This window comes from Oryzias melastigma, linkage group LG18 (assembly GCF_002922805.2).
Source record: "Oryzias melastigma strain HK-1 linkage group LG18, ASM292280v2, whole genome shotgun sequence".
NCBI classification, from domain to species: domain Eukaryota; kingdom Metazoa; phylum Chordata; class Actinopteri; order Beloniformes; family Adrianichthyidae; genus Oryzias; species Oryzias melastigma.
The window spans coordinates 21,420,402-21,492,490 of record NC_050529.1 but is presented as its reverse complement, the minus strand read 5'-3'; the positions used below and the strand labels follow the sequence as shown (position 1 = coordinate 21,492,490).

At 39.4% G+C, this 72,089-nt stretch overlaps 3 protein-coding genes and 1 long non-coding RNA gene across 5 annotated transcripts in view; 3 read left to right on the top strand and 1 right to left on the bottom strand.

Moving 5' to 3' along the window:
• Positions 1-27: 27 nt before the first annotated feature.
• LOC112156132 (protein S100-P) lies at positions 28-780 on the top strand. The gene is made up of 2 exons (XM_024288304.2): positions 28-226; positions 548-780. The coding sequence occupies exons 1-2, from the start codon at positions 89-91 to the stop codon at positions 686-688; spliced, it is 279 nt and encodes a 92-aa protein (XP_024144072.1). The 5' UTR covers positions 28-88; the 3' UTR covers positions 689-780.
• Positions 781-12,535: 11,755 nt separating this feature from the next.
• Positions 12,536-24,279, bottom strand: LOC112156415. The gene is made up of 3 exons (XR_002920961.2): positions 24,136-24,279; positions 13,328-13,475; positions 12,536-13,167 (listed from the first exon to the last, which is right to left on the bottom strand). It is a non-coding gene; the product is annotated as an uncharacterized LOC112156415 (long non-coding RNA).
• On the top strand, positions 23,696-39,890 carry kiaa0232 (KIAA0232 ortholog). Its single transcript, XM_024288680.2, has 8 exons — positions 23,696-24,053; positions 26,961-27,546; positions 28,635-28,775; positions 30,172-30,241; positions 31,903-31,987; positions 32,083-35,455; positions 35,619-35,728; positions 37,209-39,890. Exons 2-8 carry the CDS (start codon positions 27,310-27,312, stop codon positions 37,306-37,308), a joined length of 4,116 nt encoding a protein of 1,371 aa, XP_024144448.1. The 5' UTR covers positions 23,696-24,053; positions 26,961-27,309; the 3' UTR covers positions 37,309-39,890.
• A 2,874-nt stretch (positions 39,891-42,764) lies between these two features.
• tbc1d14 (TBC1 domain family, member 14) overlaps positions 42,765-72,089 on the top strand; it is a 46,103-nt gene continuing 16,778 nt past the window's right edge. Inside the window, exons 1-4 of one of the 2 annotated variants that reach the window (XM_024288684.2) lie at positions 42,765-42,875; positions 43,144-43,309; positions 49,412-50,144; positions 60,134-60,257. In XM_024288684.2, the coding sequence (XP_024144452.1) occupies positions 43,270-43,309; positions 49,412-50,144; positions 60,134-60,257 (897 nt within the window). In that variant the 5' untranslated portion in view covers positions 42,765-42,875; positions 43,144-43,269. The other variant, XM_024288682.2, reaches the window with a different exon arrangement.

Here is a 72,089-nt window from a genome sequence, read left to right as displayed (position 1 = left end):
CATCCCGTATAAAAGCAGCTCCTCGGCTGCAGCTCCACACATCTTCTCAGATTTTTCTCTGCACACCTCCAGACCCAAAGCTAAAACCATGAGTCAGCTCGAGACAGCCATGGCCATGCTGATGCAGACCTTCGACACGTACGCCGGCAAAGATGGCAAGAAGGAGTCGATGAGCAAGACGGAGGTGAAGACCATGTTGGAGAAGGAGCTCCCCGCACTCCTGAAGGTACGGTGCACCCTGAAGGGAGACCTCAACTGCAGTTTGATCTCCTAACCACAGACTAGTGATTTCCAGAATCACAAACACACGTGACTTAACCCATTAACACTGGACAACTTTAACTCTCAAACGGGTTTAACAGAATTCCAGCAGATTCTGAAAACAGTAACATTTTACAATAAACCAGCTGGTACTGACAGAGTAAAGTGGCTTTTGGGATTATATAACAGAATCCCTTTAGAATTAAGTCAGTTGTGCAAACAGTCGTAGAATTACAGTGTGTTATTTGGATGTCTTAAGAGGGATTTAAAATACTTTTATTCACAGACAGCAAAGAACCAAGCTGAGGTGGACAAGCTGCTGAAGGGCCTGGACTTTAACGGCGACTCCGAGGTGGACTTCAAGGAGTTCGTGGTGATGGTCGCCGCCCTGACGTGTGCTGCGCACGGCCGCTGCTCGAAGAACTGAGCTGCACCCTTGGGTGCGGCGTGGAGATGTCAACAACATGAAATCCTCACTGTTGCTTTTGTAACAACCTAATAAAGTGATTTACCTCAGAATTGTTTTGCAGTGTTGATGACAGTTGTGTTTTAGGGAAAGCAGCCTCTCACTGATCCAGCTTAAGGCTGCTTTCACGAACCATGAGAACAGACATTGTTCGAGAGATGGAGGAATTCAGAGGAGTGAAGGGTAGAGGAGTCACCCAGGAGAACCGGTCGGGTTAGGAGGTGAGAGAATCTATAAGAAGTAAGACCAGATTAAGTCTTTTAACCTCTGAGAGACCAGCAGGAAGGGACCAACATACATCAGTTATATACAGTCAGGGTGAGAGTGGATGTGTCAGAGTCAGCAGCTCCTCTAACCAAAACTACTGAAAGAAAACAAATAAACAAAGCCCGGAAACTAAGACTACCAAACCCCAAACTAAAATAACAAAACCCAGTAAAAGACAGCTGAGGACAAAAAGGGGGAAAAGAACAAAATGAATGTAAAAAAGAAAAATAACAATTTTTAATTTTTATTATTTTTTTAAAGAAAGGATTACTTAATTAGCATTTTTTGTAAATTTATATTAGTTAAATGTATAAATTGATGTCTGAGGATCACATAGATGATAAACTATGTAGGTTTTTACATCCTGTTGACCTGAAGACGTCTTGTTTGATCAACTCTACCTCCAGAATGAACAGATTTTATATGGAAAGTAAAACTCTGGTAAAAAGTTTGATCTTTTATGAGTTAGTAGTTACTTTAGCAGCACAACGACAAATTATCTACGTTCTGTTGTATCTTAGGGAGTATTCTGACTAATTAAGGTTCGTGGGTCCGAATTGACTGGAAAACCAGCACGACGCCGGCACTCGAGAACCGATTTTGGACACTCCTGACCTAAAGGGTAACCAAACAGGGAAGTTGGAGGCTGACTCCGCCCACAGTGTAAATGTGAAAATCCAGTCTGGGCTAGGGAACAGGACTGGTATCGTTACTGAAGCTGAATCATGGAGTGGGACTTCTAAAATGACTTGGAACTTAAATGGTTTGACCAATCACCAAATTCAAATGTAATACCTTATTTTAACCTGTAGGGGGTATCACATAGGTGGGATTTTTACTCTATTTTCAAAAATTAAACAAGTTTGTTTTATTTGTCAAAAATGTATCAATGACCAACAAATCACACTTTTAAATCCCCATTTATAGAGGTCAACAGACAGAAAATTTTTATTTAGGGTTTGGTTACACTTTACGGAGGCAATCAGTGGGCTAGCTTGCTACGCTAGTCAGTACAAAGTGAGCACCACCACCCAGGCTGCCGGTCCCTGGACAGCGGAGCCATTGTGGTGTCACCACGGAAACTTTGGACAATCCCATTGGGGGTTCCTCTTAAACCACGTGGAGCCTATTTGGCCTCGCTGGCTGAGTACGTACATTCTGACACATAGATTGTCATGAAAACAGAGTAAGAAGCAGTGTGTTTTAAAGTTGTTTGAATGAGCCCGCATTTGTCCAACCACGTTTCAATGGTTCTGTCCGAATTCCCACCCAAATCCTTAACTACTAAAAAACTATTAAGTGCAGGACTATTTATTGCTCAGTACTACACCATGATCACTACTTTTCTGTCATTTTTTTAAACACCGTATATGACGTCGCAGATTTCACAAAATAAAAACTGAATCAATTCAAACACTTCAAACGTCTATGTGTGACTCCACTGTGTTCTGATGATGAAAATGTTGATAGTTTGTAAAAAAAATTACATTTAGACACATTTTTTAATTGTTCGACTGCAATGCATTGTGGTCTATATTTGCCAATGTTGTCAGAATTACACTTTTTTTGGAAAGACTTCTGGAAAATTTCTAGGACACTCAATTTTGGAATCGTAGATTCAGACAGCACTAGAAAATGGTAAACGTTTATTGAGTAGTGAAGGAATTCGGACATTCCTGATGAGTCGCTCTTATTGTTAGAAGAGTTTCATCCACAGAGCGGCTGAATGTTTCTTCAGAGGAACTCCTGGATGCTGAGAGAGGCCAGTTGAGTTAGTGATCCAGTTTCTTTATTCAGCTCAACATTTCACAAAGAAGTTGCTAGAAAGTTAATATTAATGTCTAAGTAAAGGACTGCTAAATGAAGGTATTGATTTAGCATGAAGTTCATTAAGTACATGTTTCTCCATCAGGTCGAGCTGTAATAGGGTTCTAAAAAATAGTTTGCAATTTTTAGAGGCAAAGTTTTTTCAGCTTAACTTCATAAATTCAACAGTTTGTCAGACAAACAGGGAAACTATCTGCGGTTTTTAGAAAATCTGATAAATATCTGCTGATCCGAAACTTTAAATTTGCTGTTTTGGTTTTTCATAGGTGAACGTTTTACTTCAGTGATTTCTACTTTTTTACCAACGATGAAAGTGAAAAGAAAAGAAAAGGCCACGTTTGAACAGATTTGTCCACAACACAGAGGTTAAAAGAATCAGTTTTTATTTTAAAAATAAATAAATAAAATCCGTTCTCAAAAAATCCAGTAACAATGATGAGGATGATAATCATGTCAGAGGGGGTATTGCTCATTCTTTCTCGTGTGTGGTTGGCCTCTAGAGAGATTTGATCAGTGATTAAACAGCTTCAGTGCAGAGACGTCTCTAACAAACAGAAGCTTGACGTTGAGCCGCTGCAGCTCAGACTTGCCCCACCGGAGGTGTAACAGAGCTCTTGCTAAATCTCATGCTGGTGGTCAGCCCAGCGGTTTTGTCTCTGGTGCAACAAAATCAGCCTTGAAGAACTCACGCTCGGATACACTTCCTAATTTCCTGTTTCACAGCAGACGTTAAGAACTTCTCGTAATTCAAGTGGAAGTTAAAACTCACCACACAATAGTTAATGACATTCACTGCAAATGAGACACTGAGACTTCCCACTGACTTTCCTATCAACCTGATCACTGTGAGGTGGAGGAGTCTGAGAGGTACGGTGGCCCTGAAGTTCAAATCACACCAACAAATCACTCAACACTAAAACAGATTATAGATCACAATGACATTTAAAAAAAGCAAATAAACCATAAAAAGCAACATCAAATTAAACAAAAATGAAAAACAAAAATAATTTCGAGAAATGAAAATGAATTGTTAAAAAAATCAAATACAAGGAACTTGAGTAACCCTTTATAATAAGATTCATTAACAAACATTATTAATGTGTTAGTAGTGTGTTAGTAAGACATGAATAAGCACAATAAGCCGAATAAGGTTTCATTAACACACTTAGTAAGATTCATTAATATCTAAAGTGAGACCATTTACTACAAGCACCATATTAATAAACTGCTTACTAGTTTAACACATTTATTAACCATCTTTGTCAGCATTATATTGAAGTCTCCGTGTCCTGGAAACAGAGGCTTCAGATCAAGATCAAAAATGGCTTTTAAAGCATTTAGATTTTGGCTAAAAACTTTATAATCATCATTAAAATACTACAAAGGAATGTTTTTTTTTTTAAATAAAAGGTGTTTTGCAGCATCTCATCTAAATTAAATTGCATTTTAAAAAACTCAAATGTCATCATCCAAACAGTGATATCCCATAATTTCTACCTTTTCCAGTTTTTTATTAAGCTTCTTTTTTTTCACATTTCATTTTGATTTCTGGAAATTACTTTTCAAATTGCTCCATTTTCCTTCTTAGAATTGTGTCTTGGTTTCTAAAATGTAATGTGTTTGTATTATTATTAGTTCAGTTGTAAAATAGACTGAAATAATGTATTTCTGTTGTAACTTTCAGTGAACAAAGATTGACATTGTGACCCCTCCCTTATGCTTTTCTGCCTCCAGCTGCAGACACACCACTGCAGCTCACATTATACGTCTGATAAGAACTTCTGCAGCCGGTTTGAGCACATTGATTATTGATCAAAACAGGGGGACGTCCTAATAGTCACTGAGAGTGTCTGCTCCTTATAAATATTGTTAATCTTCTAACTTGCTTTCATTATGTTGAGCTCAATCTTCTCCTGAATAAAAGACCGGGGTGCACCAGTTTCACTTTTTACATTTTTATTGTGATGTTTATGAAATGTTTTTGAATTGAGTTTTTTCTTGGTGTGATTTGTACGTCAGGGCCACCGTACACTCTCAACCCTAAAAGACACCTCTGAATAAGCTTCTTTCTTAATCCTCTGTGAAGCTTCCCTTTAAATCCACACCAACTTTCTATTATGGAATCATGTCATTTCCCCATCAGGCCACCAGAGGGCATCATCATTATCTGCAGTCACGGCTGTTGTGTAATTCCTAAATGCTTGTGCTGCCCCCTAGTGGGAGATGAGTTCTGTTTCTCTGTAACCTGCAGACAGAAGACGTTCCTGTACAGCAGAGTCCTGCCTCCACAGCTCCCGGTCTCCGGGTCTCCACAGGTAGAGCTCGTTCCAGAGATGTTCCTTTAAGCGGCTTTCAGGGTCATTAAGCTCAAGCTCTCCCCTCACCACTTCCTTTCTCTGTCCAAGAGCATTATGGAGGCTTATGGGGATTAGATGTTCAGAAGACGGGATGTGACCCGGGAGTCAGGATATACAGGTGGGGTGACAAAGTTTAGTATTAGATAAAGGGTCTTATGCTGTGGGTTCATCATAAAGAACAGCTGTAGATGAGCACAAACATAAGATGGAGCAGAGATGCAGTGAGATGGGGGTAAAAGACACATCAGTTACATCAAGATTATACATCATTTTTTAGATTTAAACTGAGTTTCGATATAAACTAAATAAGCATTTGTCTTTTTGGGGCTGAAAGTACAAAAAAGTACAAAAAACTTAATACAAAAATACAAATAACTAGAAAATTTGCATTACCTGTAATAATGCTAGTCCATCCATCTTCTCAACCGCTTCTTCCCTTTCGGGGTCGCGGGGTGCCGGAGCCTATCCCGGCTACTGATGGGCGAAGGCGGGGTACACCATGGACAGGTCGCCAGTCTGTCGCAGGGCCTCAATCACACACACACATTCACTCTCACATTCACACCTAGGGGCAATTTAGAGTCACCAATTAACCTATGAAGCATGTTTTTGGACGGTGGGAGGAAGCCGGAGTCCCCGGTGAAAACCCACGCATGCACGGGGAGAACATGCAAACTCCACACAGAAAGGTCCCAGCCGGGATTTGAACCGGGGCCTTCTCGCTGTGAGACAAGAGCGCTAACCACTGCGCCACCGTGCAGCCCTAATAATGCTAGTGTGAATGATTTTTGCTGAAAATAGTCAATGAAGATGCTAAAGGGATTTACTGAAAATGCATAACTGTTTGCAAAATGTTACATTTGCTAAAAGACTGGACATTTGTTAAATAACTATAAAAGAGTGCTGACGTTTAGCTATATTTCTGAAAAATTTAAAGTATAACTGCTTAAAAATCCCTTATACATGGCAATTTTTCAAAGATATTTAGTGTTTTGCTTAATTATGACCTAAACTTCAAGTTAGCCCAAAAAAGCTTGCACATTGCTTAGATACTAAACTCCAAAATAGCCTGAAGGCCAAAAAATCCCAGTAAATAACAAATTAACCAAAAATGCTAGCACATTGCTGAATAGCATTAGAATTCCTCAGTAAATTAGTCAAAAACGTTAGCCTGTTGCTAAAATAGAAGCTAAACTCTAAATTAACCTATAAAAACCTCAGTTGATAACAAATTAGTAGGGCTGTGAACTAATTTGTTAATATTTATTAATCGTGCTTAGGCGTCCTGCTGCACAGCTGTGAGATCAGTGTAATAAAACTCTGTCTAAAATAAACTTAAACTTTGTTTTACATCCTGTGATGGAGATTCATTAAATACAGAGATAATATGGTATTTATTTGTAGTTTTTTGAAAAAAAACTATCTATTTTTTATTTCTATTTTATTTTTATATTATTATTATTTTAATATTTTCTTTACATTTAAAAATATCTGAACACCATAAAAGTTTAGTATAAAGAAATCTTATACCATCATTTTTTTGTCATCTGACATTCAAAATCTAAAATATAAATGATTAAACTGAATTAACAAAAAAATTTTTGTTAACTCAAAATGTGGATTTTTTTAAAACCAAAGAGCCTCGATGGAGGGTTAAAAGAGCCCCACGTGGCTCCAGATCTGCAGGTTGCATGCCCCTGATCTATATAAAGTGAGTTTTTAGAGATGATTTTTACTAATTATCGCAGTGTCACGATATATACATCGTATCGTGAGGTACCCAGTAATTCCCAGCCCTATTGGTCCCAGTTTTACACTGCTGCTCGAAAAGTCTGATACTTTGAAAAGTGCTGCAGCCTTGCTGATTCATTTGGAGCAAAGGTCTTCCTTTTCAGCTTCAGTAGATTTTTGGTAAAACATATTTACTCAAAACACACACAGAGTCTTTCCACAGCGGTGGGAGTCACTCAGCTCATATGTCCTTCAATGCTCTATTGGTATATAGAAGATAAGATAAGCTAAATCCACAAATCCTGCATCATGTGACTAATAGACCATATCAACGTACAGAACTCAAATTCTGAAGCTTTCTTTAGTTTGAACGTTTGAATCTGATCTACAGCCGGTTTAGTGCAAACGCATAAAGGAGCTCCTCTCTCTGAACATTCAGAGTCACATCCAAATGTTGCTGTAATCTATTTGCATTGCAAAACAGGAGACTGTGACGGGACGGGAGTCTAAACAAAGGCTGCATTAAGGGGTGCGTCAGTGAAACCCGTCCTCCGGGACGGACCTGTTGCCTGTCTCAGGTTGGAGCTGCTGCCAACAGTTGCCTGGGCTCAAACAGAGAACTGCTGAGTTCCTCCCATTCCTCACATTCCTTTCTACTTAGTGTCACAAAGAACATTTCTCTCCAACAGACTGTTCCTATCTGCCAGCTTTGAAGGCCAAAGGTCAGGCTGGATTCGTGAAATAAGATGTCTGCCAGCATCCATATTGATCGGCTAAAGTAAACAATAAGCAGGAAAAGGGTCTTCTTTCAGTCATTGGGAATATTTTGGTTGTGTTTACAAGAAAAGTGAGGGGTTTTGTTAGTGACTCAGCTTTAAAAATCAGTGTTTGTATGTAGTGTTGTCTAAATGTAAATTTACTTAAAACACAATGAACTTCAGTTTTCTGTTAAGTTGATGAAGTTGGGTTCAGTTTCAGGTTAAAGTCGAATGAGTTTCGTATGTTGAGCGCTGAACTCATCTCATCCCAAATAGGCTAGAGGGTATTGGAGGTTATGCAAAGGGTGAAAGCAGCTCCACACAGAGTGTTCTTGAAAGCTAGCGACTCTATGTGTTGATCAGAGAAATCATCAATCCATAAGAATCATCATCAATAAGAATGCTTACAAACGTTAGCTTAAAGGAGCGCTATATTGGTGTTTTCTTGTCATCATCACTTTCTGTCAATCAACAGTTCAGTTTGACCACTAGGTGGCGATCGCACTATAGAATTACACCTTATTCCAGAAGAAGAAGAAAGTATGAGGAAAAAATGATGTTTTTGACCACAAATGGGTACTTTAAAAAATATTTCCTTTAAAAGATAATTAATGTCAATGAGTTTATATAAATGTTCATTTAGTCAGGAATGTATGTTTAGGTCGACCGAGCGTTAGCATTAGCCGTCCTATTGGAAAATCCATTAATCGTTAGCATCAAGCTAGCAGGCTTTAGCTTTTTGTGCTAAATTGATCTAAATTTTTACAAATCGATTATTGATCTATTAAGCTTAAATTGATTCAAATCGAAAAATCATTTTTACTAACCCACCCCTACTTAAAAGTTCTGTCTGTTGGTCAAAGCCAAACTTTTTGACAACTTAAAATAAACTTGTTTAATTCTTGAAAATATAGTCAAAAATCAAGATGTTATATTTGAATTTCGTGATTTGTCAAACCATTTAAGTTAAGTTAAGACAGCTCCAGTGATGATAACAGTCCTGTCCCCTAAGCCCTGCCCCTCTGTCTGGATTTTCAAATTTTGGCTGTGGGCGGAGTCAACCTCCAATGGTTACCCTTTAAGCATTGCGGAAATAACATAACCAAATTAATTAAAATAAAAACAACAAGAATAATAAAACTTCCACACTGCTAATCTCATTTGCCACGTACCCTTCCAAAATCTTCTGCCCCTCCCCTTCCCGCCCCCTCCATTCAAAATGTTCTAGATCTACCCCAGCAGAGCAAAACTGTGAAAGAAAAAGCCTGGGGTAAAATTTGCACCTCTTTGACATTTTGCAACAAACCTCTTCAAATACGCTCTAGCAAGAGGTAGAAAAACAAGAGGAGAAAAAGAAGAAGCCCCTCCCTGTTGGTGCAGTGTGAACATCATGGGCTGAACGAGTGTAATAGGCATTTAGCGGGTTCTTGAACACAAGTCAAATGTAAAAGTGTAAACACAGCTTCACACTTTTAACATGGAGCTTAGTTCCATTAAGTTCTGATCAGTGTTTGTGCAAGTGATTACTAAACAGTCAGACCTGCTTGCTCAAAAGTAATACCTCTCGGAACTGTTGCGTTAAGGCCTTAAAACAAAAACACTGAAAGAACAACCGGAGGAAGATCCATCAGCTTTAGTCAGTTTAGTCTATAAAAACAAAAGTATTGGCCTTCTACTTTAAACAGAGACCAAACAGAAGTAGAGGTCAAACAAAAAGTCTCTCCAGTAAAAGCAGCTTAAAACAGGATGGCTGCGAGTACTGGGAAAAATCAAGAACAAAGACCCTTAAAGTAGATCTACGAGGCCTAACAGCAACTTTAGTTCAGTACTTTAGGTTTATATTGATCTAAAAAAAAGCAAAATATAATTATCACAAGCAGACAAGATTTTGGTTGTTTTTTCTCTGTCAAAGCCTTTCTGCTTTGAGCGACTACATTTAGGCGGTTAGTCTGTTGTAATACATGAGTTACAAAAACGGCTCTCAGAATTCATTGGTAATGTGTGACACTTTATTACTGCAAAACTGTGACAGTAACACGTTACTTTAGTGAAGATGACCGTAAATGTCACATCTTGGGGATTGGTCTACTCATCGCTGCAATGTTGACAGTATACTATCAACAGTTACAACAGCAGCATCATTCACCTTAACAAGCTGAGGATGACTCAGATGATGGTTGACAACCACAACTTCATTCAAAGGTATTTTTCTATTTGATGTGGTCTTTCCTCTCTTCAATTCAAATGTTTGTCACTTCCACTATTCGGTTTACCGGAATAAAACACACCAGCTGTAAACCTGAACTTCCTTTTCACGTGCATCCAAGTTTGTTTGTTTTATCTGAACCAAAGTTTACATGAAATTTCACAGATTAATGAACTCTTTAAGGAAGTTCAGTTTATTTCACTCCTGACTGAAAACCTGCCTTCAGTTTGGAGATGTTGGTGGGACTTCCCCGACATACAGCAGCTACTGGGGTTTGTGGCCTCAAGTTGCTCTGTTGGTCTGTGGCATGCAGGTTCTGAAGTGGACTCCAGCTGATCCAGACTCACATCAGGGGTCAGAGATGAGGTAGCTGAGGAGATGACGGCTAAGAAGGTACGCTGATAAGTGTTTATGGCATGTAGATTGTCAGAAAAACTGCGAGAATCAACACTTCAAAAGTTTTTTGGGAGCCTGCACTCATCCAACCACATTTCAATGAGTTGCTGTGCCTCACGTTGCTCTGAGTTTATCCGAAGCTCATCGGTTCCTATATTCCTACCCGGTTTACACCGTATAATGCCCGGCTAAAGTGGCCATTTTGGTCCAGTTGTTCCGCTTTGAGCACAGAATCTATTCAGAATGAGAAAATCAAAGTGGACAAAAGCTTAGAGCTCAGTACGAGTGGAACGGAATAGAGACCACCTTGAAAGTTGGGTCAGAGAGTGGTTCCTGGTCCCAGGCCACGGTCCGATGAGAATTTGTTCCGGATTATCGGGGGAAACAAACTTTTGTTCACTTTTAGCTAACCAAATGTGTCCAGTCTGAATACACCCTTTAAGCTTCATTTCCACTGAGTAGTACGGTACGGCAGGAGTAGTAAGATATGGTCCAGTTAATCCTCACTTCCGCTGAGTGGTTTGTTTTCACGGCGCATGCGTGATGTAGACCGCTAGCGTGTTATTGTACTGCGAGGATTAGAAAAGCAACAACAATGGAGATCGTCCAGAAGCTTCTCTTTTTATTGCTTTACGTTTTGTACGTTGTGTAAAACAGGAATTTAATGTTGTTTGAAACAAGATTGTGGGCGGCTAAGAAGAATCAGAGGACAATGGAATGGCTAGCTTAGTGCTGTATTGGTGCTTTCTAATGTCATCGTTACTTTCTGCCAATCAACAGGTGGCAACAGCGACTCTGCCCCACCGTCCTGTTCTATTTTTTTCATGGACCTATAACAGATAGGGGCCCTCAAGAGTTACTGTTTAATGGGTCCATTTAATAATAATTAAATGGTCAAAATACTGGATCAAACCGAAACGTACTGGACTGCTGCAGCAGAAACGAGGCTTAAGAAGACCCAAAGTGGAACCCAACCTACGAACTTCCAATCAGAGGTTGACCACTCTACCTCTCCTCATCTGAGGATTTATTGAATAAACTCTGACAAAGCCATGAAACAAAAGGATGACAAGGCAGATGACTTGAACCAAAAACCAGACACAGAACTGAAGACAGCGGTGGAGAATTATCAGAGGAAACCAGCTGAGACTGTGACATGTGGATAACACAAACCGGACAACAAAAAACACAACAAATCCAATAAAAGGGAACCATACTCATGTGTTTAAGCCACATGTGTCAAAGTCAAGGCCCAGCGAATTCTATCCGGCCCTCCAGATCATTTTAGTTTATTGTTATTAGTGGCCTGATGTTATCTTGTGCTCATTTCTAACTAGTATAATTTTGACAAAATATGTTTTTATGAGAGTAAAATATTGAAAGTTATTTAAGGTAAAGTTGATTTATTCTGGTATAATATTCCTGTTTATTATTATTCATAATTATGTTAAAAAAAATTACAGTTTTAAAGTTTTAAAAACTGACATTCTGCTAGCTTTTTGGCCTATTTTGGCATTTATTAAGATTTTTTTCAGCTATTTTGGAGTTTAGATAATATTCCGGCTACATGCTAGCTGTTTTGGCTAATTTAGGCTTTTTTCATTTTTTTAAGATTGTTTTGGAGTTTGGTTAATATTTCAGCAACATGCTAGCTTTTTTTAGCTAACCTAAGTTTTTTTCTTTTATTTTTTTAGGCTAATTTAGCATTTGGCTAGTATTTTAGCTGCCTATCAGCTTCAGCGTTTTCAGCTATTTACTTCAGCGTTTTCAGCTATTTACTTCAGCGTTTTCAGCTATCAGCTTCAGCGTTTTTAGCTATCAATTTTAGCATCTTCAGCGGTGACCATAGACAGTCACATTTATCTTACAGCATTAACACTAGCGTTATCTTAGGTAATGCTATTTATCTAGTTTATAAATATGTAATAAAAAAATTACAGTTTTAAAGTTCTAAAATGTAGTTTTAGAGTGTTCAATAATTGTTTATCCTGTTCGGCCCGTGACCTAAGGTGTGTTTTGGGTTTTGGCCCCCTGTGCGATTGAGTTTGACACTCCTGATTTAAACCACGACATTGTCTGGAACTGGTCCAAAGTGACTTGTTGGTATTTCTACCGATGCGCCGCGGTCACCTAATGGAGGGATCAGAGCCACAAGATGCCCATTCATTCAACTCCTTTGCTATTCTTGTTCAAAAGTGCATCATTTAGATGAGAAATAAATGATTTTACGAATCCTTTTTTGACAGAAAAATTGACAAGACACACAAAGATCTTTACACACTTCATAGACAATCTGATGTCCAGATGTTTGACGTCCAGATGACCATTTTGTTTTATAATTTCCTGAGACATTTTTCAAACTCCATCTGTCACATTCTGTGCATTTTCCTGATTCCATGAAACCTTGAACCTTGAACAGGGAGGTTTGTCAAACCAGTCTGGATCAAACAGAAAACCAAAACCATTCAAGCTTTGCCTGAAAACTAGTCCGACCAGCTCGGAGTAATCGTTTGTCTTCTGCAGGCTGGCTGACGGAAGGTTGAGAGGATTTCCACCGAAACACATCCGTGCTGACAGATAACAGACTTCAGCACTTAACCTGCAGCCAGACCCCCATTTACACACAGGTAGCGCCAGAGGCCTGTGACACGGCGGTAATTAGTAGGAGTAGGGTTGTGCTCCTTATGCGAGCAGGCACGCGTTTTGTCTCACTCCTGAACCCACTTAAAAACACACCACATGCTAGCAGACGCCAGACAAGGACACTTTGTTCTGCTTTTACATCAGCGACCTCAGAGACGGCTGTCTGCGCAGGAACATTCACACGCAGAGGTCGGACTTCCTCCTTCTGAACACGGAGTTCCTCTCACTATCCGGCATTAAGCTGGAACTCCACTCCTGTCACAGGACGACACAGAAAAGACGTTTCTTTATTCCTCTGATTTACATCTTAGTGTCCAGCATTTGTTCAAAAGGAAAGATATGCATAATATCTGTTACTGGTTGCATTATTTGCCAAAAAAAGAGAGTATTTTGTAAAAAATAAAATAAAGTCCACCCCATGATTTTTCTTCCTCTTCTCTTAATTCAGCAACAGATCCTCTGGTCAATCAGCTTCATGAGGAGATGACAGAGGCTGTGCAGGTGGAGCACTACTTTGTGGAGCTGGATCATTCATCACTTTACTTTAAAACTGAAGCTGTGCCCTGAAATTCATGAAAGTAAGAATCAAATCATTCATCAACAAAATCATTCCTTACAATTAACTATTTATGCCAATATTTTACCCAGTTTTTCAGCCCTAAATATCATGAAAATAATGATGAACTTTTATAATGTGTTCATGTTTACCCCTAAAGGTGCATTCACAGTGAACGCGATTCGTGTGGCGGAGGCGCCCAGTGTCAATGTTAAGTCAATGGTACAGACGCGACAAGAGGCGATTTGAGCAACGGGTGCAGCGCAAAGCTCAATTTGAGAGAAGACGCAAATCGGGCGGTGAAGTTTGACAGGTCGCTGTGTCACATCTGCCAATCAGGAACTCAGCTTTGGGCATGTGACTTTTTCAGTGACTTGATCTGTAGAATACTGATCCAAAGTGGCCGTTTTTGTCCCGAACATCCATCTTTTTCATGAACACACTGAAGCCGCAGGTTTGTAGAGCTCATCTGGCTACTTTGTGGTGAAGGCGGGATACCCTCGCTCCCGTGGCGGACCTCACTGGCTCGATATGCCGGCTCTGGCCTCATCGAGACATTAAAAAAAAGAAAAAGGTCCTCAAATATTATTGTTTTCCCCATCAGGTTAATAAGAGTTAGCCTTCAAGCTCAGCCACAGAGACACAGAAACACAGTGGAAGCAGCTGTCATACAGACACAGCCCCCAGTACCAGGAAAATCTTATAAACCCAAATATGGAGACATGATTACTGATGTTTCTGTAGAACTCTTCACAATAAATAAATCTTATTCCTAAATATCATCTGTGTCTTCCTTTCATTCTAAGTGAAATATCCACAGACACCGTTCCTTATAGCGATCATACTAAAATCCTTGGCTGGTAGCTCCTCCCACATGCGGCAGCAGCTTCAAGCTCAGGAACATATTGTTTGACAGGCGACGAGCAGCGAATTTGTCACGTGAATTGCATTCGGTGTGAGTGCACCTTATCAGGCTGGGGATTCTTGTAGAAACGTCTTCTTCATTGTCAAAAGGAAACATTAGATTTTTGGATATTTTCTCCACACATTTCACTTCAAATCCAGCAGTCCATTAGGAAAAAGTTCTGAGAATCAGGCTGAAGAGTCTGAAATCCATTTTGATGTCTGTCTAGGAAAAATATTCAGCTTCAAAAAAGTCCTGATTCTCTAAATGTTTCTTTTGTTTTCTTTTTTTTAGCGTTCATCTACTTCATAGGCAATGCTTTTGATGTTTAAAAGCTAAAAAGAATGTCTATTCCAGGTTTATTGATCACACAACCCTAAACCATCACTCCTCCACCACCATGCTTGATAGCTAGAGAAAGAATTTGTTTTATAGTTGTGCTAATAACAAACACATTTACTTATTTCTTATTCATCCAGTACTCTGATGGCACAGCTGCATTTATACAAGTGAAGCACCGTGCGTGTTGACCTTTACACGCTGCAGTCAGGAGAAAATACTCCACAGGCTCCAAATAGACTTACTATAGAATGAACCTCGTGACTCTAAGTATTTGCAGCTTGTTGCTAAAAATGCTTTACTGTGTGACCAAAGTATGGGCACTGGTGCAATTAATGTCAAGAGAAATGCTTTTGAAATGTCTTACTTTCTTTTTTTTTTTTTGCAAACACGGCTGCACTTAATTATGGCCCGCAGCAAGAACCATTTTGTTTCCGCAACGACAAAAAGAATGAAAAGAGGCATAGAAAACCACTAAGAGACCTCAAAGGAAAGGCCTAAGCCCAAACAGACACAACCAGTATAGAGAACAAAAAATATACACAATGACACATTCAATGCTAAACCACAAAAACTTCTTTGTTGTTTTCGGAATGTTTCATTCTTCTTCTTCTTCTTTCTTTCTAGAACTTTAAATAAAAATGTGACCCCGCCAGATACTCAAAAAGCTCACCAAAAGGTGCTCACACCGGAGGAAAATGTAAAATGAGTTTTCAGCATAATGTAGAACCACCCCCAAAAAACGATGATATCACTGCGAGCGTTTCCGTTAAAAAAATTAATGGGCTGAAAATTGCTTACGGGGCCAAAAAAACTATTTGCAAACAAAACCCAATCACGTGTGTCGGGGATAACCCCCAGGACTTTTGAAATGATTATGGGATGGCCACACGACCCATGGCTTGGCGGCCATTTTGTGGTGAAATCTGAAGCTATGAACGAATCCCCCCCCACACACACACACTGTATCGTGAGTTCGCCATTTTTTTATTGCTGTCTGAATCGGCTAATTCCAAAATCAAGTGAATTAGAAATTTCCTAGCGTGCGTCGATGCTCACTAGATTAGCAAATATAGACCACAATGCATTGCGGTCAAACAATTTTGAACAAAAAGTGTTTTAATGTAATTTTTGAATAAACCATTCACATTTTCAGTATCAGAACACAGTGAAGACATAAATAAACGTCGTGAAATGATCGTATTTATTCTATTTTCACTTTGACTTCGATTTATTCATGTCCAAACTACCTCTAAAATTCAGGCCACTATAAAATCCCGCACTATATAGTTTTTTAGTAGTTAGGGATTAGGGAGGGAATTCAGACATAACCTAAGAATTGGCGATTTTCAAAATTTTTAACAAAATGGGAAGTCAATACTTTTGTTGGTCCAATTTTCACAAAACGTCACAAACATGTTGACCACTGGAGTCTACAACCACCAGAGAAGAGTCATTGACCTATGACCTTGGGAAGAGGTGGCCACCTTGAATTAAAAAAAAACCACCTTTAGTACATGCTACAAAAAAAGCTCGTAGGGGGTTTTATCGATTGTTATGTTCCTCGGGGGTAACTGGTTTGACGTTATTTCAGCAACATACAGACAAAGAAAAGTTCCTTCCATCAGAAACTCACTTCATCACTTCAAAATGTTCAGTCTCAATGCTTTCACCGGAATTCTCTTATTTGCTGCTGTAGTATTAAAAGTCGATGCTTTTGAGAACTTCAATTTCTAAATATATTATTAACCACAATTTATCAAGCAAAAAATGTGAAGAATAGTAGGTTCAAATCCAAGTTTTTCAGTAGTTTACATGCTCTCGCCTCAGAGCAAGAAGGTCCTGGTTCAAGTCATGCATGATTGGAGCTTTTTTTGGTCAAGAATGTTCTACTTGTTCATGAGTAAAGGGTTTTCTCCACCTTGCTCTTTACGTTCTGGCCCAGAAACCCCCTGAACCTAAAAAGATTAATTTGTTTCTGACAGTGAATGGATGGAACTGCACGTTCTCTATCTGTACATGAGGCTCCCTAACACAGTCAGAAATTAAAATCAAATAAAAGTTGCTTGGAGTCCAGAATCTGTCTAAATATGTGTATAAGTGAAGAAAATAAGAATCTGATTCCTTGCTGGTTTCTAAGCTTTGGCTGTATGTTAATTTGAACAATGAGAGATTAAACACCACAGAGAATATCACGTTAACTGTTACCTTAACCCCCAGATTCTCACTGATGGTTTTGTCGTCCATTCCAGTCTTGTGCATGTCTACAATGCTAAACGTGCAAAATGGTAAGCATATCTATAAAGCCTTCACTACCTTCTTAGAAGTCTGAATGATGGCAGGAATGATGTGGACAGGTGTCTTTTCTTCAGGGGTCAGTTCAAACAGGTGATTTCAATTCAGCTGACAGGTTGGTGGTGCAGAAATGTAAAAATAAAATCATTTCTTATAAGATTTTTTCTCTTTAATAAGAAAAATGCTACACATACATGTTAAAACTCAAAAAACAGGATTTTATTGGAGGGGGACTTTAATGAAATATAAACACATTTATATAAATACTGTAAAGTGGATTTACTGATTTTCTTTGTAACTTTCTTCCTCTCGCTGTTCGAGCTTACTATATATATATATATATATATATATATATATATATATATATAAAACCATAGATGGAAGGACTGAGTCATTTTGCGTTCCATTTCATGACTCACCACAAAAGTGTGCATATTAGTTATCTCTACAAGATGCAGCAGGCCTGCAGCTTCCAGTGATAATGATAAGGCGAGGCCTTGTCTGAACTCAAAGCAAAGTCCAGGTAATCAGATATGCAGCGATGTGTTGAAGTGTGTTTTTAGTATTAACATTTGCCCATAGACTCTAGTCTTTGATGCTGTTGGAGTGTGTAAAGATTTGGACAACTACCATAGTGAAAATGAAAGCACGCAGGGTCCAGCAGACAGCAGACTGATCAGCAAAGATGAACCGCGCTGCTTTCCTGAAGGGTGGGACCTGCTGCTGCAGATTGGTCTCCTTGATTAACGTGCGGAGCTGCCATTGGCCCTTTTCACGAGATAAACCCTAAAAGGATTATTGCTGTGAGAAGTGTGTCAGCTGAGCGGGAGGTGACGATCGCTGCTGCTTGAAGCTCGCATGGCACCACTCCCACTCAGCGTGAGTGCCTCTGTGACTGCATCGTCATGAGAATCGATGTTAGTCACATGATCGCTCACATTAACATCTGATTCTCTTTGGCTTTCTATAGTGCAGCATGCCGGTGTGATCCAGTCATGTCTGTAAGGTCACTTGGTCACTGTTCTCCACGCTGTTTGTCACTGTGACTTCAACCAATGTGACAACCATTAAAACCTTCATTTTTTCCCTTAAATGTACAACATCACATTGTTTCTAAGCTCCTCCTGGCTGATAATGCTGTGTTAAAGGGGAGCAGTGCTGGCTGAACTCTTATTGACTAAGTTAATACTGACTTGACCTATTTAATCCAACAAGTGTGTTGCACAAGTGTGAATTAAGAGCTGTCTCTGAGCAAAGTGACCACAAAGTTAGCTGTGGTGCTGTTGATTGATTGATGGAGTGAGAGATGTGAAGCAGACTTCAAATAAACTGATTTCAGAGCATCAGGATTCTTTCGGTTTTTATTTTATCAGATTCATGTGCAAGTTGTGTACCTCCTGCAAAAGGAGGCCGACTCCTCAGGTAGTCAGCCTGAAGGCAGACTGTTTTCCTCATAAATTGGTCAGGTTTAAAATCCTTTTTTTTATGTGAAAGCGTTCACAGTGGCTTTCTCATATTTAGGTTGTTTTTGTAAAAAAATGTATTGTTTTCCAGGACATAGTTTCTGCAGAGCGGCAGGAGTTCTTTTGAAAATCACCTCCAAGTTGTCACTTCCTGTCATCTGTCTGTTTGGACTATGGACTGTAAATAAATGGACAGCTCAACCCCTCCCAAACAGGAAGTACCTGCTGGCACCAGGGAGTCCAAAATTCCACAGACTTCTATTGAGTATTTCTCAACAGTTATTACTCAGTCACTTTATTGGTCAGAATAACCATTACCATCTTCTTAACATTGTCTCTCTATTCCTAATTTTTAAAATATATTTTTTTCTTTATTTAAGTTATTCAAGTTACAAACTGACCAATCAGATGACTCAGTAAAACCATGTGGTGCCGCTGGGCCCACCTCAAACATTTGATTGACAGATTCTCCTGAGCCACTTTCAGTGGAAGGGGTGTGGACTTCCAACAAGCTCACTCCTGATTGGCGACTGTAAGCCAAAATCCAAAACACAGCTTAGGTTGCGGGCTGAACAGGATAAACATTTACTGAACACTCTAAAACAAAATTTTTTAAAACTTTAAAATTGTAACTTTTTAACATAATTATAAACTAGATATATAGCATTTTCTGCAATAATGCTAGTGTGAATGCTGTAAGCTGAATTTGGCTGCTGAAGATGCTAGTGCTGATAGCTGAAGATTCTGAAATTGATAGTTAAAAATACTAAAGTTGATATCTGAAATCGCTGAAGCTAATAGCTGAAAACACTGGAGCTGATAGCCAGCTAAAATATTAGCTAAATGCCAAATAAGCATTAAAAAAAACAAAAAAAACTCAGGTTAGCCAAAAAAGCTAGCATGTAGATGAAATTGTAGCTCCAAAATAGCCAAAAAAAATCTTAGTAAATTTCAAAATAGTCCAAAAGGTTAGCAAAATGACAATTTTTAAAACTTTAAAATCATAAACTTTTAACATAATTACGAATAATAAAAAGGCAGGAATATTATTCCAGAATAAATCAACTTAAACCTTAAATAACTTTCAATATTTTACTCTCCATTAAAATATATTCTATCAAAATTATACAAGTTATTAATGAGCACAAGATAACATCTGGCCATTAATAACAATAAAATAAAATGATCTGGAGGGCCGGATAGAATTACCCGGAGGGCCAGATCCGGCCCCTGGGCCTTGACTTTGACACATGATCTAAGGTTTGCACGCTCTCCTGCTAGCTTACACCCCCTCACAACATAACATTAGCGATGCAACTAAAATGGCGAGCAATATTGGGGTTATCCAGCTGTACAATTCGGACACATACCAGCTCGAACGAGGAAAACAAAGACACACATGGATCTTTTTAACATGGAGCAGGGGGCTTGTCGCCTGCTGGTTGATGCTTCTGCATCACTAATACGATCTTTTTCAAACAGTATTTTGAATTCACAAGAAATACTCACAAATGCTATTTTAATCTAAATTTTCTTTATATACAGTATATCCTCCATCATCAGAAAAATGCCACAAGAACATGCTAAAAACACAATTTTAATCCCAGTGAATCTTTAATGACAAAGCATATTTTATACTGAAACCTGCAAATCTGAATGTTTAAGTTAAATGTTGAAATCTTATTTCTATAGTTTCTCATTCATTAAGGTACATTCCATCTAAGTAGTTAATATACAAAAGAACTCAACTGGACTTGATTTTTTTTTTTTTGAAGATGTTCCACCTTTTGGAAGCCACTCAGTGAAGAAATGGAACATCTACAATTGAATCTGCTATGAGTGTGTGTACAGGAAGCAGATAGAAACAGAAAATTAAAAATGAAAAACATAAATCTGTTATGAAACTGATGGCTCCCGATTTGTTCGTGGACCTGTCAACGCCGTGAGTATCACAAGGTAACACATGATAACCCACTAACTCACCCTGACAAGTGATAGGGACTCTGTAATGACTGTGATTTAATGGTAACCGTATTGTCGCTGACGTCAGCCTTCATCCTCTTGTTTACAAGGCGGCAGCCGACAATTCCCTCAGACTAAATCATTGGTAAATCTCACTGTGATTAATAAAAACAAGACTGAATCTCTGTTGGAAACATCTGCCTCTCACCCAAAGCCACTTCCTGGGAGAAGATTACGGGGCCTTGTTTAATTGTTCCGTACCATCTGCTGCATGATGACTTATGGTTAATGAGAACGCCGTCAACAGCAGACTGATGTGCAGCTTCGCAAAGGTCACTTTTATGCTCAGACTCAAGTCTGATCTTACCAGGAAAGGAAGGATGGTAATGATAACAATTACATTTACTGAGGAGATCATTTTGTGGACGGTGTGCTTTTTCTACTGAATGGCTTTAAGCAGCTTTTTTGGTCAAGACTCAATAGTGGCTCAACATTTGTGAGAGATTGTTGTGAAACTGCTTCCATATCTGCAAAATGTGTTCAAGCAGACACTTGATCCACAAAAAGGCATTTCAAACTTCATCAACACTGAAGTCAACATCAACACACGTTTTTATGACCATTTTTGCGCAGCCACTGAACGGATGTTGAAAGTTAAACCAAATCAAACTTTGATCAATCAGAGACTCGGATTTGGTAGTGACGCATGAAATTTGACACTTTTACGTCATGGAAGTGCCAAAAGTTTGAAAATCGATTATGGAGTAGAAATTAATAATTGTAGCTTGTGCCCACCAAGAATTCTATGACACCAAATCTTTCATGCATTAGACTAGAGCTGTGAAAGAAAAAACCTGGAGCAAGATTCACCAGACTTGAAACGCTTTGACATTTTGTACAAAAACTGAACTTTAGGTATGTGCTTGTAAACAGTGACAAAAAAAGGAAGAAGCCCTTCCCTGCTTGTCCAGTGTGAGTACCACGGGCTACACAAGAACGCTCCAACTATGCGCTTTTGGACATGCGTCAAATAAACTGGCGTGTATGTAGCTTCAGATCCAGAGTCACCAAACTTCTTCTTGGGAGGGCCACACAACTTTTTTCCTCACTGATGTGGGGTCAGTTTGTTTCGCAGCTCTGTCTGTGGTTGATGCTAAACAGTGTTTTCTGTTAGCATTAATGGCAGGGTGTATTTGAACATAAACATTTATGGTTTTCCAGAAAGCCACACATATCAATATTAATGAATACTTCACTGGGTCCCTGTTAATTTTGTTTTTAAAGCTATTTATGGTTTTGCCCCAAATTACTTACCTGAGCTTTCAACTGTTTGCAGACAGTTTTTTACAGAGGTGAACTGCGATGTAGAAGGAAACTATATTCTGTTCTTTTTGACTGTGAGGGATGGGGTTTAAGATACTGTAGAGAAAAGGGGAATAAAATGTCATGTTATTTTTGGATTTCAATCTCAAAGCCTTGATTGAGGGTAAAAAAAATGTATATATCACGTGTCTCTGATAGTGTTCAGGGGGCAGGCCAAATGTGGATGTGGGCCGTAGTTTGGGGACCCCTATTCTAGATGACACAGGGTGCATTTCAGTCCGCCACCTTAGTCTCACCCCAAGTTCACCAACACATTTGACACGTGGAGAATGTGGAGTAGAGCAAACAGCTGGTCTATAGGCTTGGACTTATCCTGGCCCCCCGATCATAACCCCGAGGATGAAAAGGCAAATGAAGCATGACAAACACAAACGTGCATGTGCACACAGCTTTGAGGGTGTGTGTGGGGGGGTGGGGGGTGAGGTTGCTGAGTTCATTTACAAGATAGACTCCTGCTCTTGACATTTAGCGGCTCATTAAATACAACTTTTCAGATTGTTGGATTTATGATGGGACTAAAGGACAACCCCTTCACATATAGAAAACAAAACTGCACTTTAGAAGTGCAAATGCATAGAAGTGTACATGAAGGTGTACTGTCTGAGCTCACAGACAAATGGTATGGAGGAAAAAAATGAGGTCATCAACTGGATTAGGTGTTGGTCCCAGAAGAGAATGTGAAGCATGTTGCAGATCTCTGTAAATGAAGATAAATCTGCTGACGAAGGTCCAGTTTGGGCTTATGCACTTTACCCAGCAGACAGAAAACACTAATTTACCTCCCAGACACTCAAGAGTATAGCTGCATGGGGCTCTAAATACAACATATTAAAAATGAATTGAAAATGTGTTTGGCACATCCTTATTGTATAGAATCAGTTCCAGCTTATTTACTGTAATAAACAAAATTATGCTGTTGACTGTGAGATTTAGCAAAACAATCCAATAATTTAATTTATCATTACAATAATACTGTAGGTTTATTCACAAACTTAAAGCATGACTTTTAAAGTATAATGTGCTTTTGATCATTTATTGTTTGAAGTCACAGATGGAATAGAAAAAATATTTGTGCATTTATTTTGCATTATTAGCTTTTATATGTTAACAAATGCTGTACAACATGTGTGTCGAAGGCCCCGGGGCAGGATCCGGCCCACGGAGTAGTTATACCGGCCCTTCAGATTATTTTATAAGAATATTATTAACGGTCCGATTTTAACTAGTTTAATTGTGATATATTTTATGTAAAGCAAAATATTTTGGGATATTTATAAGTTTCTTTTATATATATATATATATATATATATATATATATATATATATATATATATATAAAATGAAATAAAAGTGAAGAATTTTGAAGCTTTTTTTCTTTTAGCATTTACTTTATTTCTAACTTGTATGATTTCGACAGAGCAAAAAATATTGAAAGTTTTTCCAGTGATTTATTCTGGAATAATATTCCTGCCTGTTTTTATTCACATTTATGTTTAAAAAAAGTTACGGTTTTAAAGTTTAAAAGTTTTCACAATTTGGTAATTGTTTGTCCTGTTCATCCCGCAAACAATTGTATGTTGTGGATTTTGGCCCCCTGTCTGATTAAGTTTGACATCCCTGGTGTAATGGTGAGGATATGTATTGATAAAACTAAGAATTCATATTTGTTCTGGATGGTTAATTATAAGGCGTTTGTGCTTAAAGTAACTTTCTTTGGTGGTTTTGGGGAATATTTTACCAATTAATAAAAGTATTTTTTCTTTTTATTTGTTTAAATTATTGAAAAAAACATTTTTTTAACAAACTGATTTTTGTAGATGTATTTCTGCCTTAATTTTAAAAGGACTATTTATTTGGACTTCTGATGCAATAGTCCAGCGGAAGAAACAAACCTTCCCTCCCAGGACGGCGGAGCTTCGCCCCGTTGCCTGGATACAAACGCGAAAGGTGTCGCATTCAGAGGAATGTTTGTTAAGGAAACTGGGTTTTCTCGGCGGACATTGTGGCTTTCAGTCATCCATGCCGCCTATTGGTGACTCTCCTTCGGCCTGAGCCCGAATGTCGCTGGTTTCCTCGATGCTGCCGAAGACGCAGTCGGTGTGAAAACAGCGCCATTTCTGCTGGCGTCCATGATACGCGATGCTACCGCAGCGGATTCCAGAGCTCAAGCTCGGAACGGCAGCGGGAGAGAGATAGCCGCTCCTCTTTCGCTGTTTCGCTCTACTTCAGCCCACGGCATGTAAGTAAACCGGCGAACCGGCTTCCCTTCTGCCTCCATGCACACCGGGCCATTTTTAGGGTTTACATTTGCGTTGTCTTACTGTTTTTAGCCATGACGATACGGCGCCCATTCTGAAGGGAAAAGCGTCTGACAGTCCTCTGGTAGCCTACCGGGAAGCCGTTCCTCCCCCTTGATCACAACAACAAGCGTAGCTACGTGACGGCTAACGCTAGCTATAGCTAGTTTGAATTCGTATTTAAAAGTTCTTTGCTTTGTCGCTTTTATTTACAAAGTTTCCATTTGGTTCTACTAACTTAGATAAACATGTTCTCTGTTCATTCGTTCCGAATTAATGGAGGACCGTCACAGCGTTTATGTCGCCGCTCGTGATAATCTTCTCTAAACAATTTGATTAAAGTTTTATTGGGACGATATTAACACTGAGACCAATACTTTAAATAATGTGCAAGCCAATAAAAATATCAAAATGTAAAAGGACAGTGACGGAAAAGGAATAGAGCGAGGAAGCTAATGTAGCTAGCATAGCTCATCTGCTAAAGGTCGGTGGTCAAGCTAACCTAGTCGTTTGACTGCAAGTGACGCAAATCCTTTAAATTGGTCCAAGTCTGGATTACTCTTCACGTGTTTCCAGAAACCAGAATTATAATATTGCACCAAAATAAATGCTTTATTTGTGACTGTTTTCAGTTCCGCTCCCTAACTCGGAGCAGTTTTATTTATGGCCGTAAATTGTCCGTGTTTATTTTGCGCAAAACTTGGGTGCGCAGCAAATTCCCGTTACAGCACTCCAGACTCGTCTTTTCCCATTTTACGGGAAAATGTTGCTTCTGTTGGAGGACTATTGGATTAAGAGTTGTTGGAACGTTCAGTCAGAAATTAGCTACTAAGGCTAATGCGCACGAGAACAGCTGGCTTGGAGACACTGGTCAGCCATATTTAGCAACAATTCCATCAAGGTAGCCGACCTATAAACTCCTGGCCGTCTGCATTTATCGGACACGCTGCTGTCCCACGGATTGCTGAAGTGTTATGGTGGCACACCGTGGAGTTCCTTATCTTGCCCTTTTGACGTCTTCAGCGGGCAGCTATGAAAACGCTGCTGCTGAGTGACGAAGAGGCCAGCCAATCAAATGGGTGCAGCCTCCATTTGCTCGTTGGCGTCCTGATTCACAGTCATCACATGAGACACCCGGGCTTCTCTGCCAATCCCTCGCCTGTCCGCTGCCTCCGTTCATACACAGCTGTCACGACTGAAACGTGCATTGTCACAAGACCATGTTTTCTTTATCACAATACGCAGATTATTTCTATTTTGGCTTATTGCCAAAGAGAACACACGTTTGAACAAGTTAAGACTTTTATGGAAAATGTTGCTGTTTATTTATTGTCATTTACATTCCAGACCCACTGCAATGAAAATTGTGTTTTTGGCATGTTTTTTTGTGTCATTTTTCTGATGAGGTAATACATAATTAATACAAATTAAGCTTACATTTGTTTTTGAGTATTTTTTTTTAATTGCTGTGAATCAGGAGCAGACAAAAAAATGCAGTTTGAAGAAAGTTGTTTTTCTTGTCGACGCTACAAGGTTCCTGCTCTGTTCTTCTGATGTATCCAATTTTAGACAAATAGATCCATAAAAGTCTTTGTTTTCCTCGTCTGAGCTGCTATCTAGCTCAGAATTGTTCGTCTGGATAACTCCGATATTACTTGCCATTTTTGTTGCACTGCTAATCTTGGGTTGGAGGCCTGAGGGGCTGTAAGCTAGCGGTAGAGAGTATTAAACAAAGGGATGATGGGAAGTCGAGGCTCCATCTGCGTTGGGTAGTGTTGACTCGGGATGGGAATCTCTGGGAACCTCACAATTGAATTTGAACTATCTGTAAAATTCAGTGTTAAGAATAGTAAACAGGAACAGCAGTGCCACTACTTGGTGCAAAATTGTTGTAAACAACAATAGTCTGGCAAGGTGCGCCCCCTATCTATTCTGAAGGAATTTCTTGCCAAAGAAATATGTTTTACAGCCTCTTCATACGATAACAAAAGATCGATACTAGGTGAGAATCCATCGAGAATCAATCGCAGTACTAAATTTCGCGATGCATTGCAATATCAATATTTTGGCACACCCCTAGTGTTGACCCACGAAAAAATACAACATTCATTAATCAATGGTAATATTCTAAATCACCTCTGTCTTATCTGCCTGTCACGTTCGCCACCCACAACGAGCATTGCATTAAATTTTCGCCAAAAGTCCCCCACAAATATATATCAAACTCTACGCACGCAATAAACGTACTCCACGCACTCAAGGAACATTCCACCAGCGCAGGACAGTCTCCACGCCCGATCCTCTACTCCTGCATGCTCGTGAAACCTCTTCTTCACGCTCGTGGAGTATTCTTAGGCTCCTGTGACCTTTCATGCTCCCCTGTGAAAGTATTCTTATGCTCCTAAAGCTAGTTCCGCTCCCTCGTGAAGATCTGTGCGCTCGTGGAGCTTCTCCCGTGCGCCCCAATGAAACTCAACATTGAAGGAAAAAGAAAAAAAAATAAGAAATACCTGTGTATCATTCATTTTTCAAATTAAAACTAAAAATCAAAGGGGTAAAAAGGATTGCTTCATTTATCAATTTCTAAACTACTGTAGAAAAACAAATCATTCTTGATGGTTCCCATTAAAAAAAAAAAAATAGAAAATGAAGCAAGCACATAATGCATGTTTAAATTCATTTTCTAACAAATATGTTTGATCATGGCGTGGGGAAACACAAAAAGAGGAACTAATTATAATTAAAAGACCACTGGGAACCCTTTGACAATAGATCAAAAGATGGATGGAGTGGGACTTTAATTAGACTTTGGCAAAGTTTTTTAAAACTCGTTGTTTCTTCTGTTTCAGCTCATGCCGGTGAAGTAAGGCAGACTCCCAACATGGACCGCTCTGACTGAGACCTAAACACGTCTTGTGTTTTGCTCTGCAGCTGAGATCTGTCAGCAGCATAAGCCATGCCTCACGAGTGAAATTTCTTTCTTTTTTTTTTTTCTTTTTGCTAAAAGCAATAAAAACAAAAGATCCTACATGCCTCCCCATGTAGAGCCCCTTCAGTGCATCCTGCTGGAGTGACCCCCCACCTCTTCCAGGAAAGTTCTGCCTTCTCCTCCCTCCTTTTCCGTCTTCACCTGCCGCCCTACTGTCGCTCTCCATCACAATGCTGCTCTGCCTGAGAATGGCCAAAACCTGAGGTCCCATGCGTCCAGTGAGCACCGATTCAGACGGTCCTGCTCCTCCTGAGAACTTCTCTTGCCCCTATCCCTTTGTGGGCCCCCTGCCTGCTTCAGAGATGTCCCTGCTCCAGTCGCTGGGTCCAGTGCAGAGCTGGCTCGGCCAGGAGCTTGAGAAGTGCGGGATTGATGCTATGATTTACACCCGCTACGTTCTCAGCCTCCTCCTGCATGACAGCTATGACTATGACCTGCAGGACCAGGTGAGCCTCTAAGTCTTTAAAAGTATGTCAAAATGCAAAAACAGTCCCCTGCTGGGTTAATTTTACTGGAACAGCTGGATAGATCAGAGAAAAGTTGTGTGGTACACATGCTAATGTGAGGAGCTTTCTGAAATCTTGGTGGCACAAGCTGTCGCCTCTGTGAAATTTTTTTATTGCTCAAGTTTGCCTGTTGAAACAAGTGTTTCAGTTTCAATACAAGTTATCACTGAAGCCTTCATTTACACTGGAGCCTCTTTTCAAGAGAACATTGTGTTCAAAGGCTAAAGTACAACTCTTCGAAATACACAGAGTAGTTTTTCAGTGCTTTCTAGGGGGGCCCAAACTCTGTCAAGCTTTTAACCAGTTGGCTGACTGGATTTAACCTCTAACTTGCCACACTTTAGGTCTCAGCACATGCTGACACTATGAGGGACAGACTGCACAGAACTGCAGCAGATCAGTCTGCAGTTGTTATAATGATCACTGTGAACAGCTCTGAACTGACTAAACACTGCAAAAACAAAGCAAGAATTCTTACATCATTGGCAGATTTTCTTTAAATTAGCAAAAAAAAAAAAAGTCTACCCAAAGGGTAAGAAACATGCTATTACCAAGAACTCTTAGCAATTCTAGTCACAAAAACAAATTTTCTCAAATACTATTTTGCTGTTAAAAATTCTTAGTATTACCCTATTTTTTCTTTCAACACAGAAAATGAGATAGTTTTTTTTGAAACAATGATCTTCTTACTTTCTTTAGATTCAATTTTTGCAGTGCATAGGTCTCATTCAAACAAAATGAAACTTCTGTAGATCAGTTTTTATGTGGTGCCTTGAAAATATTCAGTTATGAACAGTGATGCTTCCTGTAGAAGAACTTGAGTCTGGGCTCTGCGAACAGACCTGAGATCATTCTCACACACCAAGGAAATTGCACCACTAACCACTGTCTCTTTTTTTTTGTTTGTTTTGTTTTCACTGTTATGACTTTGAAATGCAGTCCTCAACTTGAATTATGTTGCAAGTCAGTTCTAATCAATATTAAGTTTTTACATGCATTTGTGTCTGACTTTGCTTATTCTTTGAAAGGAAAATGACATCTTCCTGGGATGGGAGAAGGGAGCTGGGAAAAAATGGGGCAAGAGCAAGAAAAAAGGAGGAACTGACCTGAGTCTGGAAGAAATGAAGAAGCAAGCTGCTGTGCAATGCCTTCGCTCTGCATCTGATGAAGTGAGATTTGTTGGTTTGGTAAACTTGCACCTCTCAACTTTTTGCTCTTAAGTAGTGTTGGGCTTCTTTGGCATTTCTTTATACTCAGTTTTAGTGTTGCTTTTCATGTCACTTTGGCTTCGACTCATCTCCTTTCTTCTGGTTTGTCGAAATGAAAAACCTTTTGACTTGGCTGCTCATTGGTTGAATGATTTATTTGGCATTATGTCAGGAATCATGCAGATCCTAATTGCTTCAATCAGAGTGAAAAGACCAGTAAGCCCAAACATTGTAAGGGGAATGAACACAAAACCAAGTATTTGAATACAAACCTGGATTACTATATCTTTTGTTGCTGTCTAGGGTAAACATTTGGTTTGATCTCAACATTTTCTATGGTTAAACCCGAAGGCCTTGTTTAAAACAACATCAAACTGTCTTAAAAGCAGTTTCTATTTTTTCACATTCAAAGATTAAAAAATGAAAAAGTAGTTACGTCTATGTAATTGTGCTGTGCACTTCATATTTAAAGAATGACTCGTATGCAACATCCAACGATAACGGCTCAAATTCTGAGGTGGCGTTCAACCTTTCCAGAAATAAACCCTCAAAGGAATGTTACTATTCAAGATCCTCCAGATTCCTGATATCTGTACACTGGCAGGACTGGACCTAGAGACGTGAGTCGAGGGAGGAGGAAGGATCTGCAGGAGTGCTGTGCTCCTCTCTGGGGACAGACTTTGCTCTTTAGTTTTCAATCAGCACAGAGGAGCCTGGAGGCTGTCAGCTGATCAGCATTAGCACCATGATGCAAAAGGAAAAGCTGTTTAGAGGAAACCCTCACTTACTGGGACATTTCATGGTTTAAAGATTGCTGTATAATGTCAGTTACTCGTACATGCTCTTAAATTCATCGCTTGCTGCTCCAGTTTTGGAAGGAGCTAGTCTTGAGTTATGGTCTCAATCTAGATAAGTCAGAAAGTGCTTTCAGAGGAGAAAACCTAAAGGCCAAATCCAAATATTTACTGTTGTGATGTGTGAGTGTTCAGTTCAGATTAGTTTTCACTGGTGGTTCTTCTCAGTTTCAGCGTTATAGTGTTTAAAGTGAGGAAATAATTATTCTGCTTTTGTGTGCTTTAAATGCATTTGTGCACCACTAGTACATATAGCACAGCCATTACTGAGCAGGCACAAACTGTCAGTGTCCCGTGTGCTTGGTGCCGCTATTTCAAGTTTTTTGTAAGCACCTTTAGCTACTATTAGTGTCTAGGCCAAACACCTGCAGACTGCTTTTATACATTTTTTTTTTATTGCACATCAGTTCAGTCGAAGTCCGAAACGCAGTTAAAGGTATTTGCTCTAAAACATTTTGTTTTAGCAAGTTTTGTTTGAGCCTGCTATCGTTTTGTCTTTGCAGAATTCTGGAATTGAGAGTCTGGTTGAAGAGCTCTGTACTAAACTAAAGGACATCCAGAACAAGCAAAAAGGTTTGAGAACTGTGATGCACTTACAAAAATGCTTAAAGACCCACTCCAAAGTTGTTTTTAGTATAGCTGTCGATCGTCGCTTAGGTGGCGATCCGATTCGATTCACGAATCAAGCCATGATTCTTACTTTTTAATATGTCTTTTGCTATGTGCATGTCTTTTTACTGGATGTATGACAATTGAAATTATTAGTATTAAATCCCCATCATTTATACCTTTCATTTAGAACAGGAGATCAGAATCAACAAAATTGATAAAAACACAAAGATTTAGCTGGGAAGAATTGGTGTTAGACAATTTCGAACTTTTTTTTTTCCCAACTTTGTTTAGCCGTAACATGAATAGCATAAAAATCCCTGCTGTTTTGGATCATTTAACAACAAAACCTGCAAATGTTCTCCACAGTTTTCCGTCCTCAAAGTTCTTAAACATTTTACGTTCTAAGCATTGCATATTGGTGCAGAGCCCGTATGAAAAAAGTCAGGGTTTTTTTTACGCGGCAAAATCAGCTGATTCACGTTGATTACATCCGCCTTTCAGTGTTGTGCATGGCTGCGTTTCTTTGCTCCAGAATAAGTTGGAGTTGCATTAATTGCATCAACTGTTTAAGAGTTACCATAACCAAAATAATGTAAAGATTGAAGCTAAAGCTCCGGTGTTAATGCTAATTCCTTTTTTCAGAAATTATGTCAGTGAACAGAACTTCAGTCTCAATTTTTTGAATGGAAAAAAGCTCTCGCTAGTCTTACTTTAAAACAGGAAGCTTCACTGACGCGAAGATGTGTTTACTTCCGGTGATGGTAACGCTGCACATTCAGCTTTGTTTTAGTTCATAAACTTAAAATCCTACATTAATCTGCATTTCAGAGCAAAAATACATCATTCCCAGATAATATTTTACTAAAGTCTACTATATTTATAAAGATCATGAATTAGCGATCTTGGACGTCGCAAATATTCATACTCAAATTTTCAGGAGCAGATCACAAGTATCCGAGTATCGCAAGTATACTTGTTACAGCTCTAGTTTTTAGCATGTTTTTGTAGCATTTTTCTCATGATGGAGGATATATGTTAAGAAAACTATGCCCAAAATTGCATTTCTGACAATTTGTTTTTTCATATCATTGTGAATCAGGAGCAGAGGAAAAATGCAGTTGGAAGGCTATAGAACTGATGTAGGGGCTATAATCAGCAGGGCACAATCTCCTTGATCTGCTTCATTCTGATGCCTCCACTTGTAGACAAATAGATCCATGAACAGCTTTGTTTTCATGGGAATCTGGATCTAAACTGCACAACTGAATAGCTCCATTATTGCATGTTTCACTGGTAATGTTGGGTTGGGGGTGTGGCGGGAGAGAGTGTAAATGAAGGGATGATGGGAAGTAGGGGCAGGCTTACTATTTGCAAGTAGTCACGCCCATAACTCAGGGGTGAATTTTTAATGAACCCTTCCGCTCTGCAGAAACTATGTTCTAGAAAACTAGTATTTTTTATTTTATTTTATTTTTTTTACTAAAAATGGCTTAATCATGAATTTTAAAAAAAAATCCTTTTCTAGCTCAAAAAGTGATCTGAGTGAGACTTTAAAAAGATCAAAGCAGGTTAAGTAGAGTGTGTGTTCTAACTAGGAGTTTTGTTGTTTAATTGTATTGCAGAAGAAAAACGTATTCAGAAGAAATCGGATGGTTCCCAGTCTCCAGAGCGAGTTGAATCCCCCTCTTCAAAGGACCAGGTGGAAATGTAAGCCATCCATGTAACTTCAGAACACATGTTTTATGAGTGTATAAATGAGACTTTGGTAACGGTTAATTTCAATTTGTGTGTTTTCCCTCCAGGTACTATGAAGCCTTTCCTCCTTTGTCAGAGAAATCGGTTTGTCTCCAAGAAATCATGACCGTGTGGAACAAGGCAAAGGCCAGCGCATACTCAAGTTCATCCTCTGCAGCCCCACAAACCAGCACTGATACTTCCTCCCCCAAAGATAACAGTGAAGGTGAAACTACAAAGGAGCGAAACTCTGAAGCTTGTGGCATCATCACCACTGTGACCAATGAGAGAGGCCACCAACGACGAAGCAAAAAGGAGAAGGAAAACAGATACCAAGGGGGTGCATCCGCAGAGGACAAATCTACTGTCCACTTAAAGAGACAGAGTAGACACAGATCTGAGGGCAAATACCGACCCAGATCCTGGTCATCTGGCTCCAGTGAGGCAGGCTCAAGCTCGAGTGGGAATCAGGGTGACTCAAGGTCGTCCAAAAACAAGAGCGTAAGAATGCGGCACAAGTCTAGGGAGGCTGTAAAGAATAAAAGGACACGCAACAGTGGGCAGGTGAAGCTGCAGATGAAGGTTATTGAAAAAGAGGAGCGAAGAAACCCAGGAGGAAGCAGTACTGCTGCCATTGGTGGTACTGCTAGCAAACAGTCCCAGCTTTACAAAAAGGGGAAGAGACCGCTAAAGGAGATTCGTAAAGATCCAGGCTGGTTGGAAGCAAAAGAGTCCGGAGTTGAGGCCAGAAACAAGAAGGAATACATGGAGGAGCCACTTTGGTACACTGAGCCCATCACAGAGTATTTCACACCTTTCAGCAGCCATCAAAGCAAGCTGGAAACGAAATATCGAAGCAAAGAAGACTTTGCAGATGGCTACGACTTGACATCTGACATGGATCGATTGTCAGATAAAATCCAGGGTGTCTGTGTTGCCAGTGAGCATTACCAGAGAGCGTACATGGCTGCAGGCTCATTTGTAGATGGGCACTTTGTGGAAGGGCTTGTTGAAGCCGAAGATGAAAGTGCTGGCCTCACTGGGACTTCAAGTTGCCCTCAGCCAGAGGATAGAAGAGATTTAGATGACAAGCATCTGTCTGAATTCACCGACTTCTATGAAGTTGATATTTATCAATCCATGTTGGATACTAGTGCCTCAGACTCAATACAAGAGAGTAGGATCTTAAGCATGATTCGACAAAAGAGCAAGGAGCGAGGAGAGGTTGAGGCAGGATGTCGTTTAGTGTTAGATGGACTTGAGCAGCAAGGGAAAAGTGCAATACGGGCAGACTCACAGGAAGCTTCAGGATCTGTTGGGTTTTTAATGGAGGACCTTGAAAATATGGTTCAAGTTTGGGGATGTTACTCACCATCCACTTCTGAAGACGTAGATGGAGAAAGCTTTATTGGAGATTCTCCCGTTCGACTCTCCCCTCTTCTCGATAGTGTGTCATACACTTTGAGCAAGTTGTCTGGAAATGTGGAGGAGCCCCCTGCCCCTGAAACTACCAGTGAACCATCAGGCCTGAACTCATCCTGCTTCTCTCTGTTTGAGCTGCAGTATGACAGCCCCACTTTTCCTCTTCCCCACGAATCACTCTCTGTTGGTCACGAAAACAACACAGATTCTAGCAGCTGTCTTGAGCCACACTCTAATAAACAGTCTCGCTTGTTAATATGGACCAAAAATAGTGCCTTTGATGAAACTGAACACTGTTCTAACCTATCAACGCGAACTTGCAGTCCGTGGTCACATTCAGAGGAAACTCGGTCAGACAACGAGCAAGGAAACGCTACAGCAGAAGATGCTGCCCAGATTGGCAATGACGAGAATGATTGTGTAATCCCTCCTCTTCCTGCTACATATCGAGATGACCAAATCTTGGATTTTCTGCAGGAGGACTCTGGTAAAAAATGTGAAAAGGTCAGTGTTAGCACAGCGTCCAATCAGACCTTCACCAAAATATCTAAATTGGAGTCCGTTTGTGGCATAGCATTGGAAAGCAATGACAGCAAACAGTACAGCACTGGGGGGTTTCTGGACAACAGAAACAAACAGAGTGAAGATTACAGCTCAGGGATAATAAAAGACATTTGGACTGCTATTGGAGATGGAAAAGCTGCAGGACCTGGAACAGAAAAAGCAACCAAGGGTCTCTTCTCCCAAGAGCCAAGCCCTTACTGTTGCAGCTGTCTAGAAGATCAGACAAAAGGCGTTCCATTGCAAAGGCCTCAGAAAAAGGCAGTGCAGCGGTCAGAATATCACCTATGGGAAGGCAAGAAGCAAGAGCAAGACTTAGCCAAAAACAGCCTCTCCAAGGTGGATGGTGCCGGGGATTACATGACTCCGTCCAAGCCCTGGGACTTAAACTCTGACAAGGAGAGCACATCATTTATTCTCGGAGGGGTGTACGGAGAGTTGAAAACACTAAGCGGAGATAAGAATTGGGCCGTTGTGCCACCAAGTGGCGCTCACGGCAGCTTGCTACAATGTGCTGCTGCTGCTGCAACTGCTTCTAGCTCAGACCTGCTCACCATCACTGGCAAAGATGTGTTCATGAACACGGGCAGCTGCTTTGCCCCAGGGCACAGGCCCCTATGGAGGCCTCTTGTGTCATTTGGACAGAGTGACCAAGCCATCAGAGGAAGTGGGGATGGATTGAATAAGGGATTTTCATTGATCTTCCATGAAGATTTGCTTGGATCTTACAGAGGCTTGCATAGTGAGGATCAAGGTTTAGAGTACCCTTTTGCATCCTTTAACCTGAACAATCCCTTCTCTCAAGTCCTCCATGTTGAGTGTTCCTTTGAGCCTGAGGACATGGCTTCGTTCAGTCCAGGATTCAAGCCAAAGTCTATTCTTTGCTCGGACTCTGAGAGTGAACCCTTCCATTCACAAATATACGGTATCAACCGAACGCAGTACAGGGCCATTCGCATTTCCCCCAGGACCCATTTCCGACCAATATCAGCTTCAGAGTTGTCTCCTGTTGGAGTAAGTGATTCCGAGGCTGAAACTGACAAAGAGGAAACGGGTTTTCCTGTCTTGGCACCAGTGGATGTCTTTGATGATCCTCAGGCAGACCTCAAACCTCTTGAGGAGGATGCGGAATGTGAGGGCCCTTACTACGGAAAGTCAGAACTGGAATCTGGTAAATTCCTACCCAGGTTAAAGAAGTCTGGCATGGAGAAGAGTGCCCAGACTTCTCTGGATTCACAGGAGGGTTCGAGTTCCCTCCTGCCCATTGCTGAGCAAGAGACTTGCTTAGACTGCAAAACGGCAGCAGCCGCATCGGATGCTGGAGGACAAACGGACGTTTCAGTTGGAAAGGTTCAAAGAGAAGAATCTGCAGCTGAAAAACAGTCCTGTTTGAGTTCACCAGCAGGTCCCATCCCCAAGTATGGGATGGCTTATGACTTTGTTGGTGATGTGCCAGAGGTAAGGGTCGTACACAGTATTCATGATTACTTTCCATGCACTTTTGTCAGTGTGTAACTAAATAGAGTAAAAAAGCATTTTAGTTGGATAGAGGTTATAGACATTGTTTCTCAGGTGTCTGCTTTACAAAACTGGCTAACCAAATCCTACTCTTCTTTTTTAGTTTTCCCTGTTAAATATTCGTGGACAGGCAGAAACAGAAAGCCAGCAAAACGAGTGTTGGTGGCAGAACACAATCTGCCCACCCCCCTTTCCCTGGATCCCAGTGTACAGGTAGAAGTGTTTGCTTTTAAATCTGCATTGAATCTGAATCACTGGGTTGTTTTTAAGCTTGAAAAGCTTTCTTTAGTTTTAGGCAGCTTTTTGTCTTTATTGTCAAACAGATTGCTGTTGTGCTTGTTCTGTGATAGAACAGTGTGTGGCAGAACTGGACTTGAACCTTTCGTTCTGTCAGATTTACCCAGCTGTGCCCTTTCTTCACCCAGTGCTGCCGCCAGAAGAATTAGACTGTTGTGTTGATTTTAAACAAAGAAGCAAAGTCCATAGACATAATTGAAGCCCAAACAAGGCTTTTCATATTGAAGGTAAATGTGTGGACTATAGGGGTGCCCCGATTAGTCGCAACTATTAAAATGATCGACAGCTAATTTGTGCTTTCTAATGCCGGGTCTGCCATTCTGTTTGAGGCACATGCGCAGTGGTACTAATCTGGTCAGTAGTGATGTCACAGGGGGCTCTGGGGAGGCAAGGGTACCATAATAACACACCAATGGCGCTTGAAATTGTAAGAAAAGTAAAGGGAAAAAGTGACCAATGCAATATTTGCAAAGCAGAACTTGTGTTCCATGGCAGCACTACAGTGATACATGATCACCTGAAGAGGAAGCGTGTTGTGACCAAGTATGAAAACGTTGGAGAGAGAGCTTCATCCAGCTAGCTAAGCTAACATTGGCACAAATACTTGGGCAAACTCTGCTGCGGCAATTTTACGGGTTTAATTCAATGGGATTAGTCAACTAATCGAAAAAATTAATTGGAGATTAGTCGACTATTAAAATAATCGTTTGTGGTAGCCCTAGTGGACTAGCTTGCTTGGTCCAGGTGACCTGGTGGGGGGGATGAAAGGAGATTCCGCTTGTTGATTCAAGCCCGTGAGATCCAAGTTATCACATAATTAAAAATTGGCTGCAGTGTTTTAATGTTACAGCTGAAATACAAGTTGGATTAATTTTTTAAGTTTTAGTCTGGGAAATGTCTCAATTCCTGTTGTGAGCTGAAAGGAATCCAGCCTGGGTTTCTGCCTTTTTGATGACTGAAGTTTTCAACATTAAAGTGAACTGGTTTTGTTTGTATTTTTTGGCCCAGACTTAAGAATTGTTTTTTTTTTTTTTTTTAAGTAGACACTTGGAAGTACAGCGGTTAGCCCTGTGACCTCCTTGCCTTTCTGGTGTATCGATAGGCTTTGAAACTTTTTCTGTGGCTTACCAGTAGTACACCTTGGTGTTAAGGACAATGGTATAAATGTAAGTGGATTACAGGATTATGTAGGGTAGCTGAATCCATTCCTGGGCAGCATCTCAAAGCATCAACATTGTGTGAGAACAGCTAAAATAAAAAATGATATTTTACAGACCACAAGAGATTTGAGGCTCAAATCTGTTTGCTACTCCACGAGTCTTTTCTGATTTCTATCTGCCTGAACCATTTCATTCAGAGTTTTGATGTGTAGTAACCTCTCATTGTCTTTCTCCAGGGATCAGCAACATTTGAATACTCCAGTTCTGCAGAGGACACCTGTCTCTGAGAGCAACTCCTCCACTCTTGTGACTGGACATCTTCCAGGAAAGATTTAGGATCACCTGAGAGCTGGAAAACTTAATGTAGGCTAATTTTCTGAGACGTCTTCAAACCCAAACCATAACCCTGTTGGTTTTCTTTTACTAACTTAAGAAACCTTGTGTAATCAACAATCAGATCATCATTAAGAGTGGAAATAGGAAAATTCCCTTAAAAAAGGTTAAAAAAAAACAAAAAAAAGGTTCTGTCTTTTGAGTGATGCCATGAGAAGATGTGTATCTTATCATTTGTTTCAGTTCTTCTGTGCACTGGTTCTCACAGTTTAATAGTTTGGACAATTGTTTTTTGTTCTATTCATGTCTGCCTCTGTTCCCATGTTTTTGAGTTTGAGCTAAGATTCTGGTGGTTGATGGTGTCTGAATGGTTGTACAAGTGTCTGTCCAGCCGGTCTCACTCCGCTTTTTCTAGTTGAACCTAATGTTGTGTGGAACGCCTGCTATCGCATCCTCTACTTTCCATTGACAACTTGGAAAGAGACATTTGAATTTATGCAAGGACCCGAGAGTTTAATTTATAGTTTGTTTGGATGACTTTCTGAATGTGAAGTAGAGAATGTGTGCAGCTTTTCTTGAATATCTGTAAATTCCTCATGTGTGAAAAGTTACAAGTCGCATTGTTGAATGGTGATAGTCTTTCAAAGTTAGAAGTAGACAGTGTGGTTTATGAGACTGAAAAAAATATTAATAATAAAAAAAAATAAAATAACCGGAAATCAAAAGGAGTTTTGTTGGCAAAAAGATTACTAAACTTGAATTTGCTTTGCTTCTTAAGAAATTGGGATAGGCGTGAAAACCCATAGTGAAAAACAAACGGGACTACAGCCATTTTGGCCAAAGCCTGTCACAACAGAAACTTTGGTTTCTTTTCTGTTAATTCTGTGGTACAGACAGTGGTGCTACAAACACGCTCAAAGTATTCTGAAGTTGCAGTTCCATTATTGTGGCTTTTCATAGTTGATGGCAAAATTTAATTTCAGGTCAGATTGTTTTTTTTTGTTTTGTTTTTTTTTTAAACGCTTTGTGTGACCACAGTTCCTGCTGTGTGCCACGACTGCTAAATTATCAGGCTGCAACAGCCCAGGCAGAAATACTGCCTGCTAATATACTCTGGCATTTCAGTGCATCGTTTTAAGTATGTGCACCCCCCTTCCAACTTAAGGGACAGTCAGTGATTTTTTTTTTTTTTTTTCTTTTTTTGCAACCAAACCAGCATAAAGTAAACACAATGGAGCAAATATAAAACCAAAAAGACGCTGTAAATGCACCAAGAAAAAAGTTTTTTTTTTGAGCATCTGTGGTGTTTTTAATTTTTGGTTTATAATATATCTTGTTGAAAAATAGATCAGACTCTGTGTTTGGGGCACAGAGTCCTGCAGAGCTTCATTCGAAAGCATCAAAGGAAAAAACAAACCATCTTTGTGTAGGATTGGCAATAAAATCCTTGGGGTGAGGTGCAGTACCCCTCCACAAATGTAAGGTTTTAATGAAAACATTATTTTTTTTTTTGTTTAAATATATATTTTCAGAATGCTTGTTAGGATTGTGACTTCAGTGCCGCGTCCTTCCAGGAACATGAAGCACAGAAATAAGTTAAAAAAGTGTGCGCTTGGTACGGCACAGCCGCAGGTGAAGGTGTCTACTGTAGACATGGCTTCTGCTTTAGTAAATGAAAAGATTGTGAAGGCTCGCGTTTATTGCCACTTCAAATTTAAAGGTAGTGGAAAGAAACAAGCTTAGCCCCATGTCTCCATTCTTTGACAGTCACTCAGGAATTTTTTATCCCAACATAACCACATCCAGACCACCTGTGACAGTGCATTGACGCATTCATCCAAAACCATTTTCTTGATTGTAAAACCATTGATCGTTCTTTTCCAGCAACCTGACGAGGTAGCTGCCCTTAGTTCTAGAGCGATAGTCTTAGAAGAGAAAAACTGAAGTGATGTGGAAGGGAATTGTGGAGCCCTGAGTTCTATGCAATACCTTGGTGCATGTAAACACTCGAGAGAACAAAGTCATGCTTCATGTTTGCATGTGGATTTTTTTTTTTTTTTTTGGAGTGATGGACACCTGAGGAAAACAAACAGCAGAATGTCTGAGAAACAAAGCATGCAATGTCACACTCCACCTTTTTCAGTTGGATTAAATGCAGTTTTGTTCAAATGATGAAAGCGCAAAGTTAAAGAGAACGCCACAATTTGGTGTGTTTTAGTCTGTATGTGTGCAGGAAACTGATGCACTGGGATGGTTTCATCTCGTCTGTTCTTTATTCTTCCATTTTCGATGGGTTGTGTTTTACTACTAAAAACTGGCTGAGAAAATTCATTCAGCGAGGGTGCAGAAAGAGGGGTGTGCTGAGTTTCAAATGCTTTGTGGTCTGAAGAACTTATCCAACACAGAAAAGGCAGTTTTCCTCATCTTTTCATCTCCACCCTGATGATACTCCTCTGCCCTTCCCTTCTGTCTTCCTGAATATCATCTGTTCCCAGTAGCAGTGTTCTAATTTAACATGCACCCAGACTTAAATTATTTTGGTTCATTGTGGATTTTCTTAACATCTAATAAAGGAATAAACCAAACAACAAGAGTCTGTTTCATTCAATGATGGACGAGCATGCAGCTTTACAGTTTAACCACATGGTGGTGCTAGAGTGTAGGGTAAAACAGAAAGCATGTCAGTCACGCACTCTGCAAGTTGTTCCACTTAGAAAGCTGAGAGAGCACTGTAATGTCAATCATTGATGCACTTCAACTGAGAGACACGGTATAAAAAAGAATCCAAGCAATCACATTGATTTATAAATAATGGAGCAGAAAATGAGTTTCCTACAGACAAGTAAGAATTCTGTCCCTTGCAGACCTACTGTAAGAAGCTCTTATATCCTCTACTCATTACTTGTATCAATGTTACCTATTTGAACTGGTTATCTGTATAAAAACACAGTCAGACTGGAATCTCTATATAAAGACCAAAGAGCTGTCGAAGGACACCAGGGACAAGTTTGTAGTCCTGAACAAGACCAGGATGAACCAATCTACAATAAGCAAGCAGCCTGAACGGATCAACTGTTGATCCATGATCTAGATCTTTGTTATTAAATTATACAAGGCACTGGCCAATGACCCCAAAAGAGCTGGGTTCATAGTAACATAGATTATTATAATTATTAATCTAATTAACTGTGTCCCTTTCGGGGTCACAGGGCTGCTGGCGAAGGCAGGATATACCCTGGTCTATCGTAGGGCCTCAATCACAAACCCATGCACACTCACATTCACACCTAGGGATAATTTAGAGTAACCAATTAACCTATGAACCATGTTTTTGGACGGTGGGAGGAAGCCGGAGTACCCGGTGAAAACCCATGCATGCACGGGGAGAACATGCAAACTCCACACAGAAAGGTCCCTCATTGGTGTTTCCGTTTAAGGTCGCCCAGCCGGGACTTGAACCAGGGGCTGTGAGACAAGAGCGCTTACCACTGCACCACCGTGCTTTTAGTAACAAAAAATGCCATCATGGATTCTGGTTCTGCAGAGCTTGAAAGGTCCTCCTGCTTAACCCTTGTGCTATCTTGTGGGGTTAAGATGACCCCACCCTGAATTGACATGTTATTCTTTATTCCTCACATGGTGGACAGGATTTTATGTCTGCCACGGACACCAGTGAAAATCAAAAATTATGGGAAAAAAAAGTTCAGCGAGCTGTCTTTGGGGTCTCAGATGACTCCACTCCCAACACTAACGTGCCTAGGATAGCACAAGAGTATTAAACCAGTACATATTCAGGCCCATATAAAGTTCTCCAGAGACGACCTGGATGGTCCGGAGGAGGATTGGGAGAATGTCTTGGGGTCAGATAAAACCAAAATAGAACTCTTTGGTATAAACTCAACTCACGATGTATGGAGAGGTAAGAAATGCATCCCAAGAAAATGTTTTCCAGAGTGGAGGTGGAAAACATGAAGCCTTGTATGGTGATATTTTGGTCAAAAACCTTCCATCAATGATAGAATTGAGAATAAAACATATCTGGATCTTCCAGTATGACAGTTTTCCCAAATACTACAAAGGAGTGGCTACCTAGAAAGCATTTTAAGGTTCTGGAGTGTTCTAGCCAGTCTTTGGACCTCAATCCAATCAATGAATCAATGGAAAATCTGCATTGCCCATCAAATGTCCCGAAACATTACAGCTCTTGAGAAGATCTACACGGAAGAATGGACCAAAATTGAAGGTAAAGCCTGTTGAAGACCTACAGCAAACCTCTGACCTTTGTCGTAGGAACCAGTATTACATTACAAAATATTGAGGTGAACCTTAGTTATTGATCATATCCATATTTTCTGCTCCATTATATAAATTACTTCAAACAATGTGATTTTACAGTTTTTTCTTCTTATATTCTGTCACTCACAGTTGAAGTGTTCTATGATGAACATTACAAACCTTATTCATCTTTGTAACTTGTAAAACTTGCAGAATTAATGACTGACATATTTTTTTCCCTAGTGTAATTTAAGGGGCTAATGTAGTCTTAGTAAAAGAAAAAATAAATGGAGCATCAATTCGGGTCTTTTCCTATGATTTGTATTTAAATCTTTTTAGTGCACCTGATACAGTACTGACGATATAGCGGTCACAGATGTAGGACTGATGAATATTAGAACTGGCCAGATTGGTCCAAAATATCAATAGTATCGATCTTAAGTTGGTATCAGATCGATACCAGCCTGCAGATATTGATATTTCCACTCTTGTGTGAAAATTTTTTGTATCTACAAAAAGGAACCCAGCTTTTGATAAATTATTTTCAATTTAATTGAAAATATTGTCCTAATTCTGTTTTTGTGTTTAACAAGTAGTTAAAAAAAAGGAAAACTTACAAAACGATTTGCTGCGATTTAAAACAATTGAGATTTCAGGTTCATGCCACATCCACATCATTTAGGAAAAATATTGATTTTAGGATTGGCGATATTGACCAGTATCTGATCGGTATTGGATCAATACCCAAATGCTCAGTTTCGCCCAGCCCTGATAAATATGTTGACTGGCCATTTTAATACATGTATATGGAGAGTAATAGTTTTTAATCTAAGTAAAAACAACAACAACAAAAAGGGCTCTGATACAATTAACTTAAAAAAAAGTTATCCAAAACGCCTGATAATAACTGACCACCTGAGGTAGTGGTGTGGGAAAAAGTAGTTTTCCTGCAGTGTTTTGAGTTTTATTTGGGTATAATTAGTGATAAAGAACAAGTATCTCCGCCACAGTTACCCACTTCAACACATTTTACTTTTTTGTTCCTAAATTACAAAGATAGTTCGTCATTAGGTTTGGCTTTTTTTCCACGTATAAACCTATGTGCTATTGCATAGTTTTTTGTTGTTTTATTTTTGTCTCATCTCAGTCGAAGATTGATGAGTGTTGATCCATGTTGATTAGTGCTGTCTTCAGGTCTGAACAGGTGAATCGATCGACTGACGGCGTTCTTGGCTCGATTATCGCCTCACTCGGCATAAGTTTGGTTTAAAATGGCGGCGGAGCGACAGAAACAGGTATGAAATGTTCTATATTTTTATTAAACGCGTCAAATGTGACCATTAAATGCTGCGTTCGGGCTTTTGAAAGAGTTTATTTCTGTGTTTTTGTGTCGTGGGAGTGTTCAGAAGCTCCTCAGTGGTGGAAAGTTGGTTTGTTTTGACTTGAGGAAGCGCCGGTGGAATGAGTGAGCTGGCGTCGCAGCATCAGAAGCGCTGAGCGGACGGTGGTGTGTCTGTCTGTCACGGTCATCCCCTCACTCTGCTGCCGTCTGTTTACCTGAAGCTGGACTGAAGAGCCGACGAGCCCGGCGGGGTGATGGTGTAGTAGCACCACCATCATCATCACAATGTACCACTCTGAGCGGCGGCCACCTGCCACCGGACACCTGTAGCGTCCAGCGGCGGCGGCATGGCGAACACGATCCGGGAGCGGAGCGAGCACCGCGGAGGTACGTGTCTGCCGGTCCTTCACGCTCTTCTGCTCCGTTCTTGTCTGGTTAAGGTCTGAAGTGAGACTCTCGGGATGGTGGGATGATGTGAGCGCGTGCCTTCCTGTTCCCGCCAAACCCCCTTCAGAAATGTCCAGATTTTAAACTAATCCGTTTTTTTTTAAGTGCTTCATTTTCAGGGCTAAAAAATTGATACATTTATAAAATATTAAAGCTTCTCTTTGATTCGGCGCACTTTAAAAGCAGAAATCTGCATCTCTGGTAGGGCTGAGCGATATTGAGTATTTGGGTATTGATCTGATGCCTGTTAATATCGCCGATATTAAAATTTATATTAAAAATGCATGGATGTGACATGAACCTCATAATATCATGTTTTTTGTTTTTGTAAGTTTACCGTTTTTAAATTACTTGATGAACATAAAACAGAATTAGGACAATATTTTAGATTAAATGGAAAATAGTTTATTAAAAATATTTATTGAAATTAAATAAAAAGTAAATAAGTGAATGCAAAGCAGTCTCCAAACCAAAAGAAACAAATAGCTATGATACAAAAATAAACTGAAATGTTTACTGATTATAAAAACAACTGGTAGAAATATAAATACTCTAACTTCTTATCCTTTAAATCAGGGGTGTCGAACTCAATCGCACAAGGGATCCAAATCCAAAACACACCTTAGGTCGTGGGCCAAACAGGATAAACATTTACTGAACACATCAAACTGAAGTTTTAAAACTTTAAAACCATAACTTTTATCATAATAATGAACTAAATATATAGCATTACCTGTGATAATGCTAGCGTGTATGCTGTAAGCTGAATTTGGCCGCTGAAGATGATAGCTGAAATCACTGAAGCTAATTGCTGAAAACGCTGAAGCTGAAAGCCAGCTTGAATATTAGTTGATCTAATATAGCCTAAATATAGCCTAAAAAGCTTAAAAAAGAAAAGAAAACCTAGGTTAACCAAAACAGCTAGCATTTAGCGAATAAAAATAGCTAAACTTCAAAGCAGCCTAAAAAACAGAAAAAGCCTACATTGGCCAAAACAGCTAGCAGGTAGCTGTATTGTTTGTAAATAACAATAAAATAAATTGATCTGGAGTTGGGATACAATTGCCGGCGTTCCAGATCTGGCCAGCCCTGACTTTGACATGTGTGCTTTAAATCAAACAATAAAACAGGTGAAACATAACTTTTCAAAAATACAGACTCAGCAAAGTTTCAAACAAGAGTAGAAATATCAATATCTTCAGGCCGGTATCAATCCGATCCCAACTCGAGAACAATACTATCGATATTTTGGATCGATCCGTCCAGCACTGTCTGACAGCTTTAGAAATGTTGAGTTTATAAGTCAAATCACCCATTTTTTATGTGTGATTTGACTTGAGGTTTTGGGCTAAAGTGGTTTTCACTGTAACTTTTCAACCGTTAACACGATAATTCCAGCAGATTCCGCTTTTCTCCTATGATAAAGATTTTGTGTTTAAGCTTCTCCAGCGATGCCTCAGGTGTTAAAAGGTTAAAAAGGCAAATAAACGAGTTTTAGCCTCTAAAAATGTGAACCCTTTCACTTGTTCAATTAGTGTAGAAAAATGTGTTACTGCATTTTTTTGTGTTGTTAATTCTTTTTCAGGACTCCTCCATCTGGTTTGTGGGAATTCACAGGAACCGGCGGTTCAGGCTAATGTTTCAGTGTTCTGCTGGAGAAAACGCTCTCACGTTCTCCTTTTGAAAAGCCCACAGTCTTCAGAGACAAATCTTATGATAGCAGATCAAGCATTTTTGAATGACACCTTTTGTCATGCTAATAATAACAAATTGATCTGAAGTCATTAACGTTGTGACACAAGAACAACCTGTTTCTTTTGGAAGACAGAGTCTGCCAGGCTCACATGACGGGTTTAGAGCCCGGCGAGGATTTGGCTTATTGTCTCGGTGACTTATGAAACCGCAGGCCTCATGCTGAGAGTTCCTAGTGAAAACTGTAACTCTTTTCTCCTTTTTTTAACCTTCCTGCTGATATGGGTTTCAGCGCAGCCTTGAATGATGCCTGGCTTTAATGCTGAGGTCATCCGCAGCAGGTGGTGCTGAAAGGAGGATGCTGGGGCCCTGTTCACATTACATTCCACACTCCAGTTACAGCTGTGAGATTAAATTCCACCCATCAAAGCGACATGGATCCAATGTCCTGACAGGTGGAGAAAATCTGTAGACGTGCTGCTTGAGCTGACGGATGTAGGCATCCCTCTAAAAGACTCTATTGTTGTCTCTTAAATTATAGAATTTTTTCTGGGGGAAATTCATCCCAAAACCCATGACATTTCTCTAACTATGTAAACTTCGTAGTGAAAGACACTAGGGCTTGGTGATAAAACAATGTATATCTTGAAAGAGAAAATAACTTCTTTACAATTTCATTTTCTTAAAAAAATTCAGAAGAAAGTTAAAAAAGTAGAGCGCCTTATGCAGGGCTTTGCAACCTGAGGCTCTGGAGCCACATGTGGCTCTTTGACCCCTCCATTGTGGCTCTTTGACCCCTCCATTGTGGCTCTCTGGTTAAAGAAAATAGTTTTTCATTTTAAAAAGTAATCTATTTTTCTGACTGTGAGGCACAATAATCGAAACAAAACAGTCAAATTTTATTCAAGTCATTGACAAACATTTGAAGAATCATACATAGCACTCCTTCTGACTACAGTACCCACAATGCTCCAGCAATAACTCAATTGCTACAACTTCATAGTCTTACTAAAACATTTAGACAATACCACCAAACTCGGGGTCAGTAAGTACAATCAGGATTCACACACGGATTAGAAAGTGGACTGTTTCAAGGGTTTTAATTGAGCCATATGATCCGAAAAACTCAGTAAGAGTCACTAATTAGCTCTGAATTATTTCTACATTCCTAAGTTTATGAATTTCCATAAAAAAACTATACAATAAACTGTATTTAGTTTTTTTTAATTTACTGCTGACAATTAACTACCTAATACAACACTTGCTACATTGAGATGTCTTTTATTTTGAAAGGGAGTCATGTCAAAAGTTCTAAACAATTTCGCATTAGAAAAAATGCTACTATTCTCATAATGTTTGTTTTATTCGTACACAAAAAATATATTTTATTGACTTTTATCATAATAGTAAAAATAACATAAATACAAATGAGAGTTTTATTTTTTTAAGACTTGGTGGCTCCCATTAAGTTGTGGTTGGTGAGAAATCGACCTGATTGGCTCTTTAAATGTTGAAGGAAACAGACCTAAGGCTTACGGTATTTCTGTGTAAAATAGTGTTATAATTTGTCTGGTAAAATATGTTAGGTGAGTTATTTATTTATTTATTTTTTTATGAGCCGGTCAACTTGGCCGGTGACTCAAATTAAATTTCAGCCTCTGTGGAAGTATTTGAGTGATTAAAAACCCCCAAATTAAAAAAAGAATAGAGTAATTTTCGCTGCAAATTGTGCAGAAGCCATGTTCCTTCTAAAAGAGGAAATACTACCAACCTTTTTTTGTCACATGAAGCAGCACCACAAAGCATGCTCAACCTCGGACTGAAATCAATGATTATTCTCCAGGAAAAACAACAATGTTCAGACGTGCAGCAGCAACAGTCTAAACTACAAGAAGAAATTCTGAGAATTTGTTTTTAGTTTTAGCTTATTCACATGATGTTGACAAAAATGTAAATTTTATGTTTGTTCTCTTAACCTGGAAAACATTACAATTTATTTGTAGAATAACCACGTCAGGGCGTTCAAATTTGACAAATATAGTTTTTTGGTTTATATCGTGATACATATCATTAATGCCTGATATAAAACAAAAAAATATATATATATATCGTGATATAAAAAAACTACCAAAGATGGTGTAACAGCATAAGGCATCACTTTTGAAGAGGCACTCCAATGAAAGTTACGTTTTTAGCATGTTCTTGTGGCATTTCTAGTGATTGGAGGACATATATAAAGGAAATTAAACATAAAATTGTATTTATTTTTCAAAACATTGTAAATCAGGAACAGATCAGAAAATCCTGTTTGAGAAAGAGCTCATTTATGATCGGCCACAACTTCCCTGCTCCGCTCCATTCTGATGCATCCACTTGTTGACACTAGATCTTTGTTTTCTTTGTCCGAACTGGCATCTGGATCAAAACTGTACGGCTGGATAGTTTTGGGATTCTCGCTATATTTGTTGCACAGAAAAGGTTAAGTTGGGGTATGAGGGGCTGTAAAAGCGTGTAAACCAGGAGTCTGCAACCTGTGGCTCCAGGGCCACATGTGGCTTTTACCCATCCGTTGTGGCTCCCTGGTTCAAGAAAAAATATAGGTTTTAATTTTAAAAATGGGAAAAAACAAATAAATCTAACTCGAACTCTATTCAAACTATGTGACACAAAAAAACACTTCATTTATATTTATTATAAAGTTAACAAAAACAAAAATCAATCTCTTATTTTTCTTAAGGGTGAATTGAGACTTTGTGATCCCACTTGGTTGTCAGTAAGAAATGGACCCGATTGGCTGTTTAAGCATTGGTGTTAAGAGATGGGTGATGGTATGGGGGATGGGGTTTCCTTGTGCCATCAGTCCCGCCCACAAGTTGGAGAAAATTTCTAAAGACCTACTGCCGCTCTGCAGAAACTATGTTCTAGAAAGCAACATTTTTTTTTGGCTAATACTGGTATAATCATAATTAAAAGACCACTGAGAACACTTTTACAATAGATCAGAAGAGAATTTTAGTGGGTCTTTAAACTCTGCAGACGTCTGCCAACTTTCTCCTTCAGGTTGTTTGTTTCAAATGGGCAGATGCCCAGAATGAAAATTAAATTGTAAACATGTTTATCATCATTAGACGAGAAGAAAAGACAGTAGTTATGTCAGAACTTTGACCTTCATTAAGCTACTGTTCGAGCCAAAACGCGTCGTCATGGAAAAAAAGGTCAGCTCCTACACAGCTGCCAACATGTCTCCTGTGGGATAGCCCTGAAACCTGCAATAGTCTCAGTTCCATCCTCAGAAATGAACTGCTTACACAAAGGAAAGTTTTTCTTTTTAAGCTGAGCTGATGGTGTTATTGTGGACATGTACTTTGTACGGAGTTGGTGACAAATTTGCAGACCGTTCACCCATTCCACGGTTCTGTGGGCACCAAGGTCCTCTATCTGACACGAGTCGTCACTTCACGTCTCTTTCCTTTAACAACTATCATAGTTTTATTTTTTTATTTCATAAACTTTTTATGTACAGGCCTGTTGTAGCACTCATTTTCATTGAGTCTGTGTTTAAACTTGTTTTTCCCATTTCAAATAAGCTCTGTAGAACCTAAAAACAACCCAGAGTGCAGGCCTCCAAACAGGTAGCATTAAGATTAAATATTAGCTAAACTCTAAATGAAATCCTTAATCAGCCAAAACAGCCAGCATGTAGCTGAAATATTTGCTAAACTCCAAAATACCATAAAAACCTGAGACAATTCCTAAATGAGCCAAAATAGCAGCATGTTGAAATATTATTTATATACCAAATTAGCCCCAAAAATTGGTAAAATGTGTAATTTAGCCTAACAGCTAGCATGAAGCTAAAAATCAAAATTAGCCTGGAACACTAAAAAAACCCTAATTTAGCCAGAAAAAAAGCTAGAATACAGCTGAAATATTAGCTAAACTTCAGTTTAGTTTAAAAAAACTGGAAAAAGCCTAAATTAGCCAAAACAGCTAGCATGTGGCTGGAGTATTTGCTAAACCCTAAAACATAGAGGTTAATATCACTAGAGATGACATGCAGGCTTTTTCATCTAAGATACATAAAGAGCAACGCCATATTGGACTAATATAAAAACAATCAGACATGGTTTAGAAAGCTGCAAATTCTTTTCTAAAATTCCACTTCTATGTATTTTAATGGTATGACTGGAACAAACTGATGAGAATTCTGTCACTTTCTGTCTGTCTTGGCTGAGGCAAACGGACACTAGAAGTTCCAATCGTCCTGGGACCTGTTCTCTTCTGAGCTCTATGACTCCTGAAAGGGGTTCAGGTTTTATTAATTAATTTATTTTTCTTTTTCTTTGGAAGGTATGCCTGTAGGAGCCATAGTGGAGAATGGCTCGGCGGGCCAAAAACCAAGTGCCACTGACCTCTCCACCAACCAGCAGCCCAGCTCCACCTCACAGGTGCTGCCCATGTACAAGCCGCCCTACTCCTGCACCCCCATCTACTTAAGCAGCCCCCACAAAAGCCCGTCAGACTTGGATCCAGACAGCCACAGTTTGACTTCTCAGGACTCTGGAATCCCAACACTGGAGGTCCATCCCCCGAATCACAGCCCCCCACAGCCTAGCAATGGAAACCTCATCACCGAAGACTCTCCTGCCACCTTAGCGCTGGACGACGACCCATCCAACAGCACCGTACGCAGGTCTTCCACCTTCCCCCGCAGCGGCTACGACACCATTCGCCTCTTTAGCCCCACCCTTCGCTTAAACACCCCAGGGTTCAGCGTTGGGGGCGGAGCCTTAAACCGCAGCGACGACGTCTCTATGTGCAGCGTGTCGAGCATGAGCACAGAACTGTCGGTCTCCAACGAAGACATTTTGGACTTCACCGTCACTTCAGACTCCAGCGCCATCGTCACCTTGGAGACGGACGAAAGCGGCACGGCCCACTTCTCGGACGTGACGTTGTCTTCGTCGCCTGGAGCTCCGGCAGACCTTTGGAGCCCTTGGCGGCTGCGCTCGGGGTCAGCGGTCAAGCCACAGGAGGATGGGCGGCCGAAGAAGCTGGGACCACTCATCAGCTTATTCAACAGGTGGGTTAGAGGTTTTGGGCGTCGCCGGTGACGCTTAAACACCAAACCTTTAACATACTGTAACTTTTCAACCGTTAACACAATAATTCCAGCAGATTCTGAAGGAATTATCGTGTTAACAATTGAAAAGTTACAGTAAATCAAAGAACATAAACACTGGTGGACCTGGAATGGGGTCCAAGTCATTGTTCCGTTTCTTCCCTCAAAGGTTGTCCGATTTTGGCTTTATTTTGGGTTATAAATCTAAATCAAAGGCTAAAATTGGTTGTCAATTTCTACCAGAAATGTTGCTTCAGGATTTTTGTGAAATGAAATGAGCCACTTATTCTAAGAAAGTGCTAGTAACATTAAGACAGTAACAAGTCTAAATGATAACGGAGCCTTCTGTCTTAAAATGATCACAACTTTCTTAGTAAAACAGTTGATGTGCCGTCCTTGTAATAGTAGTGTCTATTAAAAAAAGAACAACAAAACAACATCATGATTGAACACTTAACTTCTCTGTTTTGTCAGAATGACTAATTGAATTTATAGTAACTTATGGAAGAGAACATTGTCTGAAGAACATAAGCAACCGGTCGGGGTTCATGACTCTGTTGAAGCGTTTTCTGCTTGAACTCGTGTTGTGTCTCATGACCAATCAGATGTGCTCTGGGTGGAATGTTCTACAAAGGAGGTGGTCACAGCAGAGTAAAAAATTCCACACATCTACATCGCATCTGTGTTGATCAAAAACATAAAATAATAACTGTTCCCTCGCTTGTTGCAGTTACCTATAATATGTGAAATCTGTAAAGAATTAATTTTTAAGCTTGTAAAAGTCCTTCCTATACACTTTTACTCAGACAGACGTGAACATTTTCAGTTTTCTCTCTCAAAGTTCAAACCTTCATATAAAAATAACCACAGGATTATTTAACAAAAACAAACATCTGATCATGATTGAAGATTTATGTAATTTTTGCTAGCTGAATGTGCCACATATCAGTATAGAACAGGGGTCGGCGATCTTTAACAGTAAAAGAGCCATTGGGATCATTTTCTACTGATCAAAACCTGGAAGGAGCCACAAATTCTTACTTTAGCCTTTAAGAAGTTTGTATTTCATTACAGTTAAAATATAAAAAGAACCTGGCATCTCTCTCAAAATGTTTTTATTGTTAATTTTTTTTTTACCTTTGACAAAAGCTCAAAAAACTTGTTTTCAAAATAAAAGATGCTCTGTGCCAAACAGGATCATCTCAGTGCAGCCCGTGGCAGCGAGATACCAATGTTGTGCAGCATAAGATAATACGTGCTTTTAACTAAAAAAATATCAAACTTTTTACCAAAGTTTTGCTTTGCATAAAAAATCTGGAGTTAGCCTTGAGCAAAGAGGGATGTAAAAACCTATATAGTTTATCATCTATGTACGGAAGCTGAAAACGGCCTACCCTACTTTTTTTTTCGTTTTCTCGTTATAACGAGATAATCAGGAAGAGAGAATGAAGCGTCCCCCTCTTCCTTTCAGAGACACAGAGACTTCACCTGTTTGAAAACACTCCACAAAAGTTGTTTTTAGTCTTTTTCATTTGTTACTGGATCTATGCTCTTTAAACATCTTAATTCAGTCTCACACACCAGCCCCTCCCTTAATTTCCCCAAAAACCTCGAACAAACACTGACAGAATTCAGGTCTGCCGAGCGTGTCTGCATGGTGCGTTCACTGAGATCCGGACATCAGCAGCAAAACAAAACAGTTTATGAGAGAAAACATTGAATATCAGCAATGATCCATATAGTCGATTGATTAAATAGTGTCGACAGTTTTTCGTGAAAAACTGCTTTGTTTTGTTGAGGATTTTATAAAAATGACAAAAAGCATAGTAGTGGATTGAGTTGAGCAAAGTGGCTGTTTGGGTTCGCTAATGTCCAGAGTTCATTGAACGCATCATGCGTAGATTCTTGTAGCCAAGGAAGGATTCTTGTGTAAGGGAAGCAGGGCTAGTGGATGAGACGGACTGAAGGTGTTTGAGAAGCGTAGACCCACTAATAAATTAATAAAAGAAAATAGTCTAAAAACAACTTTTGTGTTCTTCTGCTGTTTTTCTCGTTAACCACAAAATAAATAGACTTAAAACAGATGAAGTCTCAGTATCTCCGTGCATCTTCATTGATTACCTCTTTATCACGAGAAAACAAACTTCATTTTCTCGTTTGTGGGGTTCAGTGTCTTGACCTCTGACCTTCAACACATGGGTGGGCAGGGTGGTGACTGAATCAGTGATTTTCCATTCAGAGGTTGACCGCTCCACCTCTGCAACGCAGCTGCTTTTAAAAAAGATAACTTTCAACATATTTATTCATACATATTTATGATTGGGTAAATACTCTTCTCAGAACAGTACTGTCAACGGCACACTCGTCCTGCAGCAACCATGCGATATGAACTGAGGTTAAGGTTGATGACTTACATCAATTAAAGTGACACTGCTTCAACATCATTTTCATTTTCTCTTCTTACTGTAAGAAAGTGTTATTTTCTTTAGTTTTCTTTTCTGCATCTTGTATTCTGAGAGGACACGGTTCTGTTCTGCGTCTAAGGAAGGCCGTGTTGCTCAAGGCTGCTTTGTAAATCTCGATTAGTCAAGACATGCTCATGACCCTCCCAACACTCCTGCATTACACACCTCTCCCAGAGCGTGACCCTGACCTCAGGACGAGGAGATTATGCCAAACATTAGCTTACAATACTTAAAAGGATGGCTTCAAAATCACTTTAAAATCATAAATACAAACCCTGAAATCTCACTCCTGTCACTCTTTGTCTAAATGGGGACTTTGTAAGTAGTTTTAGGCTTTTAGTAGGGGTGCAACGGATCAGAAAACTCGCAGTTCAGATAAAGTCACGGTTTTAGGGTCACAGTTCAGATCATTTTTCAGGTCAGTGAAAAGTAAAAAAAAAATTCACACTCCTGAACGAACTCAACGTTTTGATACCAAGATTGATGAAATTGCTGAAAGTATGATTGAGTTTTTACGTACCAAAAACGTACAGAAAGGAGCAGGAGAATGACTGTAGTGTGGATGTTTACGAAGCATTTGCACAATAAAAACAAAGATGATAGTTTATTAAAATTTTAATGAATCGTGCAGCCTCTGTCCTTCATTAGTTTCTGGTATTAAAACAAGACAAAACAAATGAGGTTGGGATCTCAAACAAAGGAACAATTTTTAACCAAAGATAAAGTGCATTTTTTTTGGAAATGAACGCTCACAACTATGTTTGACTTTACTACACTCTGACTCCAAATAATATAGAGTAACGACTAATCGTGACAGCCCTAGCATGATCAAACACACACTGATCATTTTCTACCTTTTCAAAGTTATAAACGGCAAAAAAGAACTTGAAAGAGCTTTAAGGAGTCTCTCCAAACATCTTTTGATCTATTCTCAAAGCGTTCTTAATGGTCTTTTAATTATGATTATGTCGTTTTTAGCCAAAAAAAACCCCTGTGTTTTCTAGGACATAGTTACAGTAAAAAAATGTTCATTGGAGTGGGTCTTTTAAAGAAGGAAAATGTCTATAAAACTAACAAAAAGCAAATGTTGAGGAGTGTTTATGGTTTGATGTATCAGACGATTTGTTTACTTTGGTCAGTTATTAATTTCAGTTCTTGGAATGCAGCAAACGTGGTTTAAAATTCCCTGAACAGGAATGAAAGAACATGGTGAACGAATGAGGGCGACACTTCCTGCTCTGACCCTGTTCTGGTTCTGGTTATGTACAGCTGAGGGCCTTTCTCAGAGCTTTTCCTCTGTCCTGGACCAGGCTGCTGCTGGAGAAATTCAATGTACAGCTGTTATCCGTGACCTGCTGTGTTGTTTCATGACACATTAGTGTGGTGGAATGTGACTCAGCCAAGTTCAAGGTATTGTGTAAAGGTTTCCTTTAATCCTGGGAGACAAAGCATTAAACAAAAGGATTTAAGACGTGATTTGTTTTCTGAATAATAAATTATAGTTCAAAATTTTAAAAATCAAGTGAAGATAAATGAAGTTACACTACACACCCACAACATAATATTTTCAGTTTTCATGCTTAAAAAGTCTATTTTTTTACACCTTCATTTAACAAATCAAGTTTTTCTTAAACAGACGCACCCAATCCAGAAAGACCAGGTTAAAGGTTAAAGGTGAACCATGTTGGATTCAAAGGACTAAAAGGAATGCCGTCATAACAACGATGCTTCCCTCAGTACCTTTCAGTACTATGCATGTCACAATGCACATTCTCCAGGACACAATCCATTTACAACCATATCTAACTGGGTCTTGGTACTGTTAAAGAACAGTCGATGTGGAGACTCAAGACGTGAACGTTTTTTCCCTCTCTGTACAAATGGATAGTCAATTCATCAAAGTAAGATGGCCGACGAGGCAAACATCAACACATTTTCCGGTTTAAATTCTCAGTTTTACGCTGTCTAGGTAGCAGGTGTATTGTTTTCTAGCCTCCTTAAAGGCCCGCTCCTATAAAAATTGTGTGTTTAACATGCTGTTACTGAATTTTTATCATTGTGGAAGACATTTATAAAATAATTGACTATTTCTTATTCAAATCGTGTTGGATCACGAGCAGATGAAAACTCACAGTTTGAGAAAGCTCAGGTTTAAGATGCAAAAACTGTGGTGGTTGGGCCTTAAGCTTCGTTTCCACTGACCCATGTAACTGTTTCGACCCGTTCCTCTTGAGGCTCCCCACCTGTTGTAGGTCCATTAAAAAATGAAATGAAACGGTTGGGGTGGAGCCGGTGTAGCCACCCACTGATTGGCAGAAACTGATAACGACGCTAGAAGCGTCAATATAGCGCTCATTTAAGCTAAAGTTTGTAAGCATTTGTGTTTTTGTGGTTTCCTGTCTTCTCTTTTTGTCACGAGTCTACATTGATGATGCCTGCCAACAACAGCAAGGCCTGGTCTGCAGTGGAACTACAAACGTTCCTTGCCATCATTTGGTAGCAGTATGATACACGGTGGGCTAGCACCGCGCTAGCGGTTTACACCAGGCATGCGCTGTGAAAACAAACCGTCTCCCAGAATTAACTGGACCGTACCAGACCGCTCAAGAAACAAGGCTTTGGTCTCCATTCTTGATGCAGAAAAATGGACCAATTAATTTTTCTAATCTGAGTTGACATCTGTCAAAACTGTACGGCTGCATAGCTTTGCCATTTTTTATTTTTTATTTTTTGCTATGCCAATGTTAGCTTAGGGTTGTGATGAGCTGTAAGCTAGCAGTACACACACAATAAAAAAAGATGACTATTGCTTTTTTTGGGTTAAAATCTGCACAGTCATTGTATATAGACTAGAGGGAATGATTTTACTAGAGATAAAAATAGTATTGGAGTAGGACTTTAAAAAATGCTTCAGATCAGCTCCAGCTATAGCAAAGGAACACACACTGCCACCTAGTGCTTGACAGTGTTATTATCTGAGCTGGTGGATGAGGGATTTAAATATTATTATTTTATTTACATTTAATAAAAAATATTTTTACAGTTTGTACTATCCTGGTCAGAATCCAGCTTCTCTCGTTTCACTTCAGTAGTGACATGGACTGCAACGTCAGTAAAGTATTTGCTTGAGCGTTGAACAAGTCCTGTGATGGTTTAGTGTAAGTCACATGATTGTGGAGACAACAGGCTGATTGAGTTTAAAAGTGCTAACTCAGGTCTTTAAACACTAGAAGTGACGTGTGTTTCAGTCATCTAACAAACAGACGTACTCTCCTCTGTGTGCTCACAGCTGGAGGTGTGTCAGGTGTGCAGACTCGATGTTAGTTTAGTGCTAGTTGGATGTCGGAGGTGAAATGATCTTAGGTGTTTTTGTAATGGTTGTGTGTGGCAGTCTCGCTCCTCCGTTGGCCCCTTTTCAGTAATCAGTTATCTCTTAGAGTAGTTAGGCTCTCCGTATCCGCCTGTCAGACTTGTGATCGTCACGTTTGTGAAGTCTCAGCAGGAGGTGGGCGGGAACCCTGAGGAGGAGGAGGAGTCTGCTCCTTCCTCCTCTCATTCTGTCAGAGCTCAGCGGCTGGATAGGACTTCTTTTTGCCTCCAAAAATTGGAGATTTTTCCGAGTGACAGCTTCAGCTTTGAGTGTTTTCTGCTCCTGTGGGAGCTCCGCCCCCAGGTTCCTGCTGGTTTTGAGCGTGTGTTGGCAGAGCGGGATGGCTGTGCCGTCTCTACTCCTCTACACTAACAGGTAAACAGCTCTGTGATTTCATCTAACAGCTGCTTTCATCCAGATTGCCGTTCGGTGTGACAGGTTTTGTCATAGTTTTGGGCTGACTTCACACGGTTCAGTGTACCTGAACAATCTGCCGATCTGAAGGCAGCCTGGAGCGGTTCTTGGTCCCACGCAGTCGTGTGTTTTACGATCGGAAAAAGTCTGTTTTCCTTCTTGTGCCGGCTCGTTTGGTTTCCACGCCGCCTCCCCTCACCGTTTAAGGAAAAACCTCATCGCCTCATTTCCAGATTTCACTCTGAATAGCTCCTTTGGAAAAATTCGTTGGAAAAAGGACAAGGAATCAGTGCAGGTGAACTTGATAATAAGTAACTGTCTTCATGGACTTTACGGCTGTTCTGAAACGATAACCCCAAGACAGTGCAAGTCTATCTCTGTTATGTCACTTTCAGGCTGCACTTGACAGCTGACTCTGCCTTGGCCTTCGCCCTCTGATTCTTTTGGCATTTTAATCTAGTGCTTCAACAAACGCTTATTTTAATAGTCGACTAATCACAGATTATTTTTCTAATAAGTCGACTGATCGGGTCATTACCTGTGATAATACAAGTGTGAATGCTGTAAGCTGAATGCTGAAGATGCTGAAATTGAAAGCTAAAAACGCTGAAGCTGATAGCCAGCTAATACATAAGCTAAACTTCAAATTAGCCTAAAAAACAAAAAAAGCCTTAGTTAGCCAAAACAGTTAGCATGTAGCTGAAATATTTGCTAAACCCCAAAATAGCCTAAAAAACAAACAAAAAAGCCCAAATTAGTCTAAATTGCTAGCATGTAGCTGAAATATTAGCTAAGCTTCAAAATAGCCTAAAAAACCCTAATAAATGCCAAAATAGTCTAACAAGTTAGCAGAATGCTATTATAACTTTCCACTTCAATGCACTCTGACTCTATATGATATAAATTGACTATTAAATTAGTTGTCAACTATTCTAATAGTTGATTAGTCGACTAATCGGGGCATCCCTATTATCACAGGGTTACTTAAGTTTAGGCTTCAGGTTTTAGAAATTTGGTTATTTTTGACTCAAGAACATGTTTTATAATAATTACCCTTCAGTTTTTGATGTCCTGTATGAGCTGAAATCCTCTCTACCTTCTACAGGTGGAATCAAAAGCTCTTTGAGGTGTGAAATGTTACTTTACACGTTTAGCTGCTAAGGGTTAAGAAATGTAGAGTAATTTTTTTTTATTTTTAAATGACATTTCAGTTGCAAAAGTGACAACACAGCAGGTGGCCTTCAGAACGACATTCGTTTTAATCTCTTGCTCAGCATAAGGAAGTGTTTTCATTTTATTGTTTGATCTGCTTCATTGTCAGTAAGTCAAGAGGAAAAGGAGCTAAAAATTGGCTTAAGTTGACATCAACAACGGCTTTTCATTTGGATGTGTGTAGTATCAAAAGACCAGAGTGATGGTTTCCATGGGAACGGTGAATCCCTCAAAGTCAAAGCCGTCCAAAGTGATGTTTTCACAGACATGAGGGGCCTGCACGATAAATCGACAATTTATCGACATCACAATTTCAGCTTGTGCATTATCACATAAGACAGCTTAAACTGTGATGCATGGTTACCTTAAATGTTTATACTCTTGCATAGACAGAGAAACTATTGTATTTTTTTAATAAAACTCCAGCACATGATCTACATTGTTCTTCATTGTTGTCTATATTAGTTATGGCCAGTACTACCAGATATGTAGATAACTGGTCTTTTGTGTGTTTGCTCCATCTACAATTGTCTCCTATTGAGATAACTAGCAGTATCATTTTACTGCTTTTAATTAAATTAAACAATTGCAGTGAATTGAACATAATGCATTCGTTGTTTTTTGTTTTGCTATGCGTTCATGTATCACAATTCAAATTGTCAACACAATATTGGTCACTGATTTACACTGGTCCATCTGCGGTGCGTTGACACAAAAAAATAAAAGATTCATTAATCAATCGGAGTGTTTACATCGCCTCGGTCATGTCTGAGTCTGTCTTCCGTCCGTCCAGTCTGTTGACGTGCTAATTTTGTGACAAAAAGCCAGAGAAACCCGAAACCGGTCCTGGGTTGTACTTTCTTAGTAAAATTAATAGAATTTTATTTAAATGTAAGGTGATGTGCCCACACAACGAGGCATGTTAACGCCACGAATAACCCCACTGTCCATTTTTGCCATGGATGATGAAAGTTTAATTGTGGAAGTACAAAAGCATAACATCGTTTATGACACAAAAACATGTTTTACAAGGTTTCTGTGTGGGAGGAGAGGGATCGTCAAAGGGATCGTCAAAGTTTGGGATGTTGACGACACGGGATGGCAGGACAAACAACTCCTACAGAAGCCAGGGTGGAGGGGGAACAGACCGTAGACATAACAGAGACACTTAAAACCTCATGTGTCAAAGTCGAGGCCCAGGGGCAAGATCCGACCCACCAGGTGATCATATCCGTCCCCCAGACCATTTTGTAGTTTTAATATCAACGGCCCGATGTTATTTTGAGCTGGTAACATATTGTAACTTACTCTCATTCCCAACTTGTCACATATTGACTAATGGTTAAGGACTCCTCCCCGTCAAAAGTTTTTTTTTTTTTTTTTATTTCCAATTAAATTAAAGCCCCTCAACCTCCAGGCCGCAAACTGGTACCGGACATTGTACCAAAGGCAGACCATGCTAAGGTTAGGATACCAGTACAGGTGGGATCCCGAGGTTCAGTTCACGTTAAAAAGTTACGTTTTTAAAGTTTTTGAAATGCAGTTTTAGAGTGTTTAATAAATGTTTATCCTGTTCGGCCCACGACCTAAGGTGTGTTTTGGATTTTGGCCCCTTGTGCGATTCAGTTTGACACCTCTGCTTTAAACTGACTGACGGTTGTGAGACATACTTCCTATGCAACACAAAGGAGACACACTGCAGATGGATCAGTGTAATTCCAATGTAACGTTGCACATCGCAAGTTTCTCTCTCATGGTGCAGTCCTAGCAGTTTCCAAGGAGTCTGTTGAAAGTTTCTTTTCTGAAATGGTTTTTACAGCAACAATAAAGTGATCAGGACAGTGGCATGACTTCCTGCAGTCATGAGTGTTAGTGTCAGCAGCAGAGGCGTGAAAATCTGAGGACACAAAAAGAAATGCTCGATCCTCACTCCTTTCGTCACTACAGAAAGAGAAGTGTTGGATGGTCCAGCTTTGGTATAAGAATTTTCCTTTATCGATCAATAGCAGCCGCTCATCCTCAGTCAGGACTGCATGTCTTCTCATGCTAACATTCGAGCTGCAGTAACAGCTGTGCGACAGCTCTGTGGTAAACAGAAGTATTAGCTGGATAAGGGAACCCCGCTGTGAACAGGACGCCGTCTCTGCAGCTATGTGTAAAATTCCAGGTGATTTCCAGACAAATACGAGGCAGGTGGTCTTATCTTCAAGGTTTCAGTTTTGTTTAGTATAGTGAAGGTAGTTTATATGTTGCTCAACTCTTTTGTCCAGTTTCTGTTCCTTGAGTGCTGTAACTATGAGATGACTCACAGGCTGTTTACGCTTCTTTTTGCTCATTAAAACACATTTATGTTCCTGAACCCTCTTCTAAAGACACACAGGTACGCAGGTCCTGGACAGCAACGGTGAAGTGATCTTTGTTACACTGACCCGCTTTTGTTTATCCTCCCGTCTAATTCCATCCGTCTGTCTGTTCCCGCCTTCCTTTAGGAGCGTGTTTACCAAAAAGGTGAAGGACAGTCCGTCTGTGGAGCAGAAGGATCCCGGTTGGAAGCTGTTTGGAAAAGTTCCTCTGCGGGAAGTCCCTGTGAAAGACCCAAAGAAAATACAAAAGGTAGAGTCCACACTGGATCACGTGTGCTTCTGTGGATCTAGATTCACAAATTAAGAGCAACCATTCCCAGAGTCTTACTCTTTCACTTATTATGTTTGAATGGTCAAATGATAAATGGCATATACTTGTACAGCTTATCTGCCTTCTGCCAAACACTGACACCAACCTATAACCACCAGGAGAAATGTAGGGTTCAGCATTTTGCCCAAGGGCACTTCAACACATGAGTGGGCATTGTTGAACACTAAAACTAAATATTTAAAACATTCAAACCATAACTTTTTAGCATAATTATGAACTAGATATATAGCATTACCTGTGATAATACTAGTGTGAATCCTGTAAGCTGAATTTGGCAGCTGAAGATGCTGAAGTTGATAGCTAAAAACCCTTAAGCTGATGGCTCAAAAAGGCTGAAGTTGATAGCTGAAATCAGTTAAGCTGATAGCTGCAGATGCTGAAATTGATTGCTAAAAACACTGAACCTGATATCTGAAAACGCTGAAGCTGATATCTGAAAACGCTGAAACTGATATCTGAAAACGCTGAACCTGATATCTGAAAACGCTGAAGCTGATAGCTGAAAACGCTGAAACTGATAGCTAGCTAAAATGTTAGCTAAATGCCAAATTAGCCTAAAAAACAAAAAAAAAACCTAGGTTAGCCAAAATGCCTACTATGTAGCTGAAATATTAGCTAAACTCTAAAACAGCCTACAAAATCTTAGAAAATGCCAAAAAAGTCCAAAAAGTTAGCAGAATGCCAATTTTTAGAACTTTAAAACCAGAACTTTTTAACATAATTACCGTATTTTTCGGACTATAAGTCGCACCGGAGTATAAGTCGCAGGGGCCAAAAAATGCATAATGAAGAAGAAAAAACCATACATAAGTCGCACTGGAGTATAAGTCGCATTTTTTTCAAGTAATTTATTTTACAAACTGGTTGAAAAAAATGATATTACATCATCCTGGAAGGTAAGTTATAACATTCATAAGTGAATAGAAAACAGGCTGAATATGTGTCAACAACACAGATTCACATATTAGTATTATGAAAAATACGAAAAGGTGTAGCATTTATATAACATAACAGTTTTATTTAACTATAGCCTCAAGAACTCATCAACTTTGTATCTTTACTGTAATTAATTGCACGCAATCTCACTCCATATCACTAAACCCCTTAAATTCTTCGTCCTCTGTGTCACGTCTGAATAACTAAAGTAAATAAAGTAATTGCATAGATCACCATAAGAGGGCACTCTAGACTTACGGTCCATATCTCATCATTAAAAATTCGTATATAAGTCGCACTGGAGTATAAGTCGCAGGGACATTCAATCTATGAAAAAAACCGCGACTTATAGTCCGGAAAATACGGTATGAGTAATAAAAAGGCAGGAATATTATTCCAGAATAAATCAACTTAAACCTTCAATAACTTTCAATATTTTACTCTCCATAAAAATATATTTTGTCAAAGTTATACAAGTTAGAATTAGCACAAGATATCATTGGACCATTAATAACGATAAAATAAAATGATCTGGAGGGCCGGATAGAATTACCCAAAGTGCCGGATCCGGCCCCCGGGCCTTGACTTTGACATGTGATCTAGATGAACATTTTGGACGCGTTTTGGTACGGCTTCTCCCCCATACTAACTGTCAGATGACATCATAAAATCAAGCACAGATATATTTCTAATGTTCGTAATTTGATAACATTATATTTTTTACTCTAATTGTTGCCTATATTTAAACTAAATCAATTTATTGAACCGAATTTGTAGTTTTTTGACCTCTTTGCTGCAGTTCTTGATAGCTTTACTTTATAGTTATTTACGTCAGGTGATAGTAACACATCCGATATGTTTAGTTTATATACTTAGAATCCAACGTCATTCCACAATTTTTACTCGTCGTAACCATACATATAAAGACTACGAGTCAGCCATCTTGGACAATACAAATAATGAAGTTCAATATTTCTGGAACAGTTTGCAGATGTCTGAGTATTCAGATACTCATTACAGCCCTTTTTATCAGTCTGTCCTGCTTGTTTAGCAAACTCACAGCCTCACAACCATGTGAGTGAATCAGGAGTTCAGTGTAGACAATCAAACGTGAATTCTCATAAGAATAACACCATTTTGTTATTTTGACATGAAAGCAGCTGCTACCACAGATGACAGATGAGACAATCTGCTTTTTGTGTGCTACATAAACAGCATTAAGGCTCTGGAGAGTCTTTTGTCTCACTAATGTTCGGATACGGCTCCCTAGAAGGTACAATAGCTGTGTTTGCTTTGGCGATGATTTGCCGGGCTGCTGCTGCTGTTTGTGTTGGAGCCAATCACAGAGAGCAGGCCCTTCCTGACAGAAAGTGGGAGTGGTCTCTTTTCAGCTGCTGGTCTCTTTCAACTGTCGATGAATGAAACACCTCAATGAAGGGATGTTTACGTTTTCCTTATTGATAAAATGTGCTGTAGAGATGAAAGGTTTATTATTGGAGCAAACATTGGATTCATTCACAGTCAGTGATGGGAGAAATGAAGTCCTGTGAGTGTCTGCTCTGCACAGGTTTATCCAGATCCTGGCACAGCATGTGAACTACCGTTTAAGCTCTTGCAGACGTCTGCACAGACAGTACAGACTCGCAGAAACTGAGAGCTGTCTGACAAACTTTTTGTGTAGAGGCTCATCGTCTCCAAGTCTAGTTTGAACTAGTTCTTCTTCTGTTTTAATGTCCAGCTGTATGGTTCTGATCCGGATGTCAGCTCGGACGAGGAAGTGAAGATCTTCATGGACTGAACTTCCTCCAACATCCTGAGGGATAGTAACTTCTAAGTCCCTACCCCTTAAAAAACAAGTTCAGACACCACTACAGCTTCAAAAGCACCTACAACCGGAGGGGTAGGGGAGAATTCAGATTTGGCTTTAGACTGATGTCGCGTGTCTCAAAATGTCACTGCTCTACAACCTAAATGCAAGCTTTTCAGCTAATTTGACAGGTGATCGTGTGGTTGTATTTGTGATCGTGGAGGTTTAACCCTTCCGCTCTCTTTGGGGTCCAGATGACTCCACCCACATATTGATGTGTGATTCCTTCCATGACAAAGGTGGACATGATTTTAAGTCTGCCATGAAATTAGTGAAACTCAAAAATCAATGATAGAAAAAAAGTTCAGTCCAGATGACCCCACTTTTAATGTAAACAAGCAAAGGAGAGCAGAAGGGTTAAAGAAGTTCAAATTAAATGGAGACAGGATGATTTTTCTCTGAAAGCTGATAACTGGCCACCTTGACACGTCAAGGGCATTTTGAGGTCACGCAGTGGCAGTCTAGTGACAGAAATAAACCAACAGCGGGGTGGTGGCAGCCAGAATTGCCGGTTGTCAGCAGCTATGACAGGACGAGACGTAAATGTCTCTGGATGTTCATATCAAGGGCCGTCGAGTGCTAGCCAAAAAAAAGTGGGCCGTTCTGCAGAATTGACTGCCACCATCTGCATTCTGATTGTCTAAAACATCGGGTGGCGGCATTAAATCTTGAAGGTTCTGCCAATGCCTCTCCATTATACATTGGCAGTTGGATTGGAGACCATAGCATCAGAAGACTGCAGACATAGAACATTACTGGAGAACTTGTATCTGAGCTTTGTTCTGTCCTTGACTTCAGAAAAACTCCTGATCACTGGCTCTGATGGTGTTAGGGACCAAAAACGGATTTGTTAACTGTAAACTCTTCTTTCTTGAGTCTCGTAAAAGTTTGTCTGGAACAAAATGGAAGTTTGCAAGTTTGGTAGCTGTTGGAGGGTTATGTTGGATCTGTTCTTCATGGGTGGGACATGTCAGTGGGAGTACATGGAACCCAAAGTGTTGACTCTTTCATCTCTTAACCTGTCATTTGTTTGTACAACAACCGCAGGGCTCTTCAACTTCCTTGCCAGCAGACTTTTAAACCACTACTGTATAATTGTCCCGTTTCCAACCCATTAACAGACAGGAAGGCGTGTCAGTCCTTCTTTAAGTGCAGAGCAGCTTTGTGCTGATGTAGTTCTAGTGACACGTTGTGGGAAGAAACCTGATGTTGTTTCTTTTTGTGTTTCTGGCAAACATGTGGGCCTACAGTTTACTTAACAGCCCTGTAAAGATGTCATACATGGGTTTTAATGCTCAAAGGGACACATGCACAAACACTCTAGTGTGTAATATCGGCCTTATCTGTCACTGTAATCCTACACTGAAAATGGCTAACAGGGCTAAGATTTCAAGCCTTTGTTCTGCTGGTTGCTGTGCAGAAGTAAACTGTGACATCATGCTTCATTTCAACGGCTCTCAGCAGCTTTTCTAAAAGACTCCATCTGCCCCTTTCACAGGAGTTTTAACAAACCAGGTGCAACGACAGGTAGTGTTGCTTAATGGTTTATTTACAACTGATTGGGAATATCTTCCTGTAGACTTTAAAGCGAACGTCCTGCAGCTGTTCCGGACTGTACGGACAAGATTGTTCTCATTTTTTTTCCTAATGCAGCTTTGAGCAAAAATTTCACCTCTGACATACTCAAGAACTCACCAAAACTCACTGAAATTTAGAACCTGGTGAAAGGAACTGACCTGCCTAAAGAAATGATGACACCATCAAAAAAATGAGTCAAAATCTCTTATAAGGCTAAAAAATTGTTTTTTTCAAAATCCACCAATGAAACCAAAAGCACAAGTCAGGGATATATAAAGAAAAAAAATTGTTTGTGCGACCTTCACAAAATATCACTACAACCACAATCAAAGTGTCATTGACCTAAGGAAGACGCCACCATGTTAAATTATAATACACAAACAAGCTGCAAATTAAAACTCCTCAACTCCAAGAGCATCGTTAGCTGCGGTTCCATTGACTGAAATTGAACATGCGGGAATAAAATTTAATGGAAATGCAAGAATTTCGAGAAAATTCGTATTTATTGAAAAAAAGTTTTTGCACTTGGAGGAAGTGTTTTTGAGGCTTATTAAGATGACATACTTCACAAAGCTGCAATGGAAACACGTTTTTCGAATTAAGAGTGTTGCTGCACCGCTCTGCAGTCCCAGAGCTCCTGCAGCGTCACAGCTCATCAAAAGTTGAGCGTGTCATGTTGTTGGATCCTCTCCATCCGTAGCTCGCCGCTCCATGGTGGGAATAAGACGCCGACGTCTCCTTTGATAGATGATGATGAGCTCTAGTGATGTGGCAGAAATGTGAATAAACCTGCTGTACATCAAAGTATTGTTCACATTGTTAGGTTCATTAAATAGTAAATGTATAAACTGAGTAATAAAAAATGTAGTTTATGTACTAGAACCTCTGCAACTGAGAATTAGGGCCATCAAAAAAAGTAATATTACAAAATTTTTTCTTGTAAATATACAACTTTATATCTCGTAAATTTACAACTTTTAATCTTAAAAATTTACGGCTTTAAATCTACTAAATTTTCAACTTTTTATCTCATAAATGTACAAGTTTTAATCTAATAAATGTATGAGTTTTTCTTGTAATTTTGAGTTTTTTTCTCGTAAACATACAACTTTAAATCTTGTAAATTTACGTGTTTTAATATTTTAAATCTACGAGTTTTGATTTCAAATGTATAAGTTTTCTTGTAACTTTACGACTTTAAATCTAGTAAATTTATGACTTTGAATCTCATAAATTTACAAGTTTTAATCTCGTAAATGTGTGAGTTTGAATATCAAATATTTATGAATTTTTCTCGTAAATTTACGACTTTAAATCTCATATTGTTGTAAATTTACAAGATTTTTCCCCCATATATGTAAAACTTTAAAACATGTAAATGTCTGACTTTTAATCTTTAAGTCTAAATTTTCTCAATCTAAATTTACAATCTATAATCTCTGTAATTTACGAGTTTCAAACTCATTAATTTATAATTTCTTTCTCTTAAATTTACAAGTTTTTGTCGTACATTTACATTTTAAACACTTAATTTACAAGAAAAAAAGCCATACATTTAGCTTACGACTTTTTAAGTCATAAATATACAACTTTATTCTCATAATTTTATAGTTACGACTTTTTTCTCATAAATGTACGTAATTTAAAGTCGAAAATTCAAAAAGTCGGAAACTAACATTCTTTTGAAGTTATACCTTGTGTATTTTTTGACAGAAATGAGTTTAGTTAGTTTTTTATGTTAGAATTAACAATATTAACCAAAGTTGCTCTCATGCTTATTTTAAGCAGTAATACAACAGCCTTTAATTACCAAACAGAACTGGCTTAAGAATTGGGAAGTTCTCTTAAAACATTAAATCTTATTGTTGAAATAATTGAATAATTGTGAATGTGTAAGAACAAATCAGATTATTAGTTTGGCACAGACTCATGATGAAGCATTAAATAAAAGTGCAGGAAATGTGGCGTCTAGAACAGAAGCGACACTGAAGCTGCTCATTTCCAGCTGAGTGGATGAAGCCGGCCGAGGCTGAAGGAGCTGAAACCCGATCTCTGCTCTGGGCTTGATTAAACAGGCTGGCAGGATGCAGCGGAGTGCAGAGCCTTTCACGCTGATCTGCTGACACACACGCAGCAGCGCTGATGTCGAGTCGATCCGTGTAGCGTCAGAGAGGAGGAGGAGGGGGGTGAGGGAGGAAGGAAAATAGGGTATCATGCTGCTGCTGCATCCTTTGCAATGCGGGGTGTGTCCCTCCATCAGCAGCCTGCCTGCTCTTCTGCCCTCCTTTTCCTACCCCCCGGGTGTCCTGTTACCAGCAGCGAGCCCTCTGCAGCAGCCGCGATGCTACGCTAGGGCTTTATAAAAACTCCACCGGAGGACTGGATGCCTGTAAGGAACCGCAGCGTTCATGGTGAGTGGGCAAAAACACTCAAGGGCAAGCGGCCGAGCTGGGTGACCCTCCGTCCCTCTCCCCGTCGGGCAGAATCAAAGAGCATCGCTCGCTAGAGCTCGACAGAGGAACCAGCATCTCTGGTTTCACGTAATAGCTTCTGTCAGCTCATTGTTGCTGTGCAGCCAGGAGAGGGACGCGTCTGTCCTCGGAGGAAAATGTCTGCTTTCAAGCTTGTTGAGAACGCCTGAAAGTTGGTGTAGCGCTTCACCTCAGAGCAAGTGCTGGAGCACTTTTCACTTTTGAAGCTGTGGAGGGTTAAGCAGGCTAAATTGGTGTTCTTCAGGTTTGAAGTAACTCTTGATTCACTGATGGAGTAGAAATGCCTCCTGATCCGCTAAAGCAAGAGTGACAAACTCAATCGTAGAGGGGGCCAAAATCCAAAACACACCTTAGGTCACGGGCTGAACATTTATTGAACACTCTAAAACTACTTTTTTAAAACTGTAACTCTTTAACATAATTATGAACTAGATATATAACCTTACCTGCAATAATGCTAGTGTGAATGATGTAAGCTGAATTTGGCGGCTGAAGATGCTGAAATTGATAGCTAAAAAAGCTGATGCTGATAGCCAGCTAAAATACTAGCTAAATGCCAATTAGCCTAAAAAAGCTATATGAAAAAAGAAAAGTTAGGTTAGCCAAAACAGCTATCCTGTAGCTGAAAGAATAGCTAAACTTCAAAACAGCCTAAAAGCTGAAAAAAAACTAAATTAGCCAAAACAGCTAGCATGTAGCTGAAATATTAGCTAAACTCCAAACAGCCTAAAAAACAAAACAAAAAAAACCCCACCTGAATTAGCCAAAACAGACAGAATGTAGCTGAAATATTAACTAAACTCCAAAATAGTCTAAAAAAGATCTTAGAAAATGCCAAAATAGTCAAAAAATCTAGCAGAATGCCAGTTTTTTAAAACTTTAAAACTTTAAAACCGTAACCTTTTAACATAATTATGAAAAACGAAACAGCAGGAATATTATTCCAGAATAAATAAACTTAAATCTTAAATAACTATCTATATTTTACTCTACATAAAAATACATTGTGTCAAAATTATATAAGCGCAAGATAACATCGGGCCATTAATAACAATTAAATAAAATGATCTGGAGGGCCGGATTCGGCCCCCCCGACCTTGACTTTGACGCATGTGCGCTAAAGTAACTATAAAAAGGACAGGAAGCATACCATACACAAGCCAGATGGTCTGATGGCTTTAGTCATCTTAAATGTGTGTTTATGTACATATATGTCAGACTAAATCAGAAGTGTGACCAGATGATTCTTTATTTATAGTTTTGTAAGCTTCAGAGGCAGTAGGTGTTATTTTATAGTAACATACATTAAAATTTTGGTTTAAAAATTAACATTTCGCCAGACAACTCTACTCACAAATGTGACTATCAAACCTGGATAGATTATTTTTTTACAAATGTGCAGAATTGGAGCCTTTCAGTGTGAATCGGAGGATAATTGAGTTGTTTCTGTTACCAAAAAAAAGCTCAGTCCTCTCAAAACAACATTAACCCTTTAAAGTTCCACTCCGATCAGCTTTTACTGAACAATCCCAGTGGTCTTTTATTTTTAACCAAAATAAAAAAGCTTGTCGTTTTCTAGGACATAGTTTCTGTAAAGCAGCAGGAGTTCATTAGAAATTCACTCCTGAGTTATGGGCGGTACTGTTGGGAAAGGGTAAGCCTGCCCCTACTTCCTGTCATCACTCTAGCTAACAGCCCCTCCCACCCACAAGCTAACATTAGGGGTGAAACCAAAATTAAAGCTATCCACTTTAGATCCAGATTCCAGCTCAGACGAGGAAAACAAAGACGTTCATGAATCTAAATGTCTGTAAGTGGCTGCATCAGAATCATTGACATGTATAGAGATGGACAAAGTAAGCTCGTGACATCACCAATAGAAAATGCCTTACCTCTGGTTCCAACGAAATGCAGAACATTTTGGAAGTAGTTGATGTTAGCAAGCCGTGATTGGTCCAAGTCGGTTTGAGTCATGATTTCTAAGAAAACCGCTCTCACCAATCAGGAGTGAGTTTGTTGGAAAGCCACACCCAGAATCTGTCAAACGCTCTGAACAGTCGAGGTGGTTCCAGTGGGCAACACTTAGTCCTCTTGAGGCATCTGATTGGCCAGTTTAAACTTCAATAACTGGCAGTAAAGACAATTATGAAAAATACAATTTAAATTAGCAAGAATGTGTTAAAAAGAGAAACCAGATCAGGAATAGTTATTCTAGTATAATGACTGAGTAAGAGCAGTTCACTTCTCAGTAGAAGCCTATGGGAGTTTGGCTTTCTGGGACCAGTGGATACTTCCTATTTGGAACACGGGGGTGGGAGGGGGGGGATTAATCGGTCTAATTCTCTCTATATACTGTCAATGATCAGAATGGAGCAGAGCAGGAAGCTCGTGGCTTGCCGTAGTAGCTTGTACGTCACACTTGCTAGCTTTTTCCGTCGTCATTCCTGATTCACAACGATTTGAATAACGAGATGTTCAGAAATGCAATTTTGAGCTTATTTTCCTACATATACATCCTCCATCAGAAAAATGACACAAGAACTACCAAAAACATGATTATTATTATTATTATTATTTTTTTTTTTTTTATCAGAGTGGGTCTTTAATACGGGAGTGTTGACATTTTTTCGACTAGAGCTTCTCCATGTCAAAATCTGTTAGAATCCTGTTAGTTGTGTATATGGTAAAAGACTGTATTGTTTCTTGTCTGCCAGCAGCAGCTCCAGTATGAAATGGTTAACACCTGACCAAAATTAGATCCTCATAAAAGTGGAGGTCTAAATTTCAGTTGGAAGTGAATCCTGATATGGTTCACTTACAGTCTGAATGCACACAAACATTTAACTGAAGGAACAAGAGGAAGTGAGTTAGGGAACTGAAACATGGTCAGCAGGTGTGTTATTTCAGGTGTGTTTGGACTCTGGATTAATACAGATAATGAGCCATTTTTAGGTACTTTTTTCCCCCCTTCTGGACAGAACTGCCACCAGATGAGTTGTCTGGCTTGGTCCACCCCAAACACTGCAGTGTGAAAGCAAAGCAAAAGATGTAGGAAAAATGTCCCATTCCTAAATAAACTGCTCTGTTCTGGTCTGAATGCAGCCCTTAAGTGGGTCTAAAGAAAGTGGACTCTTCTGGTACCCATCTATCTAAGTCATCCTTTTAAAGAATAACCGTAATATATGTGAATGAGGCTGTTTTCAAGTAGAGTTGGTACTAGAGAAATGTGTTTATCTGGTTTTCTTTTGGACAAGCAGGGAGCTTCAGAGACTCAGACTTTCTCACAGGATCACCAATAACTTCAAAGCCACGACGACTTTACTATTTACTATTATTTTTTTCTCTTAAATGTACAACTTTGAAACACGTAAAAAAAGAGAGAAAAAAGTAATACATTTAGCCTATGTCTTTTTGAGTCATAAATATACAACGTTATTCTTGTCATTTAGCAGTTACGACTTTTTTTCTCGTAAGTTTACGAGATTTAAAGTCTTAATTTAAAAAGAATTGTTTGTAAACTGGCCCTAATACTCCGTCATAAAAGTCTCTTTGAAAATTAAAAAAATATTTCACAAGTCGTAAACTAACTTTTTTTAAGTAATGTACATTTTTTGACAGAAAATTGCAAAATTTGTAAAGTATTATTTTATAGGTGACAAGAATCCTATTTTTTATTCATCTTTAGTCCAAAAGCATTTTTTCTTTTTAAGTTTGTCGCATAAAAGAGCTTACTTAACATTAGGGCGGCCACGATTACTCGACTAATCTGCTATTAAAATAGTTGACGACTAATTTAATAGTCAATTAGTCGTTACTTTATTTTATATGGAGTCTAAGTATAGCAAAGTTGTGAGCGTTCAGCACCAAAAAAATATACTTCTTTCATTATTAGAGTCAGTGAGACCAAAACTTTATCTTTAGTGAAAAATAGTTCCATGTTTCAGATTCCGACCTCATTAGAGAGATCAGGAATATACTTTCCATCAAATTCATTTGACAGGTGACCTTTGACCCTACATGCCCTTTATATATAAAACTGATATTAAATTGTTAGGTCATCTTGAGGGGCGGGGCACCTATCAGAATGAGTTTGATGGAGGGTGTAGGGTCAAAGGTCACCTGTCAGAATGAGTCTGATGGATGGTGTAGGGTCAAAGGTCACCTGTCAAAATGAGTTTGATGGGAAGTATATTCCTGATCTCTCTCTCATTTGATTTAATCTTGTTTTATTCCCATAAAACTAATAAAGGACAGAAGATCCATGATTCATTAGAAGTTGAATAAACCATCGTCTTTATTGTCTTTATTTTTATTTAGTTTAAAGCTAATGACTGTTAAGATTTGTGCTTTACATTCACTTTGCGTGTGACCCGATGAGTCGACTAATTGGTTAAAATAATCGGTGATAAGTCGACTATTAAAATAATCGTTTGTGACAGCTCTTCTCAACCGTTTCCTGACCTGTTGACGTCTTATGTCGAGGTTTGGCTCTAGCAGACTAGACGGGGAGAAGCCCCCTGCTGTATTCCTGCAATATTCAGGACGCCGGTGGTGACAGAGACAGCAGAGGCTGCAGTCTGTGTTTAAAGGGTTTGAAACCTTCGGTCTTTCATTGAATGGGCAGATACTGGAGCCACTCGTTACGATGGAAACCCATCAAGCTGCAGCTCATTCTGCTCGCTGGGTTAGCAGCGTGAGTAATTCTGAAAAGGTCGTAGAGCTTTTCCATCCCCTCAAGGAAACCTCGGCATGAGGTCACCATGGGATACGGCTGCTGTTTAATCTGGAGACATACAATACAGGAGCACATGAAGGACAGGAATATCTAGGATAAAGGATTTTTATTCATTCAAAGCTTGTTTTTTTAAGCTGTGCAAC

Coding starts and splice junctions, on each gene's coding strand:
- LOC112156132 (XM_024288304.2), top strand. CDS start 89: ATGAGTCAGCTCGAGACAGCCATGGCCATGCTGATGCAGACCTTCGAC. Junction 227..547: donor AGCTCCCCGCACTCCTGAAG/GTACGGTGCACC, acceptor TTTTATTCACAG/ACAGCAAAGAACCAAGCTGA.
- kiaa0232 (XM_024288680.2), top strand. CDS start 27,310: ATGCGTCCAGTGAGCACCGATTCAGACGGTCCTGCTCCTCCTGAGAAC. Junction 31,988..32,082: donor TCAAAGGACCAGGTGGAAAT/GTAAGCCATCCA, acceptor TTTTCCCTCCAG/GTACTATGAAGCCTTTCCTC. Junction 35,729..37,208: donor CCCTGGATCCCAGTGTACAG/GTAGAAGTGTTT, acceptor GTCTTTCTCCAG/GGATCAGCAACATTTGAATA.